This window comes from Enhydra lutris, unplaced genomic scaffold (genome assembly GCF_002288905.1).
Source record: "Enhydra lutris kenyoni isolate GAN:26980312 unplaced genomic scaffold, ASM228890v2 scaffoldscaffold13, whole genome shotgun sequence".
NCBI lineage: Eukaryota > Metazoa > Chordata > Mammalia > Carnivora > Mustelidae > Enhydra > Enhydra lutris.
In genome coordinates this window covers 51,722,691-51,793,082 of record NW_019154097.1, presented here as the reverse complement: position 1 = coordinate 51,793,082, position 70,392 = coordinate 51,722,691, and the positions used below count along the sequence as shown (strand labels likewise).

At 49.5% G+C, this 70,392-nt stretch overlaps 3 protein-coding genes across 6 annotated transcripts in view; 1 reads left to right on the top strand and 2 right to left on the bottom strand.

The window, feature by feature from the left end:
- The window catches only part of LOC111146207 (zinc finger protein 12), a 30,496-nt gene extending 21,525 nt beyond the window's left edge, over window positions 1-8,971 (top strand). For 2 of the 4 annotated variants that reach the window (XM_022501647.1, XM_022501650.1), the window contains 3 exons: window positions 2,918-3,044; window positions 3,296-3,391; window positions 7,104-8,971. In XM_022501647.1, coding sequence (XP_022357355.1) covers window positions 2,918-3,044; window positions 3,296-3,391; window positions 7,104-8,956 — 2,076 coding nt within the window. In that variant the 3' untranslated portion in view covers window positions 8,957-8,971. Of the gene's footprint in view, window positions 1-2,021; window positions 2,037-2,917; window positions 3,045-3,295; window positions 3,392-7,103 lie in introns of those variants that run through there. The other 2 variants (XM_022501649.1, XM_022501648.1) reach the window with 2 other exon arrangements.
- Window positions 8,972-21,048: 12,077 nt separating this feature from the next.
- LOC111146205 (zinc finger protein 33B-like) lies at window positions 21,049-38,930 on the bottom strand. Its single transcript, XM_022501644.1, has 5 exons — window positions 38,681-38,930; window positions 36,425-36,483; window positions 26,762-26,903; window positions 25,953-26,048; window positions 21,049-23,772 (listed from the first exon to the last, which is right to left on the bottom strand). The coding sequence occupies exons 2-5, from the start codon at window positions 36,437-36,439 to the stop codon at window positions 21,122-21,124; spliced, it is 2,904 nt and encodes a 967-aa protein (XP_022357352.1). The 5' UTR covers window positions 36,440-36,483; window positions 38,681-38,930; the 3' UTR covers window positions 21,049-21,121.
- Window positions 38,931-53,508: 14,578 nt separating this feature from the next.
- On the bottom strand, window positions 53,509-69,383 carry LOC111145689 (zinc finger protein 316). The gene is made up of 5 exons (XM_022500796.1): window positions 66,955-69,383; window positions 66,622-66,755; window positions 65,692-65,818; window positions 65,078-65,191; window positions 53,509-57,732 (listed from the first exon to the last, which is right to left on the bottom strand). Exons 1-5 carry the CDS (start codon window positions 67,304-67,306, stop codon window positions 55,412-55,414), a joined length of 3,048 nt encoding a protein of 1,015 aa, XP_022356504.1. The 5' UTR covers window positions 67,307-69,383; the 3' UTR covers window positions 53,509-55,411.
- Between the last annotated feature and the right edge of the window lie 1,009 nt (window positions 69,384-70,392).

The following is a 70,392-nucleotide window of genomic DNA, read 5'->3' as shown; positions in this document are numbered from 1 at the left end:
AAAATAAGGTTAAATACAATGAAGGGATAAAATATGACCATCACAATGAAAATTTGAAAAGATTTCTTCAAAAGATATTGGTAAGATAAAATAGTTAAAAACCATTAAATAGGAAAGAGGAAATTTTTTAAAAATAGAGTAAGAAAAAAATAAGAAAATTTAACTTTGAAAGACTAATGGATCATGGGAAAAAAGCCATGAATTCTATGTGTTGCTTTCCCCTAGAGTTGGAGTTCCACAGTTCTTTCTTTTTTTTTTTTCTCTTTAAGATCTTTATTTATTTATTTGACAGAGATCACATGTAGGCAGAGAGGCAGGCAGGGTGTAGGGAAGCAGTCTCCCTGCTGAGCAGAGAGCCTGATGCAGGTCTTGATCCCAGGACCCTGAGATCATGACCTGAGCTGAAGCCAGAGGCTTTAATCCACTGAGACACCCAGGCACCCACTTCTGCAATTCTTTTTTTTTTTTTTTTTTTTAAGTTTTTATTTTTTTATTTGACAGAGAGATCACAAGGGGGCAGAGGCAGGTAGAGAGAGAGGGGGGAAGCAGGCTCCCTGCTGAGCAGAGAGCCTGATGTGGGGCTCGATCCCAGGACCCTGGGATCATGACCTGAGCTGATGGCAGAAGCTTTAACCCTCTGATCCTCCCAGGTGCCCCCAGTTCCTCAATTCTTGATCGGTGAACTTGATCTTGGCTGGATATCCTTGCTGATCTTCTGGGGGCAGGGCCTGTTGCCATGATTCTCAAATGTCTTTGCCCAAGACAGAATGGCACCTCCCTTGCCAGGGGCCGGGCTAAGTAATCTGCTCGGGTTCACTCTCGGTAGACTTTGTTCTCTGAACACTTTCCATACCACTTTGGAGGACGGGAGTGAAGGTGGCGGCCTCCAAATCTCCAGCCCGTAGTTGCCGAGAGCTCGGAGCCCCACTCCTCCGTGCGCCCTCAGAGAAAAGCAGTCAGTCCCTCCCATCTCCCTGGTCTCTGGCCACACTCTGAGTTCACCTGGCCCATGACTGAGCATTTCTATCTCGAGCATTTCTATCTCCACACGGGGTCTTTGGAATCTCCAAACCCAGCAGATTCCTGCTACGCACTCCTGTGCCACTCCTCCCAGAGGAAGAAGGAGGGTGTCCTCCCAGATCTACCACTTGTGGGGTCCCTGCTCAAAGAGTAGTGGTCCGACTGTGTGTTGGATCACAGTTTAAAGGAAGCCCAACTGAGAGCTCACTGCTCAGCTCCGTCTCTGCAGCCGACTTCCCCGCTCTGATCCCTGGTAGCTCTGCCATCCTCAGACACCCCTGGTCTTTCTGCAACCCTGCAGGTCCTGAGACCACACTGTCCCCGCAAGGGCTCCACCCCCGCTTAGCCTCTGGAGTGATGTCCCTCGGTGGAGCAGACTTCTGAAAGTTCCGATTTTGTGCTCCGCTGCTCTCTCACTTGCTGGGAGCTGACCCCTCCCCCCGCGGTCTATTTCCCCATCACTTTGGATTCACTTTTCTGTACGTCCTGCCTCCCAGAAAGTGGTCGATTTTCTGTTCCTAGAATTGCGGCTCTTCTCTTCTATCTACTGTTGAGTTTGTCAGTGTTCAGAATTGTTTGATAACTATCGAGCTGAACTGGGACCTGATGATATTTCAGACTCCTGCTCCTCCACCATCTTGCTTCCTCTCCCTCCAGGGCCTTTTTCTTAACACAGGGACACTTTTATAATCCTTCCTTGGTAATTGCATAAACTGGACAGCTGCATTACCTTTAGTTGCTTAAACTTCTGTCTTACTACTTTCTGTCCTTATTTGGAAAGAGTTGATAAGGGACAGGTATCAGTAATATGTAGGTGTCATTGAGAAGTGTGTATTATGTTCCAAGGACTTGGCTAAGTGCTTTCCATGGATTAGCCCATTTGATGCTGGTATTACGTGATGGGATAGGCACCACTCTTACCTTTATTTTAGAGGTCGTGATACAGTGGGACAGTTGTAATCACTGGTGTATTTGAGTGGGACAGTTAATTCAGAAGATCTATGTTTAAAAGTCTGGTTTGGGCAGTCTCTGGGTCTGTTGTGAGCTGTGTGCCCCTCTGTTGGACCTTGCTCCCGCTCTCCTGGAATGTGGGTGGGAGGAAGGGGGTTCTGAGTTCTCCAGCGGGAATTATGGACAGCCAAACCCCATCGTTACTGATAATTCATGTGGCAGCCGTGTCAGACCTGGGTAGGCTTACCTTGCAGTAAAGCACACGATTGGGCTGTCCGTTGCCAGACTTGCTTATGGCGTTGGAGTTGTGGCCAGTATCGCTTCTATAAGCTGTAGTAGGAACAGGTGTAAACAGAGATAGCGGAATTTCAGGCTGTTGAGTTTGGATCTGGGACATGTCTGGAGTTCAGGAGAGAAGTCGGGGTGGCTGGTTTGGACATGCTGACATGTAGAAGGGAGTTAAAGCCAGGTGGTCCTGTGGGATCACAGCAGGGTGCAGACAGCAGAGTAAGGGACCAAAAACAGAGCCCTGGGCCCTCTAACTCGAGGATGACTTGGAGATCAGGGGAGCCAGCAAAGGAGATAGAAGGAGCAGTGGGAGAGGTGAGAGGAGAACCGACATTGGTAATGTCTGGAAGCAAAAAGGAGCAAAGTGCGTCCTGCGTTGGTGGGAGTGCTCCTCAGTGCTTTTTCCTCAGGGCGGCGGCTGCATGTGCTGGTCTGTGTCCCCAGCAGCCAGGATTGTTCCTAGCTCATAGTGTAAGACGGTATTTTGTTTTTTTGTGTATGCTAAGTGAACTCATCCTGGCATATTTTAGATTTGTTTATTTTCTTTCCACAATAAGGAAGGTATACAGTGTTCATAGATAACTTGACCAGTGAGCTTGGTAAGCTCTTGTCCTCGTCCGCCTTCACCTCATCCAGTTCCAATCTGGTGCCGTTACAGGGGCCAGTGTCATTCAGGGACGTGGCCGTGGACTTCACCCAGGAGGAGTGGCAGCAGCTGGAGCCCGAGCAGAAGACCACGTACCGGGATGTGATGCTGGAGAACTACAGCCATCTCATCTCTGTGGGTGAGGAGAGACCGCTTTCTCAATTGCTAAGATGCATGGGATTTCCCTCAAATGTTACCGACTCTAACTTGGAGTTTGATGGGACAAACGTGAGTGGTCTGTTTTGGGCAGCAGGCAGGGCATTTTGGTCTTCACCTCCCCAGTGAAAGGTTCTAATTGTGGTGCTGGTCGTGAGGCAGCGCTGTCCTCAGACAACAGAGACCCAGCAGCCCAGCAGTCAGGCTCAAGTTCTCTTTCGTTTCTGTTAACAGGCTGTCACATTATCAAACCGGAAGTTATCATCAAGTTGGAGCAAGGAGAAGAGCCATGGATAGTAGAAGGAGAATTCCTACCACAGAGTTACCCAGGTGTGTTAGTGCAGGCAGTGCGGAGACTGGTAACTTGGAAGTGTTTTTCCCGGGAATTGTTAACGGTCCCGAACCTGTAGATGTGACTACAGACAGTCACCTGTGTGCTCCAGCTACCCGAGTCCTTCTCCCAGCGCCTTCTTCCTTCTCCCACGAGAACATGTGTTTGCAGAACGTTGCCATGCTTGCCTCTTCCCAGAGCCCCTGTCCAGTCACTTCCTTCTTCCCCAGCCTTGGCGTCTTGCTCGCTCCCAGGGCGTTTCCAGCCACCTTATTATCATGGGTTCTTTCATTCTTAGGCCTTCATAAGCCTGTTGTCGAAAAGTGACTGATGTGACTCTTTGGTTCTTGCCACCTTCCTTTCTTCTTCCTCTTTTCTGTGAAATGGCTCAGACTGGTTTCTGACCCTGGTTTCACGTCCCCCTTCTCTGAGGTCAGATTCCAAACCCTCACCTGTGCCTGAGCCGGTGCGTTCAGTTCACCTGTGGCCTGTGTGCTGCTCGTCCTTCCCACGACCCGGCGCTTCTTACATCTGGTGACAGCGGTGTCTGGGTCTCCTGCCTGCCCCAGACACTCGTGTCCATCTTGTCTCTCACTCCCTGTTCTGTCCCAGTGCTTGACCAGCATCCTGTCCCATCAGGCGCTCAGTGTGTGTGGTGCACGGGAGTGAGTTTCGTTCCCTCCATTTCCAGAAGATGTCCCCGACGGGTCTGCTTCCACCTGTGGTGTGTTCTGGTTCCTGAGTTCCTCCCAGGTCTTCCCCTGTCTCTGTCCTTAGGGCTGTTGTTAGCCTGTTTATGCTTTACCGTTCCTGTCCAGCCTCTCCTGTGGTAGCCGTCCTGCACCCCCTTGCACCTGCAAGACGGGTTCCTCGACGTTTCCAGTCGATCTTATCACTGGTCGCCCAGGAGGAGCCTTTGGTGAGCCCCTGCTGCTTCCCAAGGAGGTGCAAATTCCTCCTCTTCCCTGTGCGGCCTGGAAAGTGAATGTTCTGTGCTTCCCCACAGCCCTTGGTACACTCCACAGGGTCCTCGCACCTAAGTGTCTTCTGTTAGTGTGGTTATTGTCCCTGTCGCTTCACTTCAGAGGGGCCTGCTCTGTTTGTCCGATGACATGTTCTTCCAGTCCGGGCTCAGTTTTCCCACCCCTCCTTGAAGTTTTTCCTTCTGGCTTTTACCGTTATCTCAGTCTGCTCCTTCTCTCAGAGTGGACTCTACCTCATGGCCACACCTTGAAAAAAGTTAGGTTTGATCATGTAATCTGTTATTTGGTAGGATATATATTTTGTTTGTGCTTTTTTAAGATTTTATTTATTTATTTGAGAGAGAGCGCGCATGAGCAGTGGGGAGGGGCAGCGGGAAAGGGAGAAGCAGACTCTCCGCTGAGCAGAGAGCCCAATGTGGGGCTCAGTCCCAGGACCCTGAGATCGTGACCTGAGCCAAAGGCAGAGGCTTAACCCACTGAGCCACCCAGGCGCCCTTGAGCCTCTCTCTTCCCCATATCTGTGTGTAACGTGTTCTCTCTTGCCTTGGTATGTACCATGTAGTGTGCACTCGAGTATCTGAGGAGCCAGGTAGGTGACAGAACTTTCTTGTCCATCTATTGAGAAATAATTTATAAGCAGTTCTGAATACGCATGGCCTGGATCACATCCCCATTTATATCGCAGGTGCCTGAAACATACCCACAGGATTCAGATTAAGAGCAAATCTCTAATTCCTGTTCAGGGGCTCAAAGGAAATAGGGAATAGAGTCGTACTTTCTAAGAGACAGGATTTGGTTAAGAAAAGAGTATTGCATGGTGTAATTTAAAACTCCACGTTCACGTGGACCGTTGATGGTCCAGTGCATGGCTGAACCAGTGTGCTAAAGTCATTGTTTGGCGGTGGGGGGAGGGGGCGGTAATTATTTTCAGCTTTCAGGGGAGATGGAGCTGATTGACGTGGGAAAGGATTTAAGCAGTTTTTGGTTTTGGTTTTGTTTTGAGAACACAGAGACTCCCTGAGAGGTTTTGAGTAGGTCGGGGTTGGAGGTCAGGTGAACTATATGAAACAGTAAGAGCGGAGACTTGGATTTGAACGTGAGCCGGGCGTTGTTGGCGCCCCAGCGGTCTCAGAAGCAGCCCCTGGTGCCCGACATGGGAATCCATGTCTCCCAGCTTGCTGCAAAGCAGAGTGGCGCTGAGTGCTGGTTCCCTCCTCCACACCCAGCCCCCCTTGTGTGTATCAGATGACACACTTTGCCCAACAAATCGCTTGGTTTTTCTGGAGCAGAAAGTATTTGTAGACCAGGGTAATCCCAGTTTGGAATCATACCGTGAATCCAGGTGAAAAGTATTCTTGGTCAGACGTTTCCCCCATTTTATCCTGTCTTGGCAGTGGACTCAGGGAAGCTGTAGTTTGGGGAGGACACGGTCATATGGTTTCATTTGATGCGGATGACAGCAACTGCAGGCGTCTGGTTCATCTAAAAACTTGTGAGAGAAGTAAAAATAATGAGCAGCTTGGGAAATCTGATTTTTAAGGTTTGTAAATGAAAGTGAAACCAGATGAAACTCAGGAGTGGTGAAGTCTCTTCTCAGAATGCAGTGACCGTGCTGTGTCAGAGGCAAGACTCCTTTAAGGAAATCGCCAAGAGACTGAAAATGGGAAAACTAGTTGCTGCGTTACATGTGTTTTGTGCCAGATGCTGGTCTGAGCACTTTATGAATTTATGTCACCTACAAAGACCCTAGAATGTAGGTACCATTGTCTCCGCATCACCTGTGGGTCATCCTGAGCTAAGGGCGATGTAAGGACTCCCCCAGGTCACCCAGCCAGAGCGCATGCTGTGTTGCCCAAATAGAGACAGAGAGTTCCGTGGTCCGGCTGAGTTCAGGTTAAATCCTAACATCACAGAGGGTTTATGAAGTCTTAACACTTCAGAAGGGCTGGCACGCTCTGGTCTGTTTTATCCTTCATGTTGGACATGAGCTCCTGGGGCTCTCCTTCCACATGACACAGAACCACAGGGCGTGAGAGCCCTGGCCTCACGGGTGCTCCTCTAAACAGAAGGAGGTTTGGGTACAAGCAGAAAGCGGATTTGGCCCTGCTGTGCAGAATCTGGGCAAAATGGTTTGGAAGGATCTGGGCCGGTGAGCATGCTGCCACAAGAATCTCAGTGAAAGGTGATAGTGCCCGAGACCATCCATCTTTCCTGCTTGCTGTGCGGCGGCGGGGTGCAAAGTGCCGGTCCCCTCCCCCGCGCCTGATGCCTCCGGGGTGCCTGTCCACCCCTCCTCGCCCGGCTCTGCTCCTTGGGGCCCTTCATTCACCCCGTCTGGTGTGAGTCCTTCCATGTCTGCCTATCAGCTGCCCATCTGTTCATCCCCTGTCCCTTGTCTTCCCATCATTGCTCTGTGTTTTTATATCTTACCATCTGTGCCCAGTCGGAACAAAATCTTATAAAGTAGCAAAGATCAAAGGTGCTTGTGTTTTTCCCCTTTCCTCACCTCAGAGGTGTGTCAGTGTGTGTGTGTGTGTGTGTGTGTGTGTGCATGCTTGCGTGTGTTTATTTCAAGCCATAACTGTACGGGAAAGAAGTACACTGGGAATTATTTTCATCCGACCATGCAGCTAGCATCTACGCTAAAATGAAATGCTTGCATGTAAGCCATCTTCCGTATCTTACACGGGAAGAGATAAAAAATTTTGTTTACTTTGCCTTTTTTTAGAAGAAGTCTGGAAAGCCGATGTTCTGGGAGAGAGAGTCCAGGAAAATGAAAGCAAATATTCAAGGCAAGCCGTATCCATCAACAACAAAACCCTGATTGAAGAGAGAGGTAATGTTCTTGGTAAGACTTCTAATGTGGAAACGAATCCCATTCCTTCAAGAAAAATGTCCTATAAATGTGACTCGTGTGAAAAGAGTTTGAAATCTATTTCAGAATATATTAGTAGTGATGGCAGCTATGCAAGAATGAAGCCTGATGAATGTAGTGCGTGTGGGAAACCACTTCCCCAGATTAAACTTGAGAAAACTCATCCGGGAGATGAGTCTTACAGATTTAATCAAAATGGGGACGCATATAGTCTAAATGAAGAAAGTATTTATCATAACATTAATATTTTGGAGAAACCCTTTGAATATATTGAATGTCAGAAAGCCTTTCAGAAGGATACAGTTTTTGTTAATCACATGGAGGAGAAGCCCTATAAGTGGAATGAATCTGAAATAGCCTTTCTGCAAATGTCCAACCTCCGCGTACACGAGAGGTCTCACATGGAGCTGAAGCCCTATGAATGCGGCGCGTGCGGGAAATCCTTCTGTAAGAAGTCAAAGTTCGTCATCCATCAGAGGACTCACACAGGAGAGAAACCTTATGAATGTAATCAGTGTGGGAAATCCTTCTGCCAGAAGGGGACCCTCACTGTCCATCAGCGCACACACACTGGGGAGAAGCCCTACGAATGTAACGAATGCGGGAAAACCTTCTACCAGAAGTTACACCTCATTCAACATCAGAGAACTCACTCAGGAGAGAAGCCCTATGAATGTAGTTACTGTGGAAAATCTTTCTGCCAGAAGACACACCTCACACAACACCAGAGAACACATTCAGGAGAGAGACCCTACGTTTGTCATGACTGTGGAAAAACCTTCTCCCAAAAGTCCGCACTTAACGACCATCAGAAAATCCACACGGGCGTGAAACTCTACAAGTGTAATGAGTGTGGAAAGTGCTTCTGCCGCAAGTCTACACTCACCACGCATCAGAGGACCCATACTGGAGAGAAGCCCTACGAATGTAATGAGTGCGGGAAATTCTTTTCGCGGTTGTCCTATCTCACTGTACACTACAGGACTCATTCAGGAGAGAAGCCCTATGAATGTAACGAGTGTGGGAAAACCTTCTACCTGAACTCGGCCCTCATGAGACATCAGCGAGTGCACACCGGAGAGAAACCATACGAATGTACCGAGTGTGGAAAACTCTTCTCTCAGCTGTCGTACCTCACTATACACCACAGAACCCATTCAGGAGTGAAACCCTACGAATGTAATGAGTGCGGGAAGACCTTTTACCAGAACTCAGCCCTTTGCCGACATCGGAGGATACATAAAGGAGAGAAGCCCTACGAATGTTACATATGTGGAAAGTTCTTCTCTCAGATGTCATACCTCACCATACACCATCGAATTCATTCAGGAGAGAAGCCCTATGAATGTAATGAGTGTGGGAAAACCTTCTGCCAGAATTCAGCCCTTAATAGACATCAGAGGACACACACAGGAGAGAAAGCCTATGAGTGTTATGAGTGTGGGAAGTTCTTCTCTCAGATGTCCTATCTCACCATCCACCACAGGATCCATTCGGGAGAGAAACCCTTTGAATGTAATGAATGTGGAAAAGCCTTCTCTCGGATGTCCTACCTCACTGTACACTACAGGACTCATTCCGGAGAGAAGCCCTACGAATGTAACGAGTGTGGGAAGAAGTTCTACCACAAATCAGCCTTCAATAGCCATCAGAGGATTCACAGGCGAGGGAATGTGAATGTACTGGACGTGGGGAGGCTTCTCTGAAGTCGGAGAACCTTTCAGTGTGGTGAGTGGGAGATGCCTGCTGACGTACGTCAGAGCTCACACGGGTGTTGTGCACAAGGCTTTGTGTTAGTCAGACTCAAGGCCTGAAAGTTCACAGGGTAGGAACCACAACTGTAACAAGACCACAGCACTTGTCGGATTCCAGACTCTACAGGGGTCAACGTTCGTAAGCATTCAGAACGTGTATGCATTTCACCGTGGACTCAAACTGTTTCACACACCAGGGAATTCATACCAAGGGAAAAATCTCTCCGTTTTAAAGAAGGCGGGAAACCTACTCCTTTGGAAATTATCCGTATTAAATGTTACATTTCTGATGCAGTATCCAGCTTCTTGAAAACAAAAATACAGATGATAAAGATACTTATGTAAATAGAAGCTGTGAAAGCAGCGACAGCGATCCGGACCACAGCGTAGCAACCTCACACTCAACGGGAGCGGCTCCTGGGCATGTCGGGCTTAGGTTTCTGAGGGGTTTTCAGTCTCTGTGCTTGCTTTTTAGGGTGCTGCATTACAGGAAGTGTATGTTCAGTTTAAATCATATTTGGAAAGCCACTGTATCCTTATTAGAATAATTCGGAAGACGCAGTAAGATTATCCATTTTAAGCCCCACCGTGTTCGTATCCCAGTATCCTGAAATGGTCACCGTGCTGACATCTGATAGTCTCAAATACACTGCTTCTCATACTCTTGCTTGGCATTTTTAAATGTTTTTGATCGCTGTTAACGAACAAAGTCTTCTGTAAAGAAGCCAGTGTTTTTTATAACATGTTCAGCTGTATCTGAGTCAGCAAGAGTTAGAAATTCACACATACAATAGCGAAGTGCATAGCTAACTTTTAAGTTGTTAATGCCAGACATTCCCAGTAGTACAAAGCACCTGTAGAATTCATTGTATTCTGTAGTTATATTTGCTTAAAATATTTAAGTACTTAAGATATTTCCATTTGTATCCGTTTTCTCCATCTGTTTTATTTGGATGCTGACATAAGTGTGGAGAACATACATACTCTGTAACTTAGGAATTTTCTGTATTTTTATTTGATGGTATTTTTAAATATTGTGCTCTATTCCTTCTAAACAAACTCTTCCTATGGGTTTGTGGCAGACGATGCTGAGTGACCCTGGTCACTCCTTACTGTTCGCTAGCAGAATTTGGGGCTCCATTTCTCCTCGTGGAATGGGGGGAACATCCTGACTAGTTTCAACTAATCATGCTAATCCCTTTCTCATCGCCAACCGTTGGTTTAGAATGGTCGCAGGACCCAGCTCTGTGCAGATAAACAAAGGAGGTATCTGACAGGTTATTTCTGGAAAAGGTTCCCTCAAAGATCCCAGGAAAGAACCGTGCAGGGTGAAGCATCTGTTGTGGACCGTTGCCTTTGCTGCGTGTGATGCCTGGCTCTGCCCTTCAGCACAGAATTAGAGTCTGAGCATGGCAGAGCGGAAGGACGGGGAGATCCTGGGACCTGGACGATGGCAGAGCCCTGACCCACCCAGCCGCGCGGCTCCTCGGCCTCTGGACTGCTGTTTCTGTTGTAGACGGAATTTACTTTGGAGCCAGTTGGTTTAGGTTGCTGTGTCAGGGACAGCTGAAGACGCGGAGCTATACCTTTGTAGGAATTATGCAGTTGAGAAGGACTTGAGGTAAATCGCCAGTTTAGAAGTACTGATAGAGATTGGTCTTATTTTCTGTAAATTTTGATGTAAATAGTTTGAGCACCACAAACCAACTTCAAACAATTAAATGTGTATGTTTCCTCAAATGGTTACATCATTGACAGAAGAACCCTTAGAGCCCAATAATGATGTCAGATATGCCTTCCCCAGCACGCATTTTTACAATGCATGACATTAAATCTTGTTTAGGTTGATTTATGTTATTCACAGATCATCGCTCCGCTGCTGGTTCACAGTATATGGTGTGGAGGTAAGGACCTTTGCTTTCCAGTGGTCAGCCCGATAGCCTGTATGTGAATGCCAGCCCTGCACATGGAGGTGAAATGCCGTATTTTTCACGTATTGGGCTCATTCGTGACACCGGTTTTGTTGCTCAGCACTCTCCCTCCATATTCTTTAGCAGACTGTGCGTTTGCTACATAACCGGGATGAAAAGGCTGGTAGATCGTGTACATTGGTGTAGGAAAATATATTCATGGTTTATTTGTTGAAAATAATATCTACAAAGATTTCCCAGTTTGTCCTCATAGCTTAAACACACAGTATGCATTTTAAGTAAAATATTTAAAAAGCGGACGTGGTGTAACACATTCTTCCTCAAGGAGCCGTGCACGCAAGGGCCTGGTGCACAGAGCTGGTCCCGAGCTGCATCCCTGACGACGTAGTAACGGGGTTTATTCATCACGGCAAAGCTGTCGGTGTTTTCATGTCACGTCTCTGCGTGGGCTCAGTGGCTGCTGCTGCTTTAATGACCCTGTATTTCTTCTTCCCTAGAGGCACTTAAAATAGTTTGTCTTAAATTTGATGGAATACAGTGTTTAAAAAATTTCTAACTGTTCCTGGCAAGCATGTAAGATACCCAGGCCTGAGTCTGAGGCAGAGCACTAGAGGGACATCTGCGTCAGTCCCGCAGCGAGGACCAAACGTGGAATGGGGCAGAGCGGGAGTGCGTGTGCATCACACACAGTGACCTCATGAACTCTGAGAGGCGTTTTCCAGGTCTGAGGGGAAGGAAGACCCTTCCTGGCCAGTGGACACGTGAGAGTCCCACAGTTTTTTCTGTCGAGTCAGTGAAGCAGCTTCCGATAGGTCAAATCAGACTGCTGTCAGCACCGGGACCCCATCCTCTCAGAGACCCCAGAGCCACTCTTCTGTGGCCGTGTGCCTGGCCGTGCTGTGCCGCCAGCCCCCCACCACGACTACAGCCCCGAGAACGACCCACTTTATAGAATGCCTGCAAATAGGACAAGCAAAGTCCTTTTCCTTCTCATCACAGAGATAACTACATCACAGATAAATCGCTTTTCCCTTCCCTGAACTTAAAGCCTAGGATTCTTGACAAACGGATGACCTAGCATGAGCTGCTGACTCGAGCCCAACAGACAGAGCCCAGCCCTGGGGCTGCCATAGAAGAGCAGTTCGTGGGGCCAGGGGGCTGCAGTGGGGGGCTTCTGGGGGAGGTGTGAGCAGTCAGAGACAGTGGAGAGGCAGGCGCTGGGGAACCTGGGGCTTGGAATCTCCTCCACTCTCCTGCCCTGCACGGTCGTGTCCCCAGCACCTTCTGGCCCAGCACGGTATCTTCATGCAACAGCAGGCACAGGCTCTATCCATCTGAGGGGGGTGGGGGGCACCCAACACACACCTGGATGGAGGAGGACCCTTCAGTGGTGAATTAACATGCTGAGAGGAGAGGATCCATCAGGAAGGGGGTTCCTCCTAGTCGGGGGCGGGCTTTCTCTTCTACATGGGTCTGCTGAAGCCATCCTGAGGAGCAGGAACTAGGGATTAGACCTTCCCCTGCCACCCTGTCCTGTCCTTGATTTGCAGAATCCACGTGAAATTAATGCTGGGGAAAAACAAACACAGAAGGAGTCACTAAGAGCACACCAGACGTCTCCACAACTGGCAACCTTAATGGGATGTAGAAATCCAGATTTCAGAGTTGTCTTACAAGATATCCTTACAGAAAGGTTTATTGGTTATATGAAGCGGGAAGAGTTACTCCAGAAGAGGCAGGGCACAGGGCGGGAACCCAGCCATAAAACCAGTCAGTGGGCAGTGTGATGAGGAGTGGTTGGCCTGGGATGTGAGATCAAGAAGAGAGAGAAGAGATGCGCGTGAAAAATGCAACACTGAGACCAGAACACCACAGCCATCCTACCCATATCGTGGGGTTCTTAAGACAGGATGGGAAGAAAATTACGAATTAAAAACTTTTTCAGATTAAAAAAATGAAATTAAAGGGGGCTTTTGTGATTCCAAACAGAAAGGGACAGAAAAATCTGCCGTCTATAAAGCAAAATTGTTTAACCTAAAGACCAGTAATTAGAATACATGAGGATATCCAGCAAAGTAGCAAGAAAGGGCAGTGCTTAGAATCCTCTGTCCCCAGAAATAACGCACGTTTGTAAACCAGCGAAGTACCCGTTACACTGACGGCAGCGGCGTGTACCATCAGTGGGGAAATGGGTAAACTGACCTGGAGATACCTTTTAAAATTCATGTGTGTGCCTTGTGGAGTGGTACTGCTGATGTGCTTTTGTGTCCCAGAGACATTCTGTACACACATGGATGTGTGCACAGAGCAATGCTGTCAGCACGACGTGCGGGACCGTCTAGGTCCAGGAAGAGGCGAGCGAAACGCAGATGAAGCAGTGGGGTGCTTGCTGTCCAGCAGGGTGGCGCGCAGCCTCTATCTGCACGTAGCTCGTCTGATAAAGCATAAGGAAGAATTTCAAAAAATGGAATTTCATGAAACTAAATCCTTGTATCCGTTACCATGAACCCCCCCGCAAACCCCCACACAGGCTCCAGGGGAATGGGCTCGTGGTTGTACACATGTGAATGGCTGTCGATGGGAAGTGCATGGAATCGGGGTTTGGAATGAAGGGAAGAACCAGGTCAAGAACGGTTTCCAGGCAGAAACCGGTACTGAAAATGTTTTGAACTGAGTGGTATGTTCCACACGGTTCCCCAGGACTCCAGAAAAATTACACAAAAATTAAAGGACAGAGAAATAAAAATCCTCAGTGTTTTATGCTGTTCAGTTTTAGCTGGAGTTTCGGAGCCCAGGTACCTAAATGATGTCTCTGTCCTTTTTGGCAACTTCACCCCAAGCTAACTTCCTGTAAATGGTTGTAGCTGCTCCATTAGTTGGTCATTCTGTACTTTAAAAAAAAAAATTTCTTTTAAAGAACGCTCCGACCCCAGCATGGGACTTGAGCTCACAACCCTGAGATCAAGAGGCACATGCTTTACTGACTGAGCCAGCCAGGCGCCCCAGTCACTGTACTTAAAACCGTCTGTCCTAGGACAGGGATTCCACCCCCACCCCGGGGAGGACTCGCATGGCCCCGCAGAACTCACCGAGTGGGCCAGCCTGCGCTGCTCCGGGCACCAGTGCCCCCTTCCGTCCAGTGCCAGCCGGCACCCCACAGCAGCTCTGACACCCCGGCTTCGGCCAGCTGAGGTTAGGTTCACGGGCATGAGTGGGGTGATGTGTCGTCGTCTGAGTCCCATTCTAAAGGAGGACTGTCTCCTTCGCTGCCTCTTTCTCCCTCCTTCGGCTGTGAAAGAACCATGGTGCCGAGCCAGCTTCTACCCTGAGAACAAGGACAACACTTGAGGGCTGGGCTTGGCCAACGGGCCCTGGGAGGGGCCAGCTGGGAGCGGCCGCTGGGAGCACTTCGGGCTTTGTGGGCACAGCCTCTGCCACCGCTGAGCCCTGCCTCTAGCGTGAAAGCACCTGTCCCAATAAACCTGACATGGGACACAAATTTCAGTCTCATTGAATTTCATATGCTATAAAACATTCTCGATCTTTTTAAAAAAACTACTTGCAAATGTAAGCCCATTTGTGGCTTACATGCTGTATGAAAGAGGCCGGTGCCAAATGTGGCCCACGACTGTCTCTTGCTGACTCCTTTCTAGGGGACAGAGAAGCAACTGGATAAAGGGGACCCTTTCCCTCTGGAGAACCACCTGGAAGGGGCTACCCTACCTCCCGGAGACCACCTGTTAGACTGGAATTGTACGTGAGATAGCAATCTTCTATCCTGGCAGCCGGTCAGACGCTGATACACAATTAGCCCACAAAAAGGGAACCGCCATCCTTTCTTCTAAACTGCAATGACTGTGTCCCTCTCAAACCTCATGCTCATGCTACAAGCCAACAGTACGTCGTGGGAAGAGAGAGGGCGGCCCACTGGAAGCTTCTGTAACGTAACCAGAGATCTAGCAGAATCCACAGCAATCCTAACAAAAAATACTAGCACAGTTTACAAACTTTAAGTTCCTAGAAAAGTATGTAGTATTTTTATCTTTAGGAAAGTATGTGCTCAGATCTTGATTTCTAAATATTCTTCTCCACCAGATGGTACCAGGGCTGCTCAGGAGTGCTCACAGCACAGAACGCTGGTCAGTGGGACATGCTCAAGAACTGACAGGAGGTGTGGCAGAGGCGGGAAATGGAGGGTTCTGGGTTCCACCCCCCCCCCACCCCCGCCACTGGTAGAAACAACTAATGAGCGGGTGACCTCTGCAGGACTCGGGACTGTCGTCCAAAACAGGGGAGGCATGGTGAGGGAGGCACTCTGTGCAGCCGCAGAGCTCCTGACTTACGCCTGCCACCCCCCACCCCCCACCCCTCAGATCAGCTGCCACGTGGTGACGGCCTGTGGTGTAGGCAAGTCCCTGGGCCAGGGCCGAGTGACAGACCTCGTTCTCAGCTGCAGAGTGGGTGTCCCAGCTGGACTGCTGTCTGGAGGAGGGCTGTGCGGCTTCCCCTGGTCTCCTGGACTCCCGTCAGTCACAGGTCTGTGCAGCTTCCCAGACAGCTTGTGCCACAAGCACGCAAAGACCCAGGTCCCGGCTATAAGCCAGCAGGGGCCAGGAATGGCTGTCATGGTGAGCGGCAGACTGACACACCTGGGAAGGAGGAGGCTGAAAAGGAGAACTGTGTGAGCATAAGCTTCTAGAAGCTTCGGGGTGATGATCTCGGGGTGCCGGGATCGAGACCCGCATCAGGCTTTCTGCTCAGCAGGGAGCCTGCTTCCTCCTCTATCTGCCTGCCTCTCTGCCTGCTTGTGATCTCTGTCAAATAAATAAATCTTTTTTTTTTTAATTTATTTATTTGACAGACACAGCGAGAGAGGGAACACAAGCAGGGAGAGTGGGAGGGGGAGAAGCAGGCTCTCTGCTGAGCAGGGAGCCCGATGTGGGACTCAATCCCAGGACCCTGGGATCTTGACCTGAGCCGAAGGCAGAGGCTTTAACCCACTGAGCCACCCAGGTGCCCCAATAAATAAAATCTTAAAAAAAAAAAAAAAAAACCCACCAAACCCTCCAAAAACCCTGGGGTTGGGGGTAGGGAGAATCTAATTTCCAGAGTTGCCACATTATATTTAAAATGTCCAGTTTTCTGGGCACCTGGGTGGCTCAGATGGTTGAGCCTCTGCCTTCGGCTCAGTTCACGATCCCAGGGTCCTGGGATCAAGTCCTGCATCAGGCTCCCTGCTTCGCAGGGAGCCTGCTTCTCCCTCTCCCTCTGCTGCTCCCCCTGCTTGTGTGTGCGCTCTGTCAATAAAAAATCTTTTTTAAAAAATGTCCAGTTTTCAATGAATAATGATAAAACATGCAAAGAAACAAAGTATGGCCCACTCCCAGGAAAGAGAACGTCTGTCTCTGAGTCCCTCATCTCCCGTCACCGGGGATTGGTCCCGCCCAGTTGGATCAAGAGTGCGCCACACTTGGTGGGCAGTTGAGACTAAGCACACAATCAGAATCCCAAAGGCTTTGGAGAGGAACCATACCTGAGACTGTCCCTAAGAACTAATGCGGGAACAGCCAAGAAAGATTTGGAAAAGAATGAAGACAGATGTGCTTTGCAACATGTGCAAAAACATTACGAAGAACAATGAAGGAGCACCTGGGGGGCTCAGTCGGTCCTTGGAACGAGTCCCTCATTGGACTCACTGCTCAGCGGGAGCCTGCTTCTCCCTCTCTCTCTGCTGTTCCCCCTGCTTGTGAGCTCTCTCTCAAATACATAAAATCTTAAAAAATAAATAAAAAGACCAATGAAAACATGATCTTGTTCAGTACAATTACAAGTCAGTAAAACAGAAAACAAACCCAGAATCAGAGTACTTACAAGCCGTGAGTCAGGAGTGACTGCAAACAGGAGGAAACTTGGATAACCAACCTCCGCGATCCGAACCAGCCAGCCACTGCTCCGTGACATCCACCAGAAGCCCGGCTGGAGCTCCCCCGACTCTCACTGGCCTCTAGATTAAGTGTCCCTCCCAGGAACAACTGAACTGTGACTGGCCTGCCAGGGAATGTGCCAGCCCTGGAGGGATCAGCTTCCCTTTCTGGAAGGATGTGGGGAAGAGGCTGAGTGGACAAAAAGCGAAGCCACTGCAAATGATAATTTAATCCACGATAAAGACAGTATTTTAAGTCAGGGACAGAAAGATTAATTCAGTGGTGTAAAGACAACAACTCAGGAAGAAAATAAAAATCAAATGCATCAAACCACATCTTGTCGAGAAAATGGGAAAGATAAATGAAAGGAATAAATAATTAAGAATAAATAAATTTCACATAAAGAATATTTAATATGTAACTGGGTTGCAAAATGACATTTCCTGTGCTCTATTTCTTTAGAACAAGAAATAGCATTATTTCATCAAGGCATGGAACTGTACAGGGGAGAAAGCAGTCACTGAATCATTTTCTTGAAGGAAATCATTCTTGCTCCCAAGTTCCTGTGTCTACCACTTCTGGCTTATAGAATAAGATATATACTACATATATACACATGTATATATAGACACACACTCTGTATTTATATATATATACATATTTGCAACATTAAGATGCCTTATAGCTCCCAGCAACAGAAAAAATCCCAACTCCAACAGGCATAAACTCTAAGGGAGATTGAAGACCTCAGTCTTCCCGGTACGGAGCAGCTTCGGAGCTGGTTAATTCACCACTCCCCGCGCTCCCTGCCCTTGGGACCGGCCTTCCCTCAGATCACCATCCTGACAACCAGCCCCGAGTCACAAGATGCCATCAACGGGCATCCATACCGACAATGCCATTCTGGTCCCGTTTCTTTATCGATGACAAAACCTTCCCCCAGATCACCCGGAATACTTCACTGTCTGGTCATCCTGCCAACACCAAACAGCCTCTGGCAAGGAGGAGCACAGGCCCCATCGAGGCCCTCTACCAAGGAAGATGCGACAGCAGCTGCCAGCCTGCTTCGAGGGGACAGGGACCAGGCACAGTCTCTGGAGCCTGCTCTTCCTCCCACGGGGACTCCAGCCGCCGAGCCTCGCCAGGCGCCCTGCAAATCCCCCCAGGAGTGGGAAGAGAAGGGGATTTTCTATACACGGCGCTGTCTGCAGCGGGACGAGCACCACCGCCTGCAAACAGCCACACCCCTGCCCCTGCACACTCGATGAACAGGTGTTCATTAAATCAGCCAAGCCCAAGACACATACTTTTTTTTTTAAGGCAATTGTTCGGCTTCTTTATTGATGCGCAGACCAGTAACAACGGGCATCACTGTATATGCCAAAAACCAGTGCTTTTCCAAAAGTGGTTAGCATTGATCAGAGCTCTGTAAAGAAAGAGAGTGAACACCCGTGTCCCGAGCACCACGCTCAGTGCTTGCTGAGATTTTTGCCCTATTTCCTGCTTCCTCTAATAATGCACATTCCTGTCCCAAACCATTTCCCAGCGGCAGAACCGACAGCTCCCTTCTATTCTGCATGGTGTCCTAGAGACTCGCACTCACCACCGTTACCACACTGAAGAAAACTGCTCAAATTCCCTAACATTATCCAATGCCATTCCACGTTTCAGTTCCTCCAAAGGCCTCAGAAGTACCCACATGGATGTCTTTTCTAGCTGAGTGGGGTTTGGATCCAACCAAGGACCACACACTGCATCTGGTGAGGTCTCGTTAGTCTTTCTGGATTGAAAGAGCCCCCCCGCCCCAACCTTTTCTTTCTAAAATGACATTGACTTTTGGAGACACCAGGCCAACTGTCTTGGTGGATGCCCCCACATTCTGGATTTTGGTTTCCTGCACTGCAGCTGCTCTCTCATATCTGCTGTAAACCAATCACCTGATTAAACTCCTACGAAGTACTTGGGCAAGAGCACACCTCCAGGTGACGTGTGGATGCTGCGCCCTAACAGGAGGCACACGGTGTGGTGTCACCACTGCTGATGGTGAAAGGGGGGCAGTTAATTATTCCACTGTAAAGGCGTACCTTTTCCAGGGCCAGTGAAAAAGATGCCCGTGGGAGGTTCTCTGGCCCTGCACAGATCCCCAGTTCTTTACACCTACTGATGCTGGCGTCACCGACACTCTTTGCCTAGACACCCCAGGGTTTGCAAATTAATGATCTTTCAAATTCTATCATTCCTTCTACATTTATTAGCTAACACTTGTCTAGAACATGCAGCCTTCCCACAACTGCTCTTACTAAAAGGCCGGGGTGAAAATGCTTTCCTTCTCATTAAAGAGAAAGGAGCTTGTGTAAGATTCACCTACAACGGTGGAAATAAGCTCATGCCCCTTTCTCTTTTTCCATATTGATGTGGACACAGATTTTTGTTGAATCAAATGTTGTGGAATCCATTACAGTTGTTCTGTTGGACCGTCAAACTACCTCAAATTTGGCCAGGGAGAAACCCTGCAAGGTAGCATCTGGGACCACTTATGCATCCCCGTTAATCTTGAGTACTTCCTTGGTTTCTTGACCCAAGAGCTCCCAGCCTCACCCTGGACACTTAAGGGCCCGGACCTAGAACCAGCTGTTTCTCCAGGGAGTCCTGGCTCCTCAAGAGGGAAATGCTGGCACCGAGGCTGCACATCTGTGGGGCTGCCCCCACTTCCAGGCCCTCAGCGGACAGAGCTCAGACATACATACACTTTTTAAAAATAACGTCTGATCAGTTCATACTTCTTATGGGGAGTTTTACATAAATTCTTTCATTTTTATGGTCATCTCTTCTTGTAAACTGGGAAGTGTGGTTCCTGGTAACATTAACAGTTTCTTTTTGCTTTATCTTACAACATACACAAACCAGATCTAAAATAACACCAATTATTACTAACAAAAAATGAGTGGTATTTGTAATTTTTTGCAAATCTTTGCCCTGAAACATACCATTAAGGATATATAGTCATAACTCTGTATTCAGAAGTTTCCTGTAAGAATTATTTTCTCTGTGTTGTTACCAATTTGATATAAAGTTCATTTGTTTTCAATTTCAGAATGCCTTTATTTTCTATTTTTGAATATATAAATAATTTATATTGTTCAAAAGTCAAAATGTCATACAAAGGCGTAACCAAAGAAACCTTGCTTCCATCCCCAACTCCACCATGTTCACTCCTGCCTCCATAGGAATTCATTTTTCTTAGCTTGTAGTTTATCCTTCTAGCCTTTCTCTTTGCAAAAACAAGCAATTGTGTGTGTATCTTACTTCCTCTCAGCTTACACGGAAGAGAGCATGCCCTATGGTGGACTGTACTCTGTGTTCCTCACTGAACTGTTATGTTGGCATATAGAATTGCAGAATTTGTCAAGCATGTCCCCTGTAATGCATTCTGTACTACAAACATACAAAAACACACAAGGGCCCTGTAGTGTGAGAAGTCTGTCATGGTAATTATTAAGCTATGGGGAGATACTTCCTACCGACACCTATTTCAACACCCGCTACGTAAACCAAACGTGCATGACACGTGTATGCTGCGTACAATATACCAAAACCTCGATTCCTCAGGTGCACCTCTGGCGTCTGGTGCTGTGAGCGGCCGCCACCAGAGGCCTCATGATCCCACAATGAGCACCGTTAGCATCAGAGGTATCTTATGCCACATCTTCAAAATCTTGTACCACATCCGAATCCTGACTTCTAGTGTTAGGATATTTCCAAAGAAAATGTATCCACATTTCCCAAATTGATAGATTTCCCCTCAAGATTAATTCCTTTCTTATACAGAGTCTGATTTTTTTTCCCCTCAAAAGCTTTCATGCATGTAAAACACTGATAACAGTTCCACTCAAATATCAATTACCTGATGATCAGTAAGTTGTGACTCTGTAAATGCCTTTATACTTCTGTGGCATTCTTTGTGATTTGAGCCCCATGACCGATTCCTCTGAGACACCTTCTCAGATTCATAGGTGGACACTAACATACAGAACATTCTCGGCTCTCTCCATGTGGGCTCTCTGGTATTTCATAAGATCTGACACAAAAACTTTCCCAATATCCGTTCCAGAAAGAGCCCACCAACCCCTTTAGGCCAACTAAAGACTGAATCTCCCCAAGAGTTCTCCACATTATTACAGTCCTAAGGTCTCTCCCACGGGAGCTCTTGGTGTTGACAAAATTTGACTTCACACAGGAGGGTTTTCCACATTTGCTGCACCTTAGGGTATCTCCCTTGTGTGAATTACCTGATGTTTCGTGAGAGTCGACTTCTTGCAGAATGACTTCCCACATTCGTTACATTCATAGGGCTTCTCCCCTGTGTGTGTGCGCTGATGAACCGCGAGGGTCGACTTCATACAGAAGGACTTCCCACATCGCTTACATTCATAGGGCTTCTCCCCTGTATGAGTCCTCTGATGATTAATGAGGTTTGACTTCACATAAAAAGTCTTCCCACATTCCTTACATTCAAAGGGGTTCTTCCCTGTGTGAGTTCTCTGATGTACGGTGAGGTGTGATTTCATACAGAAAGATTTCTCACATTCATTGCATTTATATGGTTTCTCTTCCGTGTGAGTTCTCTGATGTATGGTTAAGGCTGACTTATAACAGAAAGATTTCCCACACTTGTTACATTCATGGGGCTTCTCCCCAGTGTGGGTTCTCTGGTGTTCAATGAGGTGTGACTTCTGGAAGAAGGTTTTTTTACATTCCTTACATTCATAGGGTTTCTCCCCTGTGTGTGTGCGCTGATGTTTCGTGAGGTGTGACTTCTGGAAGAAGGTTTTCCCACATTCTTTACATTCATAAGGCTTTTCCCCTGTGTGTATTCTCTGGTGTTGACTAAGGGCTGACTTCATATAGAAAGATTTCCCACATTCATTACATTTATAGGGTTTCTCCCCTGTGTGAGTTCGCTGGTGTACCGTTAAAGTTGACTTATGGCGAAAGGTCTTCTGACATTCGTTACATTCATAGGGTTTCTCTTCTGAATGTGTCTTCTGATGATCGGTGAGATTGGACTTCATAGAAAAGGCTTTCCCACACTCACTACATACGTGGGGTTTCTTTCCCGTGTGATTTCTCTGATGAATGTTAAGAAGTGACTTCACGTAGAATGACTTTTCACATTCGTTACATTTAAAGGGTTTCTCTCCAGTGTGAGTTCTCTGGTGTATGATCAGGGTGGATTTCATATGGAAGGCCTTCCCACATTCGTTACACTCATGTGGTTTCTCCCCTGTGTGTGTTTTCTGGTGTTTAGTGAGGGCTGATTTTTTATAAAAGGACTTCTCACATTCATTGCATCCATAGGGTTTCTCCCCCGTGTGGGTTCTCTGGTGTACTATTAGGATCGAATTCATAGAGAAGGCTTTGCCACACTCATTACATTCATAAGGTTTCAAACCAGTGTGAATTTTCTGATGTTTAGTGAGGTTTGACTTCACACAGAAGGTTTTCCCACATTCATTACAGTCATAGGGTTTCTTCCCCGTGTGAGACACCTGATGGATAATTAAGGCAGATTTATAGCAGAAGGATTTCCCACAGTCGGTGCATTTAAAGGGTTTCTCTTCTGTATGCTTCCCCTGATGTACGTGCAGGGCTGACTTATAGTAGAAGGACTTACCGCACTCATTACATACATAGGGTCTCTCCCCCGTGTGTGTTCTCTGATGGTCAGCAAACTGTGACTTCTGTAAGAAAGTTTTCCCACATTCATTACATTTGAAAGGTTTCTCTCCTGTATGTGTTTTCTGATGCTTAGTTAAGTTTGATTTCACACAGAAGGATTTCCCACACTCCTTACATTCATAGGGCTTCTCCCCCGTGTGAGTCCTCTGATGATGGTTCAAGTTTGATTTGGCATAGAAGGATTTCCCACACTCGGTGCATTGATAGGGCTTCTCTCCCGTGTGAATTCTCTGATGGACTTTGAGGGCTGAGCTATGACGGAAAGACTTCTTGCACTCGTTACACACATAAAGCTTCCCTTCTGACCGTGTTCTCTGCTGATGGGTAAGGCCTGACGGCACGGGGGCTTCGCTGTAGTCACAGAGTTTCTCTCCTGCCTGAGACTGCGGAGGGTCTATGAGCTGTGATTTCTGAAGGGTTTTTCCAGATGTATTACTTCCACAGGGTTTCTCTCTTGTGTGTGTCTTCTGATGCTGAGTCAGGTGGGCCTCCTGGTCGAAAGATTTCTGGCAGTGACTACATTCAAAGGTTTTCTCTCCTGTGTGAGTTTCGGGAGGTTGAGTGTCATGGGACTTCTTGCTGAAATTAGTCTCGTTGTCATTACATTCCACATTCACTTTCTGATGTTTTAAGAGGGTTGACTTCCAGCACTCATTGACCTCACAGCGGTTCTTCCTTGTGTGAGTTTCCTGGAGGACTTCGAGGGCTGACTCATCTCTGGTATTTCGCCCCTGTTCCTTAGAATCACAGGACTGCCCTTCTGTTTGAGCCCTTGTAGGTGTAATGACAGCTGCCTTATTAAGAAAAATCTCTCCACATTCATTATTTACAAAAAGTGGCCCCAAAGTTTGAATTTTCTGTTGCTCAGTACAGCCCTCAATAGGACTTGGGGATTTCCCACCTAGGTTCTGTTCACCAGACGTCTTTCCAGTATGAGTATTTCCTTGGTTATTACCAGAGAGTAACTTCCCACATGCATTAATTTCATCAGAGTTCTTACCTGAATAATTGTTATTACTAATAATTGATTCTGAAACATTTTTCAAACGTTTTCCATGAGAGTCATCCTGACAGGGTGTTTCTCTGAAAACATTCTCTCTCTTCTTAGTTAGTGATTTTTTGCTGATGAGTGAAACTTGCCACAAATGTCTGTCTTGGTCTTCCTGGTTTCTGTCTGTAAGGTCATAAAGAAGAAAAATTAAGTACACTTCAAAAATGTTAACACATTTCCTATGATTACCAAAATCAAGATAATCAAAACATCTATCACCATATTCGGTTAACCCAGGTAAACTGTGTGTGGTTAGAACAATCAACTTTCCACTGTACTTACTGTACTAGTAACCACAGTCACCCTGCTGCACATCACATCCCCAGAACCCAAAGTCAGTCATTTTTAAGAAGAGAAAAAAAAAAAAAAATCAAGCGATTTCAGGCATCCATAATAGAATTCAGTGCTAAAAGCAGTGGAGAAAGAATTACAAAATCCTTAAAGACTAAAAGTAAATCCCAATAATTTTATATGTAGACAAAATGATACTCAGTTGAAGTAACACCAGCAAGTCTGTATTTGTAAGAATGCAGGAAGCATTGTTCTCATGAATTCTTAAAGAACCTTCTAAAAAATGAACTTGGGTCAAGAAATGGTGAAATGTAATATAGCAGAAGACTGCTTTTGAGAACTGATTTGCTTACCAATTCTAGAACTAAAGCAGGGACTGGCTATCAGAATAGAACTAAAATCTAAAGGACTTCAGGATTTAGAGTTAGTAGATGTTAAATTTTACACTTCCCCCAAACATCTCCTCCCCAATCTGCCACATGGGTAAACACCTCCCACCCCAACCTTTACCCTTGTCCCTGACTCAAAGGCCACCTCCGACTCAGTGGCAGCCCTGCCTCCTCACCCGCACCAGCTCGGAACTCAAAGCCCCCATCACTGCTCACCGAAACCACTGCAAGCCGGTCTGCTCTGCTGAGAACCGAAACCATCCACACCCGCACAGCCCAGTCCCTACATTAACCTGACCAGTATTCCGTCTTCAGAACAGGACTGTACTACTCTGGGACACTTGCCCGGGAAGCTAAGAGTTGCAAGCAATTTTACTGCTCAGTTCAGAATCTTGCCCCCAAACCTTTTAAACAAACTGTTCAACATTCCAATAAATAATAAACTTATTCTCCGGGAACCTTCAATCCTTGTTGTGTCCACACATCCTAAACTATATTATGGTCCTTATTCAATGGTTATCAAGTTCCTATGTTAAAAATACACCTGAAACCATGCCCTCCAGTGCTATAAATAACCTGATTTTGTTCAACTTCCTCCATGGCATGAGACTGTCAGCATGAGCAGTAAATTGAAATCTGCCAGATCAGCGGGTAACTCTGGCGGCGCTCTGGGGCAAGCAGCCCTGCGTTCTGTCTCTGCTTCTACTTTCGTCAACCACCCTCACGCTCGTCTCTGATTTTCTCTGGGCAGTAGCCAGAGAAATTCTTTTAAAACACTGTTTTGTGGAAATCCATGAACAGTTGTCCCTCTCACCTAAAGCAGAATCGAAGCCCTTAGCTTGTCCTGTAAGGCATCATCTGGGCTCTGGCTGCCTCTCTGAAGTCAGCCCCTACCAATGTCCCTCTCGGATGCACCCCTACAGCCACGATGGCCCCCTGCCATTCCCAGAGCTCTTCCAACCAACAGCTGCCACAAGAGCATGGCCTGGCTCTTCCTTCTCCCTGGAAAACCCAGGATCCCCTCTAATGCGGACCTCATCAAAAAGGCATTCTCTGACCACCTTTTAAAAGAGCACACCCCACGGTCTCCTTTTAGCCTGCTTTAATTCTCTCCATGGGTCTTCTCACCACTTGATTAAGTAATTTTTTTTCGTTTACATCTATCTTCTCGCTTGTAAGCTCTAAGAGCTCAGGAACATTGTTAGTTCACCAGCATATCTCCAGCATCAAGAACACAAGTGGCACGCAGGAGGAACATGTGCAGAAGGACAGAAGGATGGACGGATGGACAGATGGATGGATGGCCAGAGGAAAAATAAAGAGGAAATAGTCCATGAAATGGAGGAAGATGAATACTAGAGAAAGAAACCAAAGACAAAGGTCTAAGGCAAAGAAGGCAGGGGTTCCATACTGGCTATCAGGCAGAAGAGGGCAACACGGTATTTACAAGTGACAGACAGGGGTGACCTGGGTGACTGGAGGTCTGCCAGCTCACTGCTCAGCTACTTCCAAAGGTCTAAGGGCCCAAAATTGAATTACAGAGACACACACCAACCTCAGAACCGATCCACCTGGGGCCTGATTTCTGTAGGGTTCTTCTTTCCTCCACAATGACTAACTCACCTTGATCACCCTGGTCTGGGAATTCTGCCTCTGAGGGCCACAGCTCTTCTCCTTGCTCCAGCCTGGAGATCACCTCTGGTTTGGTGAGGTGACACCCTGTAAGTGGAATATAGGGTAAAACTCGTCACAGCTGCTTCGATATAAGGACCCTGGAGGACGAGGAAGGTGCAGCTTCAGGAGCCACATGATAAAGGAGCCCGTGTGTACCTTGCATTAGGGAGGCAAGAACACAGCATGTGCCCAATGGGAACATCTCTCACCCATGAGATCATGAGATATACACAGAGTATCACTTTTATTTTTTTAAAGATTTTATTTATTTGACAGAGATCACAGGTAGGCAGAGAGGCAGGCAGAGAGAGAGAGGAAGGGAAGCAGGCTCCCTGCCAAGCAGAGAGCCTGATGCGGGGCTCGATCCCAGATCCCAGGATGCTGGGATCATGACATGAGTCAAAGGCAGAGGCTTGGGCGCCTGGGTGGCTCAGTGGGTTGAGCCGCTGCCTTCGGCTCAGGTCATGATCCCAGGTCCTGGGTTCAAGCCCTGCATCGGGCTTTCTGCTCAGCGGGGAGCCTGCTTCCTCCTCTCTCTCTGCCTGCCTCTCTGCCTACTTGTGATTTCTCTCTGTCAAATAAATAAATAAAATCTTTAAAAAAAAAAAAAAAAGGCAGAGGCTTTGACCCACTGAGCCACCCAGGCACCCCTACACACAGTATCATTAAACACTCCTTCAGGGGCCCAAAAACTCTGGCAGCTACGAAGGAAGAAAGGAAATGCATGCTGTGAGACGTGACACAGGGAACACCCTCACCCACTGAGACCAGGTGACTGTAGTTCTCCAGCATCACGTCCCGGTACAGTGTCCTCTGTGTGCCCGTCAGTTGTAACCACTCATCCCGGGTAAAGTCCACAGTCACATCCCTGAATGACACGGATCCCTGACCAGCACATTTCTGTTCAAGCCAAAGAGAGCAGCATTGGGTGACATGAAAAAGACAAGTGGGAAACAAGTCTTAACATGTTTACTTTGCAAGTTGACCATAAAAGTATATATGTGGCCTATTCTATAACATCTTTTGTTTTTACTTTGTGGATAAACTGAATATGATGGGAAAACCCAGAAAACCCAGTATTAGCTTATTAACTCAAACAAAAAAACTGAAGTTCTTACTGTGTTTCTGAAACTGTCTTAACTCTGCAAGGAATATTAAGCTAAATAAATCCTGTTCTTTTTTCCTGCCCTTAAGGAGCCTAAGCCTTTTTTTTTTTTTTTTAAGATTTATTTGAAAGAGCATGTGAGTTGGGGGGAGGGGTAGAGGGCAAGGGAGAGAAGCGGACTCCCCGCTGAGCACAGAGCCCAACAGAGGACTCGAGCCCAGGCCCCTGAGATCATGACCTGAACCGAAATCAAACGTCAGACACTCAACTAAGTGAGCCACCGAGGCTTAGCCCCAGGAGCTTCAGTCTTAATAAGGAGACAAATCAGATTTATGAACACTTATGCTGTAATAAGGTATCGTGCGAGCTGTGCTAGAGTCATTTACAAAGAGTATTAAGTAATGTCAGAAAATAGGGTTCTGTTTTGTGTTGTCAAGTTGGGCTTCACTAAACCGGAGATCGTCATTAATGTGGCACCGTGACGTGAGCAGGGCCAAGGAGTCAGGAGACGCACCCAGAAGTGTGACAGAACAGTGTGTAGGGCTGTAAGATGTTAGAGATTTGCCATGGTGTCCAGGGATACACTACATAGCAAGTCTGGGTTCATTCCTATACTGTAGTGTCTCCAGAATAATTCACCCTCACCCTAGGAATAAAGTTTGAGCACCTTCCAATTTTTATTTACTTCTTAACGGATAATATATACAAACTGCCAATCCACACAATGATGATAAGCTTAAATTTTTTTTTTTTCCTGGCTAAAAGTTAAATGTAGACAACCTACTGTTTCCTTTCTGCCGGAGCATCCCGGGCCCTCGGCAGGCAGCAGGTGTGACCCTGAGAATAAGGAGGAACCATAAAGGACTTGAGAGCAATCACCCTGACAGCTCTCCAATCAATAACCTGACTTTACAACTTAAAGAACCAGAAAAACAAGAAAATTAAACCCAAACCCACCTGCCGGAAGGAAATAATAAGATTAGACCAGAAATAAACAAAAAAGAAAAACAACAGATAAAATGAAAACAAAAGCCAGTTTTTTGAAGAGATGAACAGAACAATTTTTTGCCTAAATGGACTAAGGAAAAAGAAGAGAGAAGACTCAAATTGCTAAAGTCAGAAATGAAAATAAGAACATTTCTACCAGTTCTGCTGAAATAAAAAGGTTTATAAGAGTAGTATGAACAAATGCATGCCAACAATTTGGGTAACCAAGAGGTAATGGAGAAAATCCTGGAAACACAAAACCCAGTCAAGGCTCAATCAGGATGAAAACAGATGGTCTGAACAGAACTGCAACTAGTAAGGAGACTGGGTCAGTAATGAGGACTATCCCAACAAATACAGTCCTGGACCTCATGGCTTCACTGTATCGTTCTACCAACATTTTAATTTTTTTTATTTTTATTTTTTTTCTACCAACATTTTATTTTATTTTATTAAAGATTTTATTTATTTATTTGACAGACAGAGATCACAAATAGGCAGAGAGGCAGGCGGAGAGAGAGGAGGAACCGGCTGAGCAGAGAGCCCGACGCGGGGCTTGATCCCAGGACCCCGGGATCATGACGTGAGCCGAAGGCAGAGGCATCAACCCACTGAGCCACCCAGGCGCCCCTCTACCAACATTTTAAAGAGGAGCTAATACCAATCCTTCTGAGACTTTTCCAGAAAATTGAAGGGGAGTGAATACTTCCTAACTCATCGTGTGAGGCCAGCATCACCCTCATACCAATGCCAGAAAAAGACACTGAGAGAAACCTACAGACCATTATCCCTTATGAACACTGCTATAAAAATCCTCAACAAAATACTAGCAAACCAAATTCAGCAGCATAATAATAAAAGGACTACCCGCTATGGCCAAGTGTGGTTTATTCCTGGAGTGTGAGGATGGCTCCAAATATGAAAACTGGGCTCCTATTTAATACCACATATAAAAATCAACGCAATACACCATACGTTAAGGGAATGAGGGGGAAAAACACACAATCATCACAACTGGCGTGGAAAAAGCGTCTGAGAAAATCCAACACTCGTTCTTCACGATAAAAAGACTCAAGAAACTAGGGGTAGCAGGAACCCACCTCAACATAATAAAAGTCATACATGAAAAATACACAGCAAACATCACACTTACTGGTGGAAGCAGAAAGTTATTCCTCTAAAATCAGGAAAAAGACAAGGATGCCCACTTATGCCACTTCTGTTCAATCTAGTACTGGAAATGTTAGCCAGAAGACTTATGAGAGAGAGACAGAGAGGGAGGAGAGAAGGAAGGAAGGAAGGAAGGGAGGGAAGGAGGGAGGGAGGGAGGGGAAGGAAAGGGAAGGAAGGAAATGAAACAAAACATTCAAATCGGAAAGAAGTAGTAAAATTATATCTATTTGCAAACGGTATGATCTTGTATGTAGAAAACCCTGAAGAGTACACAAAAAAAATGTTAAAGTTGATAAATGAATTCGGCAAAGTAGGAGGAAGGATACAAATCAATACACAGGAAGTGGCTGCATTTCTGTACACGGACAACAATTTGAAAAGGAAGTTATAAAAACAATCCCATTTACAATCACACCAAAAGAATAAAATACTTAGGAATTAACAAAGGAGGTGAAAAATTGCACAAGGAACACCAAAGAACACTGCTTAAAGAAATTAAAGACATCGGGGCACCTGGGTGGCTCAGTGGGTTGGGCCTCTGCCTTCAGCTCAGGTCATGGTCTCAGGGTCCTGGGATCAAGCCCTGCATCGGGCTCTCTGCTCAGCACGGAGCCTGCTTCCCTTCCTTTCTCTCTCTGCCTGCCTCTTTGCCTACTTGTGATCTCTGTCTGACAAATAAATAAATAAAATCCTTAAAAAAAAAAAAAAGAAATGAAAGATATAACTAGGTGGGAACACAGCCCACATTCATGGATTGGAGGACTTAATATTGTGAAGATGTCAACACTACCCACAGTGATCTACAGAATCAACGCAATCCCTCTCAAAATCCCAGTGATGTTTTTTACAGAAATAGAAAAACTCATCTTAAAATTCACATGGAATCTCAAAGGGAGATCCTTTGCCCAAGTAAATACCCAAAACAACCTTGAAAAAGAAGAGTTGGAGGACTCATACTCCCTAGTTACAAAACTCACTACAAAGCAACAAAAATCAAAACAGTGTGGCACAGGTATATAGACAGACACACAGACTCATGGAATAGAGAGCCCAGAATTAAACCCTCGCATTTGTGACCAGATAATTTTTTATAAGGGTGCCAAGACCATTCCATGGGTAAAAGACAGTCTTTTCAACAAATGGCACTGGGAATATTGGGTATCCACAGGCAAAGAATGAAACTGGGCTCCTATTTAACACCACATACAAAAATTAACTTAAGGTGGATCAAAGACCTAAATGTACTATTTTAAACTATGAAACTCTTAGAAAAAACATAAGGCAAAATCTTCATGACACTAGATCTAGCTATAATTTCTTGGATATGATGCATAGGCAACAAAAGGGAAAAAACCAAAGTGGACTTACTGAAAATTAAGAATTTTGTGCATCAAAAGACGCTATCAACAGAGTAAAATGCAACACACAGAATGGGATAAAATATTTGCAAGTCATATATCTGATAAGGTATTAATTCCCAGAATATATAGAGGGCTCCTAAACACACACACACACACACACACACACACACACACACACACACAAATACCACAAACATCCAATTCAAAAATGGGCAAAATTCTTCATCAGATATTTTTCCACAGAAGACATGCAAATGGCCAATAAACACATAAAAACACGCTCAACATCACTGATCATTAGGGAAATGCAAATTAAAACTACAACGAGATACCGCCTCATACCCATTAGGACAGCTACTATAAAACACATGCTTGAGAGGACGTGGAGAAATGCTGGTGGGAATGTGGAATGGTACAACCAGTACGGAAGGGCATGGCAGTTCTTAAAAAGTGAAAAACAGATTTATCATATGACCCAGTAATTCTACTTCGGGTTCTATACCCCAAAGAACTGAAAGCAGGGTCTTAAAGGCATATCTGTACTCCCATATTTATAGCAGCATTATTCCCAATAGCTAAAATGTTGAAGCAACCCTAGTGCTCATCAACAGACAAATGGCGAAGCAAACGTGGTATGTACATAGGATCGAGTGTTATTCAGTCAGAGAAAAGTAATGATGTTCTGACACTTGCTACAATATAGATGAACCTTTAAGATGTTACGCATAAGAGAATATCAGAGAGACAGAGAAGAATGGTGGTTGCTCGGGACAAGAAGGGAGGAATAGAGAGTTATTACTCAATGGGCACAGAGCTTCAGTTTTATAAGATTCTAAAAGACCTACAGGAACAGATGGTGATGGTTGCATGACATTATGAACGTATTACCACCACCGAACTGTACCCTTAAAATAATTAAAATGGTAAATTTTCTATGCCACAAGAAAAAAAAAACTGGGAAAAAATTGTTCCTTAAAGAATGAACCCATCAAACTACATGGCTGGAGAGATACACCATCATGATAATACCGATCAAAAGAAAGCAGGGGCCTATCTTATTTTCAGACAGAGCAGACTTCAAAGAAAAGCTATCAAGGATAGAGAAAGGCTTTCATAATGAAGAAAGTGTCAACTCTCCAAGAAGATATAATAATCCTTAACAGATATGTGCTTCTCCCTCTGACCTTCTCCCCTCTCATGCTCTCTCTCACAGTCTCTCTCTCAAATAAATAAATAAAATCTTAAAAAAAAAAAAAGAAGAAGAAGAAGAAGAAGAAATACACAATCTATGTCTACATCTATCAAAGAACATGAGTCAAATCCGTCAGGCAAAAACTGACAGAACTACAGGGAGAAAGAGATGAATCCACGGTTACAGTTAGAAGACTTCAACATCTCTCTATCAGAAACGGACAGATCCAGCCAGGGACAATCAAAGACAGAGCCGACCTCAACAACACCATCCATCAACTGGATTGGAGTGACATCGATTGACTACTTTGTTCAATGGAAGTAGAATACGTTCTTCTTACATTCACATGGAACGTTCACCACAAGGGACCACACTGTGGGCCATAAAACACATCTTAATAAACTAAAGGAAACTAGAAATCATACAATTTTTGCTCTTAGACCACAGTGGAATTAAACTATAAATCAGTAACAGAAAGATAACTGAAGAACTCCAAGATATATGAAGATTAAACACACTTTTTTTTTTTAAGATTTTATTTATTTGACAGAGAGAGATTACAAGTAGGCAGAGAGGCAGGCAGAGAGAGGAGGAAGCAGGCTCCCTGCTGAGCAGAGAGCCGATGTGGGGCTCGATCCCAGGACCCTGAGATCATGACCTGAGCCGAAGGCAGAGGCTTTAACCCACTGGGCCACACAGGCGCCCCAACAACACACTTTCTAAATAACTCATGGATGAAAGAAGAAATCTCAAAAGAAAATTTAAAATAGTTTGTACTAAATAAAAATTATAACACAATGTATAAAAAATGCGTGCAACACAACCAAAGCAGTAGAGCCAGAGGCATGGCACTTAGTGCCCATATTAGAAAAGAGGGAAGACCTAAGATCAATCACCAGAACAAGAACAACTAAAAGTGAAAAGATGAAAAGAAATGGTAAAAATTAGAGTAGAAATCAAATGGAAACGTCAAAAGAAATTGTAAAATTGAAATCAATAGGAAAAAAATCCAATGAAACCAAAAAGGTGATTCTTTGAAAAGATTTTTTAAAAAATTCAATAAACCTCTAGCTAGGTTTTCTACGAAAAGAGAGAGGACACAAATTATTAATATGTAAAATGGAAGAAGTGACACATCACTACAGATTCTCGGGGTGGCAAAAGAGTAACAGAGGAATATAAAGAATAACTCTATGTCCACAAATTTGATAGCCTAGATGAAGTGGACCCATCCGAACAAAGACACAACCTGTTAAATGTGCAAGAAGAAATACACAGGGGCGCCTGGGTGGCTCAGTGGGTTAAAGCCTTTGCCTTCGGCTTAGGTCATGATCCCAGGGTCCTGGGATGGAGCCCCGTATCAGGCTCTCTGCTTAGCGGGGAGCCTGCTTCCCCTTCTCTCTCTGCCTACTTATGATCTCTGTCTGTCAAATAAATAATAAAATCTTTAAAAAAAAAAAAAAAAGAAATACACAGGGCATCTAGGGGCTCAGTTGGTTAAGCAACTACCTTCGGCTCAGGTCATGATCCTGGAGTCCCAGGATCGAGTTCCGCATCAGGCTCCCAGCTCTGCAGGGAGTCTGCTTCTCCCTCTGACCTTCTCACCTCTCATGCTCTCTCTTACTGTCTCTCTCTCAAATAAATAAATAAAATCCAAAAAAAAAAAGAAGAAGAAGAAATACACAATCTATGTCTACATCTATCAAGGAACATGAGTCAATAGTTATTAATCTTGGGGCATCTTCGTAGCTCAGTTAGTTAAGCCTTTGGCTTGGGTCATGATTCCAAGGTCCTGGGATCAAGACCCATGTCGGGCTCCCTGATCAGTGGAGAGAGTGCTTCTCCCTCTCCCTCTGCCTGCCGTTCTGCCTGCGTGTGCTGTCAAATAAATAAATAAATGGTATCTTTAAAAATAAATAAATAGGGGGGCACCTGGGTGGCTCAGTGAGTTAAGCCTCTGCCTTCAGCTCAGGTCATGATCTCAGGGTCCTGGGATGGAGCCCGCATCGGGATCTCTGCTCAGCAGGGAGCCTGCTTCCCTCTCTCTCTCTCTGCCTGCCTCTCTGCCTATGTGTGATCTCTGTCTGTCCAATAAATAAATAAAATCTTTAAAAATAAACAAACAAACAAAATAATTAATAATCTTCCAAAACAGAAAGCACCAGGCTTAGATTGGCTCATTGGTAAAAATCCTACCGAACACTTAAGGAAGAAATTGTACTACCTCTCTACAATCTCCTCTAGAAGACAGACACAAAGGGAACAGTTCCTGTTTCATTCTATGTGGCCATCATTACCCTAATACCAAAATAAGATAGACATCCCAAGAAAAGAAAACTACAGACCAGTATCTTCCATCAACACAGAAGCAAAAATCCTCAACAAAATCTTAGCAAAATGAAACCAATAACGCATAAAAAGAATTATACATCACACCAAGCCACCCAGGTACCCCCTATATATCTGTTACTTTACCACTACCCAGGCGCCCTATGAATTTATTTTAAACAGAGAGAAAGCATGCTTATGTGAGGGGGGCGAAGGGCAGAGGAAAACAATCTTCAAGCAAACTCCCCACCGAGCACTGAATCGAGATGGGGCTCGATCCCACAACCCACAAGATCATGACCCGAGCCGAAACCAAGAGTCAGATACTCAGCCAACTGAGCCACCTAAGCACCCCAGAATAGCATTTCAGATTAATTACGCAGGAGGACAGATGTAATCTGGGGGACGAAGAAGTGAGCAGCTCTTCCAACAGTCCAGGGAAGAGAAAATTAAGCTCTGAAAGGGGAGAAAGAATTCAATAGGAAGAACAGGTTTAAGAACTGTTGCCATTAAAAACAAAACAAACAAACAAACAAAAACCTGTTGCCATCTTAAAAGTAGTAAAACTGAGATGCACACATGATGAGGTAAGGGAGGGAAGGCTTCAGGATGAATCCCATTCCAGGGCTTCCTTTAACTGTGCCCCGCAGATGGTCCACCATCCAACAGGGGATGGGCAGACAAGATTAGATGGGAGATGGGGGAGGCTGCAAAAGATCATTTTAACTTTGGAACGTGGAAAACAGAAGAGACTCTAGCCACCGGAACGGAGAAAGACAAGACGTGAGGGGAGAGCCCAGGCTAACACTTGGTACTACCACCACAGAGGGTAGGAAACAGAAAGGACTGGCAGAGTAATAGGAGGACGGAGTGAAGGATGGGAGTTTGGGGAAAAGCTGTGAGAATGGGCCTAAGAGGAGGAGGATGCCATGAGAGAGACAAAGAAATCAGAGTAGGAAAAAGCGAGAAGAACGATGCCACAAAATGCCATAGAAAGAGGCCTTTCTAGAAGGTCAAAGTGGGTTAACTGCCACATGCAACCGAATGTTCTAGTAAAGTAAGGTCTGGGAAACATCTGCTGGCGTCCACGGCAGAGACATTACTGCTAAGTTTTATCAGGACATATTTAGGCAAGTAATGCAGAAGAAGTGAGGATACCCCCAGTGGATTGAAATGCGAATGGGTAAGCAGATCCTTGTACCTGAACGCTCACAGCAGCACTATTCTTAAGGGCCAAAAGATGGAAACAACTCCAAGTGTCCATTAACACACGAATGGATGAGCGGAAGATGATGCATCTGTAAAACGAAATATTATTCAGACACTGCGAGGAAGGAAGTTCTGATACATGCTACGACAGGGATGAACCCTGAAAATGTTAATTCAAGTGAAAGAAGCCAGACACAAAAGGACAGAGACTGTGTGATTCCATTTATATAAAATACCTAGAATAGGGAAATTCAGAGAGACAGGAAGATTTGGTTACCGGGGCTGGGAGGACTGCAAGTTACTTACTGGCCAAGGATTACAGAGATTTGTCTGGGGAGCCAAGAAAGTTAAGAAAATAGGGGTAACGGTTGCACAACACTGTGAAAGTAATTCATGCCACTGAGCTGTACACTTCTGGTTAAATGGTTAAAATGATGAATTCTGTTATATATACTTTATCAAAATGAAAGAAACGTGAGCGAATAGTGCATAAGCATTTGCCAAAAACGGAGTTTGAACCATCTGCCGTCCAACTGTTTGAGGAGTTAAGAAGAAGCCATCCCTTTCTTTCATGCCTCCAGAGAGCCTGAGGGTTTTGTCCCTAGATCAGAGCGGACGTTCAGAAAGCTCTCCAGAGTCCAGCAGCACTTTGGTCCCTAATAAAACCTGAGTTCTGACCTCTACCTCCAGTGAAGAATGATTACAGGCAAACAGGGGTGACCAGAAAGCTCTTCACCACCTGAAGAACTTCAAAGACGTTTTTTCCCCAGACTCCAGGGTCACTAAGTCTTTCGTCCCAGGAGTAACTGGCTGGTTCCTCTCTGTGGTCACTGAAAATGCTACATAGATCAGGAAGCTCAAAGACAAAGGTGAGGCTCATCTGTGATGACCAAGCAGTCACATGACTCACAGCCACCACCGCAGGTTACAAAGGTACCACTCACTCTTTATTTACCCAGAAGCAGCTTTTTATCTATTTTGGCTTTTCTACTTTATGAAGACACTTATAAAAACCACAAAATTTGCTGAAAAATGAAATATGGAGTAAAGAAAAGAAACCACTCACCTGGGATTTGTTCATTTTCTGCTGTTCTGGGTAGAATGTCAAACGCTGGGAAGGCACAGCTGTAAGAGGAGGAAAGCCCACCAGGGTAATGAGAGCCGGCCGGCCCCAAAGCTCCCGGTTCCCATACAAACTTCTACACGCCAGCTGGCTAACCTCTGATCCTAGAAAAGAGAAGCAAGGTAACATCCGTCCCCCTTTGACTCCTTAAACCTGCACGGTTTCCTACTGCTTTAACTATGTCCCCCTTCCACTGACACAGAAACGTTTAAAATAAAAGTTATTATTGGAGGATTTTGCAAGAGAGTGTGTGCGTGTGCACGTGTGGGGGAGAGCAGAGGGAGAAGGCCAAGCAGACTCCATGCTGTGTGCAGAGCCTGACAAGGGGCTCTAACCCATGACCCCGAGATCACGACCTGAGCAGAAATCAAGAGTCAGATCCCCAACAAACTGAGCCACCCACGTGCCCCTTAAAACAGAACTATTTAAGCAAATGCTGGCATGTCAAAATATGAAATACAATGTCTTCATTTAAACTGATCTTGTAGGGCGCCTGAGTGGCTCAGCTGGTTGAACTACCGACTCGGGTTTGGCTGGAGTCGTGATCACGGGCTCCATGCTGAGTGTGGAGACTGCTTGGGATTCTCTTTCTCTCCCTCTGTCCCTCCCCCACCACTTGCGCACCAATGCTCTTTCTAAATAAATGTAAAATCAGGGACACCTGGGTGGCTCATTTGGTTAAGTGTCTGCCTTCCGCTCAGGTCATGATCCCAGGGAGCCAACTTCTTCCTCTGCCTGCCCCTCCCTCTCTCTCTCTCTCTTGCTCTCACTCTCTCACTCTATCTCTGGCAAATAACCAAATAAAGAAAATAAATAACAAATAAATAAGTAAATTTTAAAAACAAAACAAAACTCATGTTGCAGGGGAAAGCAAACCCTAAAGGCTATTTTGTGTATCTGATTTACTAACAATAACATTCACCCGGAGTCCAAGAATCCTCAAAGCTTTGGGAAAAGGGATACATACCTTAAACGTAAATCTTTGAAGAAACTGTTTCTTCTAATTCGATTGGTGTTTCTCAAAAGCATCTTTTTTTTTTTTTTAAAGATTTTATTTACTTACTTGACAGAGATCACAAGCAGGCAGAGAGGCAGGCAGAGAGAGAGAGGAGGAAGCAGGCTCCCCGCTGAGCAGAGCCTGATACGGGGCTCCACCCCAGGACCCGGGGATCATGACCCCAGCTGAAGGCAGAGGCCTCAGCCCACTGAGCCACCCAGGGACACCTCAAAAGCATATTTTAAGAGGAAACTTATCTTGATGTGATTGTTTGGACAGGACTGAGCCAGGACTCAGGGACTCTGGCTTCTATTCACGTCTTACCGATCCTAGCCAAGTCACTCACTTCCCCTTTCAGGTTCTTTTCCCCTCTTGCACCAAATGAGACAAAACCAAAAAACCCCGGCAAACCCTCCCTGAACTACTACTCTTGACCCTGTAAGATCAAGATCCACTGTGGAAAGACCCTGGAAGACCGAAGTACACATCTCCAGATGCCTGACCTGGTGACAGGTCATGATTAGAAAGCGGCCCACCTTCTGGAAAGAATCAGTGGAGAATGGAGGAAAGAGTGCTCCTTGCAGTAGGGCTGAAAACAAAAGCTTCCCGGCTGTGGAGCCAACTAGGTGACATTTCTCACACAGTCCGTCCCCTGCCACCACTTGGCCCCAGCTCCCTTCTCCTGAAGGTGGTGAAATCACTCGGGGCCCCCTATGCTCTTTTTCTGCGTTTCTTCTGCCTCTTGTCTAAGCTCTGCACAGGGCTCCTCCCGGTGAGATTCCTGCTCCCGGAGCCCCCCCCTTCCTGCCTCAGTAGACCTGCTCTGTTCCAGGAGAGCCTAGGGAAGAAACTCCTTCGAACTGAAGCTTCATCAGAGGCCCCAGACCCGTCTCCCCGAGAACACACGGCCCCTCTCAGGGAACGCAAAGCAGGGGACCGAGGACAAAGGCGGGCTGGCCGCGGAGAAGCGTTCTCAGGCCCTGGACAGCGCAGATGCGGGGACGCGGGGACGCCCGGGGGTGGGGCACATGGCGGGGAGGCCCCGCTGCTCCCGCGCCCCCCCACAATCTGCACCGACCCAGGGAAACGCTAAGGAGCCCAGGGAGTCACACCGCCGAGGCGAGCCGGGCAACACATTTCGGTCACGGATGTACGGCATGCAGGGCGCGGCACATGCAGGGCGAGGTAGGTCCCAGTCCTACCTCGGCGACCCCCAGCCGGTGGCAGCCGGCGCTCAGTCCTCCCGGCCGCGCACGGGCCCCTTCGGCACCTACGAGGACCGAGACCCCGCGGCGAGCGCTGCCAGCCCCCAAAACGCGGCCCTTCCTGCGCGTTCGCTCGGAGGCCCCAGAGGCGCCCCCATTCTGGAAGGACGCGGCCCCCGCCGGGGGGAGAGAAGGAGGCGACCTGAGCGGGCTGGGGTCTGCCGCCCCCCTCTCCACGCCCCGCGCTGCAGCCTCGGGCGGCCCGCGCGGACCAGGGCCAGAACCTCCACGACCAGCCGCCCGCCTCCCGCGTCCGCCACCACGCAGGTGACGGAGAGGCCCAAGACCCCCAGAAAGCCCCGCGGCGGAAAGACGCGCGCCTGCGCACTGAGCCCGACGCCAGCCTGACCTCGCGCGCCGCGAGCCCCGTGGGCGGCTCCGCCCATGTGCGGGGCGGGACCTGCGCGGACACGCCCCTCTCCAATTTCACCCGGACTCCCACCCCACCTCACCCTCATATACTCCACCCCGCCCCCAGGTCACCCCGCTGCCACCCCTTCAGGCTCCCACATCACCCCGCGTCCCGCTCATGTTCCCAAACCCAGCTCCGAGGCCTCTCCTGCCAGGCGGTGAGGGGGGCCTCTTCAAAGCCGCGCCACGAGGCAGATTCCAGAGCACAGAGGAAAAGTTTGAGCCAAATTAGCTCTTGCAATCGATTGCCCAGCCAGGCAATTTTTAAAAGATGTGAATGAAAACGAAATAAAGGGGGGGGGGGGGAGGGAATGACAAACATTTAAGATAAAATACAGAAAAATCGAAGTTAAGTCAAAATGCACAGAAACGAGAAGAAAAAGGGGTTTCGCACCTTCTCCCAGAGGTGATCGTATGGAGCCGTTAGGTGCACATCCTTCCGACAGTTTTACCATAAAGAAGAAATTAAAAAGGATCATTAGAGGCCAGAGCACAGACGGAGGACACTGTAACTCTGTTCCAAATGATGAGGGGCCTTTGGGATTGGTGGGAGACTGAAGTTTGCCTTACGTTGCCAGGTCAACCCGGGACCACACTCAAACACAAGGTTAAACATGAGCTTACGCATCAGAGTAGTTTTACCTGGATTCACGATTTTAAAGTCTAAAAGCAAATTCTTTCTTTTTTTAAAGATTGTATTTATTTATTTGTCAGAGAGAGAGCACAAGCAAGGGGGAGCGGCAGGCAGAGGGAGAAGCAAGGAGCCCCATGCGAGACTTGATCCCGAGATTCTGGGATCTCGACCTGAGCCAAAAGCAGCCAGAAGGCAGACATTTAACTGACTGAGCACCCCAGGCATCCCTAAAACCAAATTCTTTTTTTTTTAAGATTTTATTTATTTATTTGACAGAGATCACAAGTAGGCAGAGAGGCAGGTAGAGAGAGGAGGAAGTAGTCTCTCTGTTGAACAGAGAGCCCCATGCGAGCCTCTATCCCAGGACACTGAGACCATGACCTCTAAGCCGGAGGCAGAGGCTTAACCCACTGAGCCACACAGGTGCCCCTCTAAAAGCAAATTCTTAGAGCATAAGTGAATTTTAGAACATACAATCCATGGATGGGAAACACAGGACAGCAGGCTAAGAAACCATTAAGCTGAAAATGGACTGGTTTTATGTTAGAAAGTCACACATTCCAGTTTCAGACTAAAAATTGGAACAAAGCTTAAAGACAAACTAGGAAAAGATCTTTATAACTTTCATGAGAAACAAAATCTTTATAATCTTTTTTTAAAAAGATTTTATTTATTCACTTGACAGAGATCACAAGTAGGCAGAGAAGCAGGCACAGAGAGAGAGAGAGGCGGAGGAGGAAGCAGGCTCCCCGAAGAGCCGAGAGCCCGATGCAGGACTCGATCCCAGGACCCTGAGATCATGACTCGAGCTGAAGGCAGACGCTTTAACCCACTGAGCCACCCAGGCGCCCCAAGGCTTTATAATCTTAATATACTAAGAGCTCTTACGAATCTTTGAAAAGATCAGCATTACTATTGTCACTCTAACACATGAAAAGGGAACTGGCAAGATGTAAGTGGATGATAAATATATGTAAAAAGTCCCTCGTAACAAATAACAGATGTGTAATGTTTAAGATATTTTTGTCTTCCTTTCTTTCTTTTTTTAAGATTTATTTATTTATTTGAGAGAGAGAGAGAGAAGAGAGAGAGAGTAAAGAGAGGGGGAGGGTCCCTCTGCTTCTCCCTCTCCCTCTGCCTGCCCCTCCCCTGCTTGTGCACTCTCTCTCTCTCTCTCTCTCTCTCTCAAATAAACAAATAAATCTTAAAACAAAGAAAGAAAGGAAGACACCACCTTACTGTATAGGCATAGAGCTGGCTATATGACATCATGTTTGTGGAAATATGACTGTAGATAAAAACATGTTTGTGTGTATTTGCACAAGTGTGTTCTTAGAGTGTGTCTGAGAGGCAGCTCTGCAGAGGGGCGGAGCTGGAGGTCCGGAGTCTGAGTGTGCCTGGGCTCAAACCCCAAGTCTCCAGCTTACCAGCCGTTTGGACCTTAAGGTGGCTCTCTGTGGCTCACAAGGTGCTGTTCAAGACACTGGTGGCATTTAGGTGTTTTTAAGGAATCCATCTGAATGGGTACTGCATCTCGTGTGTGTGCAATTACATGCATTATGGTGGGTGGGAGACCTCAGTTCCTTTGAAATAAGGAAGGTTATAGATAAACCAAAGAGTAAGAAAGTGATAACTTGGGGCGCCTGGGTGGCTCAGTGGATTAAAGCCTCTGCCTTTGGCTCAGGTCATGATCTCAGGGTCCTGGGATCGAGTCCTGCATCGGGCTCTCTGCTCAGCGGGGAGTCTGCTTCCCCCTTTTTCTCCGCCTGCCTCTCTGCCTGCTTGTGATCTCTCTCCCTGTCAAATAAATAAAATAAAAAAAAAAAGAAAGTGGTAACTTTTTTATGTTATGTGTGCATCCTCCCAAAATTCACAGGTTGAATGCCCAACCCCAATGATGGTATTTGGAGGTAGGGGCTTTGGGAGGTGATCAGGCTGTGAGGGCAGAGCCCTCCTGAATGGGATTCCTACCCCTCTATGAAGAGGTCAGAGAGCTAGTGGTGACGTGAGCAGAAGTCAGTATGCAACCCAAAAAGAGGGCTCTCTCCAGAATCCAGCCATGCTAGCACAGCCTCCAGAACTGGGAGAAATAAATATTTGATGTTTATGCCATCCAGTCTCCAGTAATTTGTTACAACAGCCTGAGCTGACGCAGACCACATGGGACTCCACACTCTCTCCATCCTTTCCGCAGCAACCTTTCAGGCCATATGCTCCAGATGCTACAACTTCAAAACCTCTTGATCAGTCTGCCTGGTCTGAGTGACTGAGTAGAGCACCAGCTCCCCCGCCCACCCACACACACCACAGGTATTATCAAGAACAGAAATGAAGACCTGTTGTGTGGAGCTATGCACCATCTGGGCCCAGTCACTTGTCACCACAGCAAAGCCTACGACACTGTCCCAAGATCTTCCCACGTGTAACTCACAGCAACCCTACCAGGCAGGGTTATAAGCTGTGCAGTCCTCCATATGCAGAAAAACTGAGGCTTTTGGAGGTTAAGTCACCCACAGAGGTCATAAAGCCAGCCATGCTGGAGTTAAGATCTGAACCATGGCCATTTCCCCAGACTTCGATCCTAAGCCTAAAGCCAGATTAGCACTAATCACAAAACTATTTGTTCAGTTGTGCTGCCAGCAAACCTTCCAGGAGAGCCATCCCAGAGGCCATGGGGAAAGAAAGCCACCGAGAATGGAGAGGCCAACTGAGATCAGGAAACAGCCCATCTGTCCGGGTGTCTTCTTTCTCTCTTCCTCTTCCACCTAAAACATGGGAACAGAAACTGTTCAGGACAGTTGTGTTTGGACTTCACCCCCTCTCATCTTTCAGGAGGAGAGAAAAATGTGGATTGCTCTTAAAGTCCCCCTCTCCCTCCTCCTTGGTGACCACGGCGTCCTGATTAAGCTCCTTGTCCACATGGACTGAATTAGCCAGATCTCTGGCCCAAAGATTCTGTATCCATGAGGGATGCCAACCCTGCTTCCTGGGGGAGTCTTGAGGAGCCTGGAAAGGGCAGAAATGCAAACCCAGAAGGAAAGCATCCCCCCTCGCAGGGGCTGAGTAGTGAGGGCAAAGAGGAAGGAAAACAAGATGGCGGCTGGGAGGGGTGCCTGGGTGGCTCAGTGGGTTAAGCCTTTGCCTTCGGCTCAGGTCATGATCTCAGCATCCTAGAATCGAGCCCCACATCGGGTTCTCTGCTCAGCAGGGAGCCTGCTTCCCCCGCTCTCTCTGCCTTCCTCTCTGCCTACTTGTGATCTCTCTCTCTCTCTCTCTCTCTCTGTCAAATAAATAAATAAAATATTTAAAAAAAATATATATGGCGGCTGGGAGAAGGCAGGAAGAACTTCACAGACTCAGCCAATCCCAATCCATCTGCCAAGGACCCTTTGCAGAAACCATCTTAACCTGCAGAAGTTTTCTGTGGGGTTGCAAAAATTGATTTAAGGAATTCGTCATAGGAAATGTAAGTTCTCAATGATTAATAGGAAGCAGTAATATCTTCTGCACCAGAGAGACTCTTGGTTCTTTCTCTCCCACACACCTGTTTTCCTGGGGAAATGTCCCAGGATTCTGCAAAGGATTTAAACTGTCGCAAAGTAAGAATTTTAGGGAATCTAGAAGTTATCATGCAAGCATCAGTATTCAACAACTGAAATTAGAATTGGTTTGGCTCTCAGTTGGATTTTTTTTTTTTTTTTACTATTTGCATTTTTTTAAGATAAAATTTTTTTTTTAGAAAGAGAAGAAAGCAACAAATTTTGCCTTTAATTTCAAGGCATTTGATTCCTGTACTATTTTCCTACCCACGTAGAAGGTAACATTTCCTGCTTAATGGGAAATGAATGGCTTTCTTAAAACTCTCTTCTGAGCCATTGTGTTTGTAACAACTGCAAGAAACAATGCTTTCTGAGAACTTACCACTAACCAGCCAGGATCTGTTTTAATGGTTTCCACTCATCTGATTCTCAGGACAAAGCTGGGAGGTAGCCCTTGTGTTGAGGTAACAGAGGTACAGTTTTATTCAGAGTCATAAGTGACACCAAGTGAAAGGAACATGTATGGAGTTTATAATTTGATAAGTTTTGGTGCATGTATTTACTCATAACTCCATCACCACAGTCAAGATAATGAATATATTATACCCCCAAAAGTAATCTCTGCCTCCCACTTCTCCCTGCCCTTCCACACTAAGTAATTCCCAGGCAATCACTGATATGCTTTCTGTCACTATAGATGAATTTGCTTTTTCTAGAATCTTAGAGTTTTACATAAAGCGGGATTATATATTCCTTTTCAAATGGCTTCTGCAAGCCAACATAAATATTTTGAGGATCATCAATGTTGTTGAGTGTATCAATACTGTATTCTTTGTCATTACCAAGTAGTCCACTGTACGAACAAACCATTGTGTTTACCCATTCACCTGTTACTGGGTGGTAGGGTAGATTCCGGCTCCTTCCCCTAGGTAAATACCTAGGCGTTGAAGATTTGAGTTGTATAGTACAGATATGTTTAACATTTTAAGAAACTGCCAAACTGGCTGATCATTTTCCATTCCCACCATCAATAAATGAGAGTTAAAGTAGCTTCCCGTATTTGCCAGCACTTGGTATGGTTAGTTTGTCTAGTTATATAAAATGTTTTTATTTTTCTTTAAGATTTTATTTATTTGACAGACAGAGATCACAAGTAGGCAGAGAGGCAGACAGGGAGAGAGGAGAAAGCAGGCTCCCCACGGAGCAGAGAGCCTGATGTGGGTCTCGATGTGGGGCTCGATCCCAGGACCCCGGGATCATGACCTGAGCCAAAGGCAGAGGCTTTAACCCACTGAGCCACCCAGGCGCCCCTATAAAATGATTTTAAATAGGTGTGTAGTAGTATCCTATTATGGGTTAAATTTGTTTTTCCCTAAGATTGATGGTGCTGAGCTGCTTTTCATATGCTTATTTTCCATCCAAAGATTGTGTCCAAATCTTTTGCTCATTTAAAAAAAGAATATTAGTTTTCTTATTACTGGACTTTTAGAGGTGTTTTTTTTTAAAGATTTTATTTATTTATTTGACAGACAGAGATTACAAGCAGGCAGAGAGGCAGGCAGAGAGAGAGGAGGAAACAGGCTCCCTGCTGAGCAGAGAGCCCAATGCGGGGCTCCATCCCAGGACCCTGAGATCATGACCCGAGCCGAAGGCAGAGGTTTAACCCACTGAGCCACCCAGGCAACCTAGAGGTTTTTTAAAAATATGTTTCTGGATACAACCCCTTTATCAAGTATGTGATTTATAAATATTTTCTTCCAGGCTTTTTGTTGTCTTTACAATGTCCTTTGAAGTTCTTGGTTTTAATAAAGTGCAATTTTTTTTTTCTTTTATGGATCTTGTTGTATCTTAAAAAAATTCTTGGCCTAACCAAACATTTATAAAATTTCTCCTATGTTTTCTCAAAAGCTTCATGGTTTTACATTTGGGTCTCTGATCTCCTTTGAGCTAATTCTGGTCTGTTCAGGGAGGTGTGAATCAAAATGCAGTTTTAGTCCAGTAGTCAAATAGGAATTCAGAGGAAAGTAGAGAAAATGATGGAAAGGCAATATTACAGAGTGCTGAGAGTTTTCCAGACTTAGGAAATATGTTCATACACCAATTCACAAGATAGGTTCTGAGCAGGATAAAGTTTAAAAATCCCCACTTTCTCATTAAACTGTTACCTTTAAAAAAAATTATAGGAGTTCCTTGAGCATTTTAGATGATAGTCCCTTGTGAATTTTAGATATTGCAAATATTTTCCTCCTCTGATATCTATTTATCTCTGGAGTCCTTCATACTACAAAAGTTATAAATTTTGAAGTAATCCTTTTCATCAGTATTTGCCTCGTGGCTTTGATATTGGAGTTTTGTTGAGTTCTTTCCTACTCCAAGATCATAAAGATATCACCTCCTTTTTCTTTTTTTTTTTTTTTTAAGATTTTATTTATTTGACAGAGAGAGATCACAAGTAGGCAGAGAGGCACGCAGAGAGAAGAGGAAGCAGTCTTCCGGCTGAGCAGAGAGCCCGACTCGGGACTCGATCCCAGGACCCTGGGATCATGACCTGAGCCGAAGGCAGAGGCTTTAACCCACTGAGCCACGCAGGTGCCCTATCACCTCCATTTTCTTCTGCTAATATTGTGGTTTTACTTTTGCAGTTAGGTCTTCAACGTATCTGGCACTGCATTAATCAATTTCCCGGACATTATCTACTAAACAATGGGTGCTTTCTTGTCACAGAGGTAAGTGAACCCCTCTTTACTCTTATTCTCCCACTGAAATTTACCAAGACCCTCAAAAAGCTCAACTGAAATTTTTCTTGAAGTTGCATTATTTTTGGATTAATTTGGATTAATTTGGGTTAATATGAGTTTTACTGCACCTGTAACATTTATTTCTAACAATATTAAACAATTAACAATATTAAAATTCTGAGGCAATATAGAAAAGCATCAAGTCTGGGTATGGATAAAAAGTTCACGGTTGTTCGTTGTAGTGTATTCTCTGTGAAGGTTTTAAGAAATTGTTTAGATAAGACAATGGTTTTCTGTTTTACCCATCAGGTTGCCAGAGATCTAGAGCTTTCATAACACATACTGCTGGCAAGCCCGTTGGGAAACACAGGGGCTGGTGGTGTTGATGAGAATGTATGATATAATTACTTTAGCAAAACTCCAAATCAATGTGCCCTTTGATACGACAGTTCCATTCTGGGAATTTATCGGACTGATCGTATTAACAGGTGTGTGCAAAGGGCATATATGCCTTCTAGCATTGGTTGTCGTAGCAAAAGACAGGGAGCAACTAAAGTGTGCATTCGAGGGAAGCTGATGAAGAAGTAGCAACATTCATACAATGCAACTATGTAGCTTTAAAATGAAGAGGTAGATACCATTATGCTAATATGAAACTAACTTCAGGTTATAAGGTTAAGAGGATAAAAGCATTGTGTTTGGTATTCCAGTATTTGTTTAAAAAGAAAGGTAGGAATCTATGTGCATTTGAATATGCACAGAGTTTCTCTGGGACCCAAGAGGTTAATAACAGCAGGTGCCTTTCTGGAAGGGAATGGCAGGTGGGTGGAACCAGGGAGTAGGTATGAGAAAGAGACTCAGCCTTTTATTTTCACCCTAAACTAAAAACCCTTCCAATATATTTGAATTTGTATAATGTCTATTAATTTTTCAAACAGATAAAAACATTTGTATCAATGGTATTTTAATGTCCCTGTCACCTTTTTGTCTTGCCTCTTCTCAGAAGTCTCTAAAAAGATTTGTGGGTTTGTTTCTTTGGGGCTGAGGACGTATATGGCGCTGTGGAAGATTGAGGTAGGCAGAGAGGCTCCCCAGCTCAATAGCGAGTTGTAACTAGCTGGGGACTGCTCCAGACCTGATGTCCTTAGGTCTCACGTCACCTGTCCCCCTCCATGTTCCCCCACCCCAAGCATGTTTATTGCACGGATTCTTTATATGGCACTGTGCTGCTCAGAGAAAGAGAATGAAACAGAGTGTTCCTACCTTGTACTGGCCCACAGAGGAGACAGCCATTAAACCAGTAACACACATAACACTGCAATTTGTGCTAAGAGCTATGAAGGCGACAATCGCACATTGCCAGAAGACGGGGGAACAGGGCGATCTAAATTAAATTAGGGGAGCAGAAGACCTGACAAACATGTTTACGCTGGAACCTGAGGGATGCTTTGCCAGTTAGGACTCTTTCTGGTTCAAGTACAGAAATCCAGCTCAAATGAGCCGGAGCCAAAAATGGAAAATTATTGTTTTAACTCAACTAGAATGGGGCTTGGGTGGAGGGAGAATCAGCAGAGACTACTTAATGGAGGGATGGAGATGTCTGGGAACATTGTAACTGTACCTCGTGCCACTCCACTGTGCTCTTCAAAATGGTTAGTTTTATGCCATGTGCATTTCGCCTTAAGAAAAATAAGAAAAAGAATCTGCCTGGGATTCTACAGAGGGGGGATCCAGAGCATTAGGAATGGCCTCTAGGTGAAGCAGTTAATAAGGTCCAGTAGGAGGCACGCGTTCTGACCCCTCTCACTTAAGGTTCCTCAATGCTCTGGTGACACTTCCAGAAGATACCCTAAGTCAGATTCTGGAATGGCGCACCCGCAGTCCCCTGAGATGATTCATAAAAACAGACCAGAGCCCCCTGGTTGCCACCTTCTGTGCGTGGAAATCACGGTGTCTGCTGGCCTTTGGCGGGTAGTTGTGTCTGGGAGCTGTGCCTGGCTGACATGACAACATCAGGACCCGGCAGGGACACCCCCCAAATCCTGGTGTCAACAGGAGTCCCCTCTTTTTTATTTATTTATTTTTTAAAATAAATTTTGCTTGGTTTTATTTCTTTATTTGGCAGAGAGAGACACAGTGAGAGAGGGAACACAAGCAGGGGGAGTGGGAGAGGAAGAAGCAGACTCCCCGCCAAGCAGGGAGCCCGATGCGGGGCCTCATCCCAGGACCCCGGGACCATGACCCGAGCCGAAGGCAGACAGACACCCAATGACTGAGCCACCCAGGTGCCCCAACAGGGGTTCCCTCTTGATGGCAAGGGGGAAGGAGCTGGTGAGTGGGCATGAGTACCCATGTTCATTTCTTTCTAAGAGTGCCTGCTGTGGTGCTCACTACTGCCTTTCCCAACCTTCCCTGCTGCTAGGTTCTGGACTCAAATCAGGCCCTTCCAGTGAGATGCCCTTGTACAAGGTTTGGCAGTCAGAGGAAAGGAGGGAGCCTCTTCTAATGCTCTGAGTGTTGTGCTAGCAAAAACATTGTTTGTTTGTTTGTTTTGCAGGCCATCCAATGCTCAGCCACCAGCTCCATGAATGAGAAGTGGAAATAAAGCAAGATCACATTGTTGTCACCTATCCTACATGTTGCTATCGCTGCCTGGAAAGAAATCCTAAAGGGGAGAGGACATGAGAATCAGCATCTTGGCATAGTGATTCAGGAAGGCACAGCGGGTCCTAGAGTTGTTCTCAGCTGATTTGCACTTGGCCCAGACCCTCTAAGAGTGGGCTGATCATTTGGAACGGAGGTCCCTGAAGGAATACTACAGCTGGGCCTGTGTACATCGGATGTTGTAAAGGGCTAGGCTTGGGATGGGAGCTGGGAGACGTGCCAAAAGCCCAAAAAGCTGTGAACCAAGATCAAAGAAAGGAGCTTCCCCAGGATTTGCACGACAGAGCCTGGATAACCCTGGAAAGGCGGGATGCCTGCCAAGACCCGAGCCTATCCCTGTGTTTTCTTCCGCATCCACACTGATAGTGAGTAGAAATGAGCCGCAGCTTACCTCATCAAGGGGAGGGATTTCCAGCCAGAGATTTCTCTATTTATCAGTTACTACAGGGTACAGTGGATGTTACCCATGGTTTTTGACTCTCCAGGGAGGAATCCTCTACGTGGGTCTTAGTGGGAGGCAGTGCCTATGTCCCACAACAAGTGCCAAAGGGGTAAGGTATTCTTAACCCCGTGGCTGCTGGGAAATGTGCCCCTGACCCAAGCCCAGCCAATCACATGCTTCTACCTGGGACTTTGAATTTCCAGGGAATGATTCGAATACGGAGCGTCTATTGGGAAATTGCTTCTGATAGCAACGGCAGAAGTTGGTCATCCTAACTCGAAAGTTCCTGGGGCAGGACCTTGGTTGTGTCTCCCGTGCCCAGCCCACCTTGATCATGCTCTTGGGGAACGCAGGTTCTTGTTGCTTTTCTGCTCAGCCATTCTCAGCATCCTTGAAGTGACTTCTTTGTCTCAAGATGGCAGGTGACCTCTACCCATTACATCTGCATTCCAGGTACAAGAAAAGAAAGATCAAAGGGCAAAAATGTACAACACTCCACCACCCCCTCAACCAGATCAGGCCCTTTTAAAGAACTTCCCTGGAAGTCCCACGTAATTATCTTTTCCTTGCATTTAATTGGCCATTTCTATCTACAGAGATATCTATGTACATAGCTATCTATGTATAGATAGGTATGTACTTATCACTGGGACACATTGGCACCCCCAGCAGTACAGAGATTTTCTTAGAGCAAAAGAAGGGGAGAATGGATACATAGTAGACAACTAGGGAGGGTAAAGGGAACAAAGTTAAGGGGAAGTGATAAAAGTGGTATCAATCTGGGCAAGACAGAGCATCAAGTTTGTATCCAACCTGCTCCTTGTTCTGATCACATAGCAATGAAAGATAAAATTTGTCCATATATAATTAAAAAGACAGAGCCAGGATCGAAAAGCAAAGTAAACATCTCTCTGGATCGAAAATGAGCAGAAGCAATGTGAGTGGCAAGAGAAAAGGTCTCGTGGGCTCTAGATTTGGAAGTGAGCAGGAAATGCGTGGGGCTCAGCTTTTGGGGAGAAGGACACTCTAAAAGCTTCTGGTGAGAAAAGGACCCAAGGCAAGTTCACCGGGTGAAACAGAGCTGGGAACAAGGGCTGCCCGCCTGCTGCTGGGGACTGTGGTTTACAGGGAGCTGAGGACCTAGGGAGGTGGGCGAAGGGGACTGAGAGCCGGCTTCTTGACCAGGAGTCCAGCCCAGCCACGTGCCGCCTCCTTCCCTGGGTCTCAGCGCGCCTGGTATCCTCATGGAAGAGCGATCTCAGAGCACTGTTAGCACATGTCTCAGTTACCATGGAGGTAAGCCGCAACTGTTGACTTCTGGACAGGGGAGAGAGAGAATGAAACCCAACCACGACCTAAGGAACCAAATAAAAACCCTCCTACTCAAAATGAGCCTGTCTCCAAAGTAAGTTTCCAAAAGACGAAGAGATCGAATGCCAAGAAGAGCAGTCAACAACATTTACCAAAGCGTGATACAAATTAAGCTTACGGAGCAACATGGCAAGAACCTAAATTAAGTGTGTTCAGGCTGGTCAGATATAATTAAAGACATAACTTCAAAATTTAAAAAAAAAATACAAAGTAAAAAACTGCATAGAGCCTCACAGTGGCTGCCGTGGCTGCCGTGGCTGCCGGTTGGGCATCCGCATTCAGTCTTTGTCTCAAGGTGGAAACAGGATCCTGGTTCCTCCCTGACCCGGTTCTTGTCTGAAGAGCGTTTACTTCATGGCCCTGAGAGGTGCCACGCTGGCTTTCCCAGCTGTGGTCCCTTTTGACCTTCAGGCCCGCCTTTCACCATAGCTCTGCTCTTCCATGCACGACCTCTCAGGGATATTTTTGACTCTACTGGTTTCCCCCATTCCACGGAGACCTAATTCCTGAAGCTCTCCATTCTCATGCTGCAACAGGACTACTGTGTAGCTGTTGTCCCAGACAGCTCTTCCTCCCGGACTGGCTCCACTCTTCCCTACATCCCAAGTCTTCCTCTTTATTGGTCGATTCTTTCCTTGTGTGACATGCCTCCTATGAACGGTTAAAGGATGGTAAATTTTCTGAAATTCTCGCAGATCTAAAAATATCACTTGTCTTCGCAACGAGAATAGCTTGGTTGGAGATAGAATTCTAGCTGGAAAATGTATTTTTTCCTTAGGGGGATAAAAATCAACCTGATAGCATTGAGCACCCCAGCACCAAATTATAGTCCCTGAATATCATTTCCCACTAAAGGAATCCCGGCCCCTTGGAGAGTTGGCCGATTACAGGTTTGGGGTCGGAAATCTTCAAGGTAAACCTGAAATGTCTTGTCTTCCAAAAAAATATGAACTTGAACTGGGTAAGCGTATATTATAGCCAGAACCCCAGAAATACCTTAGCCAAGGCTATGAGTTGTTGGTTTTTTAAAAAATAACCTGTTTACATGTTTGAAAGAAATAGAACAATGCAAGCCATTCACCTCTGTAAAATTAAGAACAAAGCAAAGATTAAATCGATTGTTGGTGCCCCCTGTTGGCGAGGCAGAGGACCACTTGTACTTTCTCACTGCGCTGGGGGAACACGTTGCTGGACTAGAGTTAGCCTTTCCCAGGGGCAATTCAGCTGTACCCCGAATTTTACAAACACATGCCTTTTGGCCCAGCAACATCTCCTCTAGGACTTTTCCTAAAAAGATAACGAAAAATCTACATAACTGCATGGAAATATGTACAAGAACCTACATTGCAGCATTGTTTGTAATTGTCACAAACGGGAAACAACCAAATGCCCATTGTTGGGGGAGTGGTTACACCGATTACTGGTACATCCTCAAATGAAATGCTATCACGGAGCGGTTAAAATGAGTGAGGTAGTTCTGTCCGGTAGGAAAGAATGTCCTAATATATTGTTAAATGGTGGGGGGGGGGTAGCAAGTTGCAAGGGGACATGTAAAGTATGTCCCCAGTGGTGAGACGTTTCCATTGCATGGAAGAAATGTGCTCCCACAGCTCCTGCCCCGCTCTGGTGCCCTGTGGCGGGATGTGGTGACTCTACAGGACGTAATTGTGCACGTAACACATTTTGTTGTACTGCTGGGATTTTTACAACTAGCACGTATTTTATAATCAGGAAAAAAAATTAAATAATGAACAAGGATCATAAAGCTTTATTTAATAAATATAACCCCCAAATTTCAAAATACTTTATTCCATTCGTAGCCAATTAGAGAAAGAAAAAAAAAAAGAGTTAGAAGGAGGTGTGTGAAGAGATCAAGTGAAAGGGTCAGGAGCGAGGAAGGAGGCTGGGGAAATGCAAGCAATAGAGAAACGGGAAAACAACAAATGTAGGGGAAGGCCAGAGGGATGCTCAGAGCCTCAAGGCTCTCGAAGTACCACCTTGCACAAGTCACGTCTCCTGGGGGCTTCCACTCCTTGGCAATGTTAGAAGATGCCCCCCAAATGGCCCCAGATTCCCCCAAATTGACACTCAGGGGAAATCAATCAGGGACTCCAGAAATTTGGAAGTCCTCTCAAAGCCAGGAAGGCTGTCTTTTTTTTTTTTTTTTTTTTCTATGACCATCAGGATTGGGTCGCCCCCTCCCCCCCACCCCCCAAATAAAAAGGAATTTGGCCGCACAACTAGAAGCTCTATCAGGGAATAATTTACCTTTTCTGAGTAGACTTTAAGATCCTCAAGGCCATCAGTTTTTAACTAGGTCTTAACATCCATCTGCCTCTCAAAGCCTTTTTTTTTTTTTAACTGAAACATTGGGTTCTGCTCTCATGCCTCCAAACCACATCTGAAAGAGAATTTACTTCATAGTTCATAGTTTCCAAATCCGTGGGCCGAGAATGGGAGGTCAGATCTGGTTGTGGGGACCTCAGGTGGTGAGAAGAATGGAGTTGAGAAATCAGTACAAAGGAAGGAGCTTGGGGGGTCACGGGAGGCACCCTGGGCCCTGGCACAGAGCAGAAGAGCCCAGACAAGCCTACGAAATGTCTGTGACTCAGCACATGTCTGGACCCCAGGGAGGGGGACCTGGCCCCTCTCCTCTGACCTCAGAAAGGCTGGAGAGAACAACCCTAAGCACAGGAAGGTCCCAAGATAGGTTTGTTACAAAGAGTTTGTGGCAGTGTGGGGGAGCCCGCTGGGGACTCCCGGAAAGACTTGGTAGACACAGGCAGCAGGAGCCAAAGCTCATCTTGGGCTGACGCCTCATGGGCCATTTCTAGTCTCTGAAAGGAGAAACTCCTTTAAAAAGTTTTTTGTGTTTCGTTTTGTTTGCAGAAAAAAAGGCCCGAGACCTTGCAGAGCCTCCCTGAGGGCACTAAGGAGCAGCACAGCATGGAATCCAGTCAGAAAGCTCATTTCTCCAGTCTTTATTAAAGCTAGGTCCTCCTGCTGATGGCTCCTGGCCAGGGCAGAAGCAGCTGGGGCCCAGGGCAGCACCAAAGGTACGAACTCTGAGGGGTGTGCAAGGTGGGGATGAGCACAGAGCCACACCCCAGCCATGTGGGGCTATGCTGCCTTGAACTTGGCCCCTGAGGTTCCTGTCCCACAGGGAGAGGAAGGAAAGTGAGGACAGGGAAGGCATCACCCAGCACTGCTGATGCCTCCAGGGACCCCTGCCCTCCTCAGCACCCACCCCACCCCACCACCGCACCCAGCCAGGTGAATTCTTACCGCCACCATCCACGCCCCCTTCCCACCCACTGACTACTGCGCCTCCTACCCCGCCCCCAGCCCCAGCAGCCTGGCTGCTGGCTCTCCCAAGGCCATGTCTACACTAAAACAGAAGGAACTAGGTCTAAAAGGGAATGCGGTTGCTTCAAAATCTGTTTTCTAGCCCCACTCACTGGCCCACAAGGCATTCAGGGAGGGAAGATCTCATGTGAGCCATATTTCAGCTGCCTGCCCAGTGGCTCCCAATGGCCCAACCCAGAGGGCGGGGTGCCCGCCAGGTGCAGGATTTGCATAGCTGGGTGCCTGGCCTGTCATTGAGCCACAGGCTCAAGTCTACACCCCCGCAGGTGGACTTCCGCTGTACAGACTGCCCACCCTGTGACATGGGATTCTAAAGAGAAACACTACTTGCTTCTAGTACAGAATAACGACAGAAGCGGCGTTAAAGGGACCCACAGGCGTCATAGGGCCCTAGCCCCGTAGGGATGTGAGAATTGATCCTGCTGCCAACCTGTCACTTTACAATTGGTCATTACACCTAAATAAGCACTGGGCTTAGAGGGCAGGGGCCCATGTGTCCGACTGCTCCAGGGGAGGTGGCGCCCCGGAAGTTGAAGGCTGGGGCCATGGCGGTAGCAGCCAGCAAGGGGCCCCCAAGGCTCTCTGAGTGCACCCCCTCCAGCCGCCAGAGGTGAGAGTACCGAAGGGCTCAAAGGGGGAGGTGGAGACCAAAACCCGCCGAGGCAGAATTAGTGCCTGGCTGATCTCGGTGCTCCAGTGGGGTGAGAGTGAGTGACCCTCCCCCCAGAATAAGGCTTCAAACTCCCTCAGGACCCTGGAACGCCTGCAACCCGTCCGCCTGGGGCCGCAAATTTGGCTTCTGGCTTTTTCTCCTCCTCCCAGATTCTTCAGGCCATACGAGAGATGGAAGTAAATATCCACCGTAGACAGGATAAAAGCTTTCCCAGTCGCATCTCTGTCCCCCCTCGGTAGGGAGGAACATCGTCCTCCGGAAACCCATAAGGCTTCCCCTAGCCCCGCGCAGTCCTTAAAACTTCCCGGACACATTCAAATGACCACAAGGTCCCTGAAGTCCCTCACTGAGGAATGGGAAGAAGTCGTCAACCAAACCCACTGGAGGAGCCGGATGCTCTGCCCTCGACCACCCCACCCTCCCCTCGACGCAAAGGCTCCCCCTCCCTCGCTGTACAACCCACTTACAGACTCATCGGCCGCCGGTCCCCCAGGCCACCCAAATCGGAATCCGAGTGAAATAAATAACCTCGCCTGCCATCCCTACCGCGTGGGATGCAGCAGTCTCGGTGGGGGTGGCCGCCCCCTGCCCTCGCCTCCTCCGCGCGTGGCTCTCCTCTCCCCACGCGCCCCCTGCACGGCCGGACGAGCTCAGCGGCCCGGTTTCCCGGAGCCGGGCAGGAGGGGCGCCCGAGGTTGGGGCGGGGGATGCGGCGCACGGGGGGCTGAGGGGAAGGCACCGCACCAGGACTGGGATCCTCAGCACCCCGAGGCCAGAGGAGCAAGGGGGCCGGCGGCCCGGCGGGCTGCGCCTCCGTCAGCCTCAGGCCATCACAGGATGCTCTCCTCGTAGGCGCCCGAGGTCCCCGCGAAGGGGGCCGTGGGCTCAGAGCCGAAGCTCGTTCCGCCCGCGAACTCCAGCAGGGTGCTGCCGCGCTCCCCCGGCCCGCTGCCCGCGCCGGACGTCCCCTTGGCGGGGGCCTCGGTCTTGGACGCGGGGGCCGCCGGCGCGGAGCCGGGCGCGCCGGCCGCGCCGCGGTGCGTCTTCATGTGGGTGAGCAGGTGCGAGCTCTGCGAGAAGCGGCGGCCGCAGTTGGCGCAGGCGTAGGGCCGCTCGCCCGTGTGCGTGCGCTGGTGCGTGACGAGCACCGAGCGCTGCGAGAAGCGCTTGCCACACTCGGGGCACGGGAAGGGCCGCTCTCCGGTGTGGCCGCGCCGGTGCTTGGCCAGGTTGGAGCGCTGCGCGAAGCCGCGGCCGCAGTCCGAGCAGCGGAAGGGCTTCTCGCCCGTGTGCGTGCGACGGTGCCGCTTGAAGTCCGAGCTGTGGCCGAAGCCCTTGCCGCAGTCGGGGCAGCGGTGCGGCTTCTCCTCGGCGTGCGCCCACTGGTGCCGCGTCAGCGCCGCGCTCTGGCCGAAGCGCCGGCCGCACTCCCCGCACGCGTAGGGCCGCTCGCCGGTGTGCGCGCGCCCGTGCGCCGTCAGGTGCGCGCGCCGGCTGAAGCCCGCGCCGCACACGCCGCACACGAAGGGCTTCTCGCCCGTGTGGCCCCGCACGTGCGCCGCCAGGTGCGAGCCGCGGGCGAAGCGCGCGCCGCACTCGGGGCACGGGAAGGGCCGCTCGCCCGTGTGCGTGCGGCGGTGGCGCGCCAGGTGCGAGCCGTACACGAAGCTCTTGCCGCAGTCCGCGCAGCGGTGCGGTCGCTCGCCCGCGTGGTAGCGCTGGTGCTTGGCCAGCGCGGCGCGGCGCCCGAACGTCTTTCCGCAGTCGGAGCAGATCCACGGGCTCTCCTCCTCTGCCAGCGCGGCGGGCGCCGGCTCGCCCAGCAGTCCCCCGACGGCCGGCGCGAAGGCGCGCAGCCCGCCGCCGCCCCCGGCCCCCGGCCCGCCGCCGCCGAAAGGGTCGCAGGCTAGCCCCGCGCCCTCCACCAGGGCGAGCCGGCCCCCCAGGGGGACCGGCAGGGGACGCCTGTCGGCCGGCAGCCGCTCCCCGAAGTCCGGGAGGCCCAGGATCGGGAAGCCGTCCGGGTGCAGCCAGGACTTGGGGTGCACGGGAAAGTGGAAGCCGAGTGGGTGCGAGGAAGGGCCTTCGCCCTCCCCCAGGCCGTTGCCCAGCTCGAGGAACCGCCTGTCCGGCTCGGGGTCCTCCTTGCTCCCGGGGGTGGGCCCCACTGCCGCCGCCGCCTCCTCTCTAGCCTCGACCTCGGCCTCTCCGTCCGCCTCGCCGGCCTCGGCCTCCTCGGGCCCCTCCGGCCCGGCCTCGGCCTCTTCGGGCCCTGGCGCGGGCACTGTGTCGCAGGGCTCCCTCCGAGGGCCGTCTCCGCCGGGCTCTGCGCAACCGCCGCCGCGCCGGTGGCGCTGGAAGTCGGCGCGCAGGCGGAAGGCCTGGCCGCAGTCGGGGCAGCAGTGCGGCCGGTCGGCCGTGTGCACCGCCTGGTGCCGCGCGAGCGCCGAGCTCTGGCTGAAGCTGCGGCCGCAGTGCGGGCACGGGTAGGGCCGCTCGCCTGTGTGCGTGCGCTGGTGCGTGACCAGGTAGGAGCGGCGCCCGAAGCCTGCACCGCAGAAGGCGCAGCGGTAGGGCCGCTCGCCCGTGTGGATGCGCCGGTGAGTGACCAGGTGTGACTTGTAGACGAAGCGCTTGCCACAGTCCGGACACGGGAAGGGCTTCTCTCCCGTGTGCGTGCGCTGGTGGATGGCCAGGTGCGAGCGGTACACGAAGCCCTTACCGCACTCGTCGCAGCCGAAGGGCTTGACGGCCGCGTGGTAGCGCTGGTGCTTGGCCAGCCGGGACCGGTGCGGGAACACTTTGCCGCACACGTCGCACGTGGTCTCGGGCCGCCCGGCCGGGGCAGCCACAGTGGCAGGGAACGCCCAGGGCGCCAGCAGGTTCGCACCAGGCTCCCGGCCCGGTAGGAAGGGCTTCGCCTCCGACCCCTCCGTCAGGACCCCGAGGTCCCCGGGGTCAGGACCCCATCCCTCCGGAGTCTGCGCTGAATCTGAGTCATCGGGGCCCCACGTCCCAGGAACGTCCCCCACGCCGTAGGCCGCTGACCAGAGCCCCGGAGGCTCGTTCTCTTCCTCGGCCACCTCCGCCAAGAAGTCTTCATCCTCCTCTTCCTCGTGGTCGTCCAGGTCGTCGGTCCAGAACCAGGCCCCTGAAGGCGACAAAGCAATGCCCAAAGAGAGAAGTGAGAGGAGGCCGAGGCAGCCCCTTGCAGGCTCCTCCCTAGAGAAATCACACTTGGGCGGGACCCCAAGCTCCCCTAGCCTCCATTCCCAGTTTCTGGACAGGATGCCTCTCTGGTCCACAAGGACCCGTTCCAGCGTCCCTGGGGCAGTACAGCCACTGCCTCCCTCAGTTAGGAGGAAGGCTGCAGACAGGAGAAATGTGCAGGTGGGTGTCCCCCTTAGGGGAGGCCGAGATTACTGCTTGGACTATCCTCAAATGGCACTGATTCACTAATCCCTCTGGCAGATCTCCAGGGCTTACTGCCCTGCTGAGGAGCAGGAACACTACAAAATTGGTCACCTAAGCCCACAACAGCGGTCCTGTACCCAGGAAAAGAGAGACCCCTGAGCTGTTCTCCCCAAAACCCCTATTTCTTCCAGAGCATTCCAGCCCCGCCCTGCTCAGTCCAAGCCCAGCAAGTCTCCAGGGCCAGCACAGCCCCAGGGCCCTGCAGCTGAGGACCTGCCTTTGTAAGCACCTGGGCTCTGCTCGGCATCCCTTCCCCTCGGAGTCCTTCTCCACCAGCCTCAGGCTGGCCAGCAGACGTGGGTCTCCTTCCCACTCTCGGAGCAGAACCTGACAAGGCTGCCTTGAGCCCAGGAGACCTGGAGGGGCCGTGGGGCCCTAGCTCCCTGCACTCATCCACAGCCCAAGCTTCCCTGTAAGCCACCCCAAAGCCTGGCTTTTTCCGAATGCCTGTGCATTTGGGAAACAGTCCCAAGCTGGTTAAGACTGGGTGAACTGCAAGCGCTTTCCTATCCCAGAAGGCCAAGGACACTGCCCCCCACCCCGCCACCAAGGTCTTACAGTTCTCCACCTCCTCCACCAAACCAACCTCTCCCTTCAGGGCAGAGTGTGGATATGGAGTCGGCCTGTAGGGTTTTCTAGTTTGGAAAATGGGGTGCTGATGTGCCTGCCATCATACTCAGGAGGGAACTACTGTTTATGGGACAGGCACGAAGTCTCATAAGGATGAGAAGGGAGAACGCTGACCCACGGTGGCCCCAGGTGTTCCAAAGCACCTGTGTGCCTACTTTCTCACGCACACTCTGCCCCGTGTGTGTCCACAGTGGTCCCACACCGTGCTGCCGACAGCTCCAGAATACTAGCATCTGGAAGGTTTAAGCTCCAAGGGTGCAAATCCCCTCTCCTGCCCCACCTGGGTCCACCACAGAAACTGTGGCCAGTGTCAGGCATCACCTGGCTAGATGAGCCTGAAGCACTGAGTCCCGCCCCCGGAGGCAGGTCGGGGCCCAGGAGGGCTGACCAGCCTGGCTCAGCCCTCATCCTGTATTCTGTATGGCACTGTACATGTATGGTGACATGGTCACATGGGAAAACAGCACAGCACGGGGGGAAATAAAGGCAGACACACAACTGTTCGGGCATGATTGCGGCTATGGAAAAAAAAACACGCATCATTTAAAGGCATACAGAAATGGGTTATTTTATTTTTTTGTAATTGCATATTCAAGTTTTCTACAGTTAGTAATATTATACTGTTATAGTAAAAATAAGCTTTAAAATAAGAGACAAAGTTTGCTGAACTACACTCAGTTTATCTCCAGCTGTCACCCAGGGCCACGAGTGGGTGACATGAAGTGGCTGGTCCCTGGCACAAGCACAGAAATGGCCCAGCTCCTCCCTGGGAAGGTTGGAGCACCCCCGTGAGACGAGAGAGACTGGTGCAGGACAGGCAGGTCAGCAAATACTCAGGTCAGCTGGGACTTCTTCCCATGAGTCTCAAAAAGAATTTTAGCACAAGAATTTGTTAGTTTGAATTAGAGACTCGCCAAGGCAGAGGGAATTCAAGCTGAGGAACAAGTTCACTGTCTTAGTGGGGTTAGTGTGTACCCCAAGGCCCAGCCCAGGGTCATCCCTGCTGGAGACAAAGTAGACACGCAGGCCAAATGAGGGCCCGCCAACAGGCCATCTCAGCCACTCAGAACTGGGAAGGGTAGGCGAGGTCCCAGTGACTCACCCACAACACCTCTTCCTTGGAGTCTAGGAGCAGCCGAAAGCCCCACACACGCACTGGGAAAGGTGAGCCCTTCCCTAGCCCCCACCTCAAGCCCCTGCACAGGGGAGCAACACAGCCACTTGTCCAGGAGTGAGAAAACTGAGCACACGGCAAAGTGGTGGGGAGCACCAATGACACCAAATGTGGGGCAGTAAGGGCAGCTGTGTCCCGGGGCAGTCAGGGCCGGCTGCACCCCAAGATTGCCGGGAGGAGCAGGGCCACTGGAGGGGGAGGCAGACAAAGACCAGCCTGCCCCAAGACTGGGTTCCATTCCCTTCTTTCTGTCACCAAAGTGGGTCAGGGTCTGGAGGTGGGACCCTGGAGTGGGGGTGTCCAATGGAAGGGTCACTCCAGGTTCCCAGGGAGTTTGCTGGAATCCAAATGAGCACTTACCAGGTCTGCTTGTGAGCCGAGAGCCAGGGCAGAGAATGCTTCTACAAGGTGGGTGAGGGGACATATTTTAACAGTGGCCCATAGGGTCAAACACAGTTGCTCCTTTCAGAACGCACAGGGACAGGGTAGAGAAGAGGACCCTGGGAAGTGGGAAGCAGCTGTCTCATCTCCCTGAGACATTTGCTCCCAAGGACTATGACCCTGGGTGATGATTAGCTAGGCTGCAACCAGTGCTCTGAGGCCCGATGACAATCCCAGGGCCTGACCAGTAGCCTTTCAGGAGAGCCCCCAAGGCACCTCCAATAAGTGCCCTACCAAGGCTCTAATCTACAGGACCTCGGAGAAGATGAAAGCCCCCGAGCCACGCGCCCAGTGCACCTCCATCCCCGAGCTGCTGGGAGGCCCACCGCGGGCCACTCAGCATGAAGACACATGACGCCCTGAGAACCGTGCCACCGTTTTCTATGACTCGCAACCAAAGCCACCTCTGCCCCTGTCGGGGAACCCGGAGGCCTGCCCCCGGGCCCACCCTGACCCGGGGCCCCTGGTGAGTCAGCTCCAACTAAACCCATCTGTGCTGTCAACACCAGCGCCAACTCTGCCATCCAGACCCGGAGACTTGAGGTGTGTTTGCGGAGAACCCCCCACCCCCTGAGGGACAGTTACAAGGCGACGATGTGGACAGGGTTGGCATGCCCCAAGCTGCAGGTGGGCTCCTGCCTCCAGGGCTGCTGGCCAGCTGCCCTGCCTTCCCACTGAGCAGGAGTCTGGTAACCAGGCCCGTATTCAAGCGTGAGGGAGGCGGCAGTTCCCGACAGGGCCAGGTTTCTGTGCTGGGCTCTGTCCTCCGAGCACTGAGCCTGTCCCCCATCACTGGCTAGTGACCTCTCGCCTCAGTCTCCTCATCTGTACCATGAGTATAGTATCAAGGAAGAGCTACTAACAGGACCGTGAGGTCCGGCTCTTCCTCACTTGGAATGTTTCCTGGTTCCTTCCCCTTCTGCCTACATCACGCCCAGGGGTCGGAGGCAAGACGGGACCCAAATGCCTTCTCCTGGCTCAGACAAAAAAGGGGGATTCAGGGACACCCAGGGCCCCCTCACAGGTGTGGCAAAGGCAGGGAAGGTCCACGCTAGGGACTAATATTCCCCTGACCCCAGTTTTCCCTTGGCAGACAGCCCAGCTCAGGTGCTCAGCCCAGGTGCCCAGCCCAGGTGCTCACGGGCTGTGTGAGGTAAAGACCACCTGTAGGCTGGGGCCGGGCCTGCACCGCACGGCCGCTCCTGACCTCCACCTCTCCAGAACCGCTGACGGTGCTCACCAACCCTGAGATTCCCCCACCTTGGTGTTTTACCTCTTACTGCTCTTAAATTTTCTGTCTCTCCTTTCCCGGGTCATCTTTAAGCAGGTGTAACCCTGCATAACGTATTTCTCTTCCATCCTTTGCTCTCACACAAGGGGGAGGAACAGCAGCCAAGGAGGGAGGGGATCAGCCGCCAGCCCCGCTGGGTGCCAGGCCCGCGCCAGGCACCGTGGAGACAGCACAGGGTAGACAATACCCAGTGCCAGCTCTTATAGAGGCAGCCGGCAGCAGACAGGAAATGAGGAAGCAAACTTCTAGGCAGGACCATTTCAGACAGTGCTGTTTGCTGTACATGCAGGGAACATCCTGGAGTAATGCTGGAGGGCGTGCTCCTAAAGTCTGTGTGTTTAGGAACACATGACTCGAGTGGGGTCCTAACAGCGGAGCCAGCCACACGAAAGGCACTCCTGGCAGGGGAAACAGCAGGCACAAAGGCCCTGAGGCAGGCTTGAAGAGAAAGGTTGTCTGTGGGGCCGAGCCTGAAGAGCTAAGGGTGGAGATGAGCCTAGAGGGGCAGCGGCCTCAAGGCCAGAGCAAGGCCCAGATGCTGTGCCAAGTTCATGGGGAATCCCCGAGAGGAAAAGGCAGAGGCAGCTCGGGAACACCTGTGGCCACAGGCCTGCCGGCCTCATGAAAGCCTGGGACAGGGTAGGGAGAGGAAGGCAGAGTGACAAGGACTAATCAGGCACGGAGCCATTGGCACTCAGGTGCCAAGGACGCTGCAAGAGGGGACTGAGGTAGGAGAAGTCCCGTCAGGTTCAGGTTTACTCTGAAATGATCATCACAGAAGTGGAGAGATCAAGGGTACAGTTGGACAATCAGACAAGGTGAGAGCTGGAGAAGGCAGCTGAGGATGGGCAGCATGGACGTAAGCTCTGGCCACGGTCTCCTGGAGAGAACAGAAGATGACGCAGGACCATCGCAGTCTTGGGAACAAGCGAGGGCAGGCGCAGAAGCAGCCACGAAGGCAGCTGAGAAACCAGAGGCCAAGAGGGTCCGCCTCAGAGAGCAGAAACCCAACCCAACAAGGACACGAAGCTGGACCACCGGCCCCAGGTGGTGGTGGCAGCGTCCTCAGGAGGTGTGAGGTCAGCCGGCAGCCACGCTTTTCTCCAGCCACGACCCTGCTGCAGTGCCGCTGTGGCCAGGAAATGGGGTCCCGCCGCCAACAGGGACCTGGCGGGCGACTACACGGAGCTATCACAAACGGGTGAGGTGCTGCTATCCAAGCCAGGTGGGGAGAAAGGCACAGGAAAGGGGGTGGGGCGAGGAGAGGGAGCACAGTGTGCGGGGCTCATGGCCCTGTGGTGGAGGGGCCGAGCACAGAGCTGGAAGGGCAGAGCAGGGGACTTCAGGTCAGTATGGCAGACGGGATGGGGCGTCTGAGGGGGAGAATCTGGCCAGAGTCCAAACCTTTTGGCCCAATTCTTCAAAAAGCACAAGAGGAGTACACTGGCGTTTTGCCAGACTACAGTCTAGAGATCCAGAAACTCTGTTGGGCCCAGGACAGCTAGCATCTGTCCCGTCCAGACCCAGCAATTCTCAACTCTCAACAGACTCGGCCACACGGAAATGAGTATGGGGAGAAGACCTTTAGCAAACAGACTACAGTCATAATTAAGAAAGGCCTTAGACGGCGTGCCTGGGGGCTCCGGCGGTTAAGTGGCTTGCCCTTGATTTCAGCTGAGGTCATGGTCTCGGAGTCCTAGGATCAAGCCCTGCATTGGGCCGGGGAGTTGGCTTGAGGATTCTTTCTCTCTCTCTCTCTCTCCTTCCCTCTCCCTGTGCCCCCACCCTGTTCTTGCACGCACACTCTGTCTCTCTCAAATAAACAAATGAACAAATAAATAGATATTAAAAGAAAAAAAAGGCCTCAGATGGGTTTGCCCTACCTGAGCTGACCCCAGCAGACAGGGTTGTATCTAAAACTATGCCCGGGTCCTGCACCGACCTCGGGCTCACTGGGTGGCAAGGGGCGGGGATAGGGGGAGCACTCGAGGCCATGCGGCCCTACTACAGCAACAAGCCGTAGGGGAGACAGGGAGGCACTGGCCCAGCGAGCCAGCCTCCTCGGGGTGCTGCCGAACCCCACCAAGGTGCACAGGTCACATTGTGGGGACCGCCCACGCCAGAACCTGCAAATGCCCGTACTCCACGACCCTCCAAGAAGCATGAAGAATGGGGGCACACCTATTAACATGATGAGAGACTGGCAAAGACAGGTCTGTGGCCCCTTTATCTGCAGGTGGCTTTTCTGAGCTCTGCCCATAAACAGGGCCCACCTCCCACTGAGACCCCCTGAGAAACATCACCTCTGTCCCAGACTTGTCCCGGAAGCAGCTGCCATGGTCTCACACCAGCCAGAGCCCACCCAAGTCCGAAGCCCAGGAACGATTCCCAGAGAGGTCCCCACAGCACATGGAGAGCCAGGACAGGAAGGCTGTCCAGCAACACCACAGCAAGCGAGCCCTGGGGCTGAGCCCAGCTTTCAAAGTCAGCGTCCTCAGCTGCGAGGTCAGCTGGCTGCCTGTGCCCTGCTACCGCACAGGCTTGTCGCCAGGATACAGAGTAAACGGGAAAACACTTCGAAGAGTCCACTTGTAGGCACAGTAACATGGTCTGTGTTTCTCTGTGTTTTTATTTTAAAACACGTCCATGAGCTACTCTGAGTTTATCCAGGTCCGTGATTGGCAAGAGCCATCCAGTGGGGGACGTCACTCGAGCCCCCAGGCAGACACACCCTCCACGATCTCTCTCACACACTGAGCCCGACTCACAGACCTCGTGAGGCACTGCCACAGAAGCAACGGTCCCACATCCTCTGCTTGGAAATTATGGATTTCGGTCAAACACTTCATTCTCCATGTGAGCAAAGAGAAGCTCAGAGGCTTAGAGAAACACCCAGAGCCACACCAGCAGTCCCCAGGGAAATTTGCCACCCTCAAACACACCCTGAGCGCTTCCCTCCAAAATCTCCTTTCTGGAAGGGGCAAAGCTGCGCACCCAGGCCGAGGCCTGCCCCCCAAACCCTCTGCTCAGAGACAGCCCGGTGGGTAGAGAAGCCACAGGACCAGTTCAAGTGTGGGAACCAGAAAGGTGGGTTTCTCTCAGCCAGAGTGTGCCCAGCTCCTGCACTTACTTTCTCTGAGCCAAACACTCAACAAATGGGCCTCACTTACAAAACACAAAAAACAATCAGAGGCTCCAAGGCAGGGCCAGGGACATTTTCCAAGGCTCCTAAGAGAAACCTGTAGGTCCTCTAAGGTTCACCAACCTTGGACTTCCATGGGCTAGAATGGGCCCATGGGCCCATTCCATGGGCCACAAAGGCAGAGGTTAGCCCATGACAGCCTCCCTGTCTCCACGAGGCCCACTCCACATCCCGGACCACCAGCACCAAGGCCATGGCACAGGGCTAAGATCAAGGCCAAAGTCTGGCAAAGCTCCGAGGAGCTGTGTTAGCAGAAACCCCACGAGATTCCATCTCCCACTCACCTGTGTAGACACCAGTGACAATGTCTCCTTCCTCAGGACGGGGGCTATCTGGGACCCAGGGTTCCTCCCCTTGCTCCAGCCGGAAGATCAGATCCGGCTTGGGGATTGGGTATCCTGGCCAGGAGAAAAACAGCCGGCGGCTGCAGGGCTGCGCTGGGCAGGACCCCCCTCACCCAAATAGTGCCATCCCCGCCATGCCAACCAGTTCCTCACTCTCCCTTCCCTCCTCTCCATCCTTCCTGGACCAGCCCTCCCGGCTCCCGGCCTCCACCCTGGGAAATCCCACATTCACAAGTCTAGACTTTTGCCCTGGTACCCGTAGCCGCCCTGCTGAGCCCCTCCACACACTTTCATCTCCTCCAGCACCTGACTCCTCACCCCTGGAGGCCTCTGGGGAGCAGATGGCAGAGACCGGAGCTGGATGGGCGGCTCCCACAACACATCCACCGGCTCATGGCACTGCTGGACCACAGTGGAGACCTCGCGCCCTAGGACTTCCCCAAAAGGTAGGCTGGCTCCAGGACCCCCTTCTCCTAGACCCTGGGGCTTCAGAAGCCACTCTCTCAAACGGTTAGGCTGTTGGCACCCATCATACCGAAAGCCTCCCTGCTTACCCAAGGACACCAAGATCCCATAGTTTTCCTGCATGACGTCCTTGTAAAGGTCCCGCTGGTCTGCGTCCAGCCTTTCCCATTCCTCCAGGGAGAAGTACACAGCCACATCTTCAAAGGTCACCAGCCCCTGGAAAACAGAGCCCTGGCCGCTGCCCTAAGCCGCCCGCGGTGGTGGGGAGGGGGGAGCCCAGAGAAGGCGAGCAACAGGGAGTCTCTTCAAGAAGAGGTGACCGTGGTCCTGCAACACGGAGCTCGTGGGGACACAGCCCGACATCCCGTCACTGACGGGCAACCAAGCCTGGCAGCGGGCCTGAAAGGCAAGGACCCCATTTCCACTCAGAGATTAGGAACCCAGGCTCCGAGTGGGCAAATGCTCAGCATGTGGGGGGCAGAGCCACGACTCACACTAAGGTCAGAAAACAAGAAAGCTCAAGTCCGTGCCTGTGCAGGGAGGCTGTGTCCTCCCGCCCTTACTGTCCAGCTGAAGCCAGGGGTCACATCAGCAATGTGAGGGCCCATGCCTGGGTGCACGAGCGGCATCGACTCAATGGACTGCGGGCCCTGGCGTCCAGTCTGACTGGGCTCGGCAGGAGACCCGAGCCGGGATGGGTGACAGGCCCTCCAGGTATGGGTCGCGGAGCAGCCTAGGGAGGGGCGGTCAACACTCTCAGGACGCGACGGCCTGGGAAGGGTCAGACCCCAGGAAAGTGGAACCATGTCCCATGGGCTTGGGGCGAGAGACCCCCAGTTGCTTCTTGCTACCCTGTCCCTGCTCACAGCCTGAATTAGCCCTGAGGACCACAGAGCCTCTGCTTTGCCCACAGGGATCTCCGGAACACCAGGCGCCGAGATTCCCCCCCTGCACCGCCGCCCCCCCCCCCGCCCCAAGCAAACCCCACCTGGTTAACTGAGCTCTGGATAGCAGCTCACCTGAGATCCAGCTGTCAAGGAATCGTCATCCTCTTCCTCCTCTTCCTCCTCCTCCTCCTCTTCTTCCTCCTCCTCCTCCTCCTCCTCCAAGTCCTCATCCCTAGGTGTGGCTGGAAGCCGGGTGGCCTGCCACGCTGAGGGGAGGATCTCTTAGGGGCCTGCCTCCGCCATCAGGCCTCGCTGCCACCGTCCCCTTTGCCCGGACAGCAAGCAGGGTCAGGAGCTCCTGGCTCCTCAGTTTCAAAACTTGGCCGATGGTGCCCCAGCTCCACCCTGTCCCCGCCTGCCCTCCCCTGCCGCCTCCTCCCCCAGGAGCCGCTTCCTTTTTCTTACCCTTTTCCTGAAGAACTGGGGACTTGGCATCACCGCCACGGCCAAGGCGCTCCTGGGTCCCCAAGGTAAGACTCTGCTTCTCAGCCACCACCTCCTCCACGTCCTCGTCCTCCTCCAGCTCCACCTCCACCTGGTCCACATGCGCGGCCCGCCCCCCCTCTTCTTCCTCCACCACCTCCTTGTCCTCCCCTTCTTCCACGATGATCTCTTCCTCCTCCTCCTCCTCTATCTCCGCCTCTTCCCCCTTTTCTTCTTCCTCTTCTTCCTCCTGAGCAGGACCACATTCCAGCCCATCCTCCGCCTTCGCCAGCTGCGTGGCTGGTGCGTCTGGAGTTGAGCGCAGGGCTGCCATCTTCCCCGGAGGAGAGCCTCAGCTCGGCCTGAAACACAGACGGGCGGCGGTGACCAGCTGCCCACCGCACACTAATGTGCGATGCTTGAGCCTTGCAGCGTCCCACGGGAGGCGGGCTTCGTCTCCCCCACTAGACAGTAATGCCGCCAAGGTTGAGGGACGACCGGGGCTCTTTCCACAATCTCACATGGCACAACTGGGACATTCTGTACCCAGAACAAGTAACCACAGAGTCCCTCTCCGTGACCCCATTACACGGTCTCAGGTCTTCTTGTCAGCAATTATGTGCTGGATATGAACCGCCGCGCTTTCTTGGAGTAAATCAGGGATTTAGCCCGGGTCTTTATCCTCAGGGGCCATGAAAACAGGGAGTCTAGGCAACACGGCCGAGAGTGGCCCACATTTGGCTGAAAGAGCTGAGTGCAGCCTGGGAGGAACGGCCCACCTGACATACAGGGGAAAATGCTCGCCCAGCTCTCAGCACCCATGCTGTGCCAGCAGGGGTGAGGAAGGAGAGGCCTGGGCATGGGCAGGTGTGTAATGAGACCGGTGGTCTTATTCACCACTGCTGGGAAGGCCAGCAGGTCAGGCTCCTCCTGCCAGAAGCAGCACACTGGAGGTGCTGAGTATGGGTCACCTTCTGTGTCTCCCTTGCCCCTCACTCCGTCCAGAGCATCTGGAGAAAGTTCAACCGATCACGGAGATCTGGTTCATCGCTGGACCAGCAATGATGATCTAAAACACCCTGTGACATCTCTTCAAGTTTAAAGATCAGAAAATCCCAGGATAGAACCACCAGTGCCCCAGTGGTTTACAAGGTCCTACTCATGCCACCGTCACAGCTGGGTCAGCCCAGGTGCTGGGCAGAGACATAGCCATGCGGTCACATGGCCCAGAGCCAAGGGCTGTGGACCTGATGGACAGGAGGCTACAGGCCCAGGGGCCACTCCTCCCTCCCAGGACAGGAGGCTACAGGCCCAGGGGCCACTCCTCCCTCCCAGGTGAACGTCCTTTACCAGGAGGACCAAGGCCAGAACAGAGTGACAGTTTTAACAAGTCCAAGGCTCCTTTTAGGGTGAACAGTTCCAAGCTGCTGCTTTAAATCCATACTTTAAAAGCTAGGAATTTGGAGCGTTCATGAAGGCCTCCCAGAGACAACGTCCAGGTCCAGGGGCTGAACTGCATAGGCACCCAGACGCCACCTCTGTCCCACCCCTCATGCTCCCCTCTAACTGACCAAATTGCGAATTCACAGTCATGGGACTCGGTGTCACAGGTGAAGAGCTATGCCTAGGTGGGCTGCCCCAGCCTCTCCCCAGAACCTACGGTTCTTGGCCTCCATAGCTCTTTGGCCATGTGAAGGCGCCGAGTATAGAAACACACATGCCAAGCGCTACTCTAGCCACCTCCAGGAAGACAGCAGCAGCCCTACCCAGCACTCAGGGCACTGAGAACGCTCAGCAAAGGTTTCCTAACCGCCACCCACCTCAGAATCCAGTGGAGGGCTTTCCTCACCCAGGCCTCAGGCTACAAATCCAGGCTGAACGCAGACGCCACACCAAGCCCAGCCGAGCTGTCTCCTGCCTGGCCACCATCCAGAGCAGATTGCCACAGCAGGTCTGCCGTATCCAAGGACCCAGTCGCAACAGAAGAAAACCCCAGGGCTTTGGAATAAAGTGGCCCGGTGCTTGGTCCCACCTCTGGACCTTTGCCCATCCTATTCCCTTTCCCTGGAACTTGCTTCCCCTCTTCTTCTCTGATCCTCTGTGGGGAGCCTCCTGGGCCACCATTTCACCCAGTTCCCTGAACTCTATCCTCACAGCACCTCATTTTTATATATTCAAGGAACTGCCTCCTTACCACCTGTCTCCCCAAACACACAGTCAACTGCAGGAAGACGGAAGTTCCCTTTGCTCATCCCTGAATCCCCCCATGTCAGACACAGAGTTAACGCTCAAATATTTATTAAGGAAGTGAGTCTAAAAATAAAAATATTTATTAAGGAAGTGAGTCTTCACATCTAAATCAATGTGAAGAACATGAGATCTTAAAAATTCAGGGGCGCCTGGCTGGCTCAGTGAGTAGAGCATGCGACTCTTGATCTCTGGGTCGTGAGTTCAAGCCCCACACTGGGCATAGAACTCACTAGAACAAAACAAAACACCTCAGTATTCTGGCCCCACTGCCACATTCCAGAATAAACTGATCACTCTTAGGGTCCTTCCAAACAGAACCCACGCCAGAAGCACTGAGAGTCTCTGCCTTCAAAGAGGCTGGGGCCTGAAGTCCCTGCTCCCAAAAAATCCAAGTGCTGGTGACCAGAGAAGGGAAAGGCTCAGCAGCTATGGGAGGTCAGCAGTCACCCTGCAGAAAGAACTGTGACCTAGCACAGCCAGACACCTCACATACCCCAACCCGGAATCCAGAACAGAATCATCCTGGAAAACAGACTTCAGTCACTCAGGCACCAGATGCTTTCTTCCTCCCCACATGGCTGGGTGCTGGGCACACTCCCCCAGACCCACATGCTTTCCTTTCTTCTCTTCCCAGCCTGTCAGCCCACTGACACTCACTCTGCCTACTTCCAGGCATCTGATTCTGGGTCAGAAGTCACAGAGGGTCAGGTAAGCAGCCTCATCAACATAAACCCCCACATCATCCCGGACCTTTATTTTCCTGGGGCCCTCCATCCTAGGATACAGTACTACAGGTGCTTACAGCTGAGGATGACGAGACACCCTCCACGGAGGGAAGGGAGGACCACAAGAACAGAAAAAAAAGTTTGGAAAGTGTTAGAAACTCTCCACAAAAGTCCCAAATTCAAGGAACCTACGTAGAGAAGGAGAAGAAATGTGTGGGTGCACGTATATCTGGGCCCGGTCCCTCCCACACCCATTATTCAAGGACTTCCAGGGTTTTCTCTCCTCCAAGAAGCCTTCCCTCCTTGACTACTACAATCCTCATTGTGCGTCCATGGATCAGGCTGCCCTACCCTCCAGGATTTACTCCTGGTGCAGCTGGATGCGTGGGGCCATCCCAGCTCCCCCAGGCCAGCCCCTCACCATGCTGACTAGCTTCCCACACCT

Excerpts from the sequence above, each read along its gene's own strand:
- LOC111146205 (XM_022501644.1), bottom strand. Across the intron at positions 26,049-26,761 it reads CAGTCACCTGGTCTCAGTGG|GGTGTCACCTCACCAAACCA; the intron begins GTGAGGGTGTTC and ends TTCCACTTACAG. Across the intron at positions 23,773-25,952 it reads CCCAGACCAGGGTGATCAAG|ACAGAAACCAGGAAGACCAA; the intron begins GTGAGTTAGTCA and ends ATGACCTTACAG.
- LOC111145689 (XM_022500796.1), bottom strand. The coding sequence starts at position 67,306 with ATGGCAGCCCTGCGCTCAACTCCAGACGCACCAGCCACGCAGCTGGCG. Across the intron at positions 65,819-66,621 it reads CCTTGACAGCTGGATCTCAG|GGGCTGGTGACCTTTGAAGA; the intron begins GTGAGCTGCTAT and ends TCTGTTTTCCAG. Across the intron at positions 57,733-65,077 it reads TGTCACTGGTGTCTACACAG|GGGCCTGGTTCTGGACCGAC; the intron begins GTGAGTGGGAGA and ends TGTCGCCTTCAG.